Source organism: Hippopotamus amphibius, chromosome 11, assembly GCF_030028045.1.
Source record: "Hippopotamus amphibius kiboko isolate mHipAmp2 chromosome 11, mHipAmp2.hap2, whole genome shotgun sequence".
Lineage (NCBI taxonomy): Eukaryota > Metazoa > Chordata > Mammalia > Artiodactyla > Hippopotamidae > Hippopotamus > Hippopotamus amphibius.
In genome coordinates, this window is record NC_080196.1 from 10882210 (window position 1) to 10954298 (window position 72089).

At 44.4% G+C, this 72089-nt stretch overlaps 1 pseudogene; it reads left to right on the forward strand.

Moving 5' to 3' along the window:
• Positions 1 to 24008: 24008 nt before the first annotated feature.
• On the forward strand, positions 24009 to 25073 carry LOC130831457 (Golgi apparatus membrane protein TVP23 homolog B-like; annotated as a pseudogene).
• Positions 25074 to 72089: the final 47016 nt, after the last annotated feature.

Below are 72089 nucleotides of genomic sequence, written 5' to 3' on the forward strand. Positions count from 1 at the left end.
AGAAAACCTTCAGCTGACAAGCTAATCACCAAAAAGGAAAAGCACAAACTGAACATTCCTACGAGAGTCTTGTTTCTTCCTCAAAAGCAACACAAGAAGGAAGGCGCCAGGCAGGACAGGGGCTTTGGGTCCCTTTGTGTGATTCCATATTAACACAGTCACACTTTGCTACGCAGATGTCACTTTCAATAAACACCAGGGCTTTCCCGGGCCTGGACTCTAATTGAAGGGATTGTTACTGTTGCTGAATGGCTGGGGATTAATTAATGCAGAGCCAACCACTTCATAAATGCCTGCTTTGTGAGCATCCCAGCATCCTGGGGACTGCGACTCCTGTGGTCAGCGCGGCCCTGGGCCTCGGTGTCAGCAAATGATATTTATTATTGCCGTCAGCCACTTTCGAAAACCACGAGGAGAAGGAGGCCTCACCTGGAGCCTGGTAGGCACAGTCGACCATCCTCCCACGGCTCTAGGGCTGAGCACACAGGGTTGGAAAGATGTAGGTTTTGAAGAAAGGCTTTGTTTGCGAGTCGTAAAGATGGGACCAGGCGTGCAACAGATAAAAAGCTTTTCACAATCCACTCTATTCTTAGTTTGGTTACTTGAGGTCTATGCAGATACAAAAATGTAGGCACACTCTCGAGCTGGACACACACACACACACACACACACACACACACACGGAGTATCTCTGATCTGCATTCCTCCCAGGCTTCACCTAATTTAAAAATCAGCTCCAATTTGAAAGCAGCAAATGGACTCTTCAGGTTAACCTACTTCTTAGGAATAGAGGAGGGAAAAAGGGAAGTGGTGAGTGAACATGCAAGCTCTTTGCCTGTTACATACACACCTCATTGAATACACATGGGGTGGGAGGTTTTATTTTCCCCCCAGAAAATCAGCCCCCGGTTCTGCTGACGTAGCATGTCCAGGCTCCACGTCTGTTTTTGCTGTGGTGGTTTTGCAGTCTCCTCAGTCTAAACTGCCGTGGGTGGAACCCTGAAAATTCCCTTTAAAATTAAAAAAAAAAAAAAAAAAAAAAAGGGCCATGATGCTAACAGTGGTGGAATTCAGGAAGTTTTTTTTTTCCCTATACTTTGTTGTGATATCTAAATGATCTATGGTAAGGGTATATGTTTCCTATTCAAGAAAAAAATGCATGATGTAAAAGAATTATTTTAGGTTCATAAAATCTCTCAAGATCCTCAGGTTTTCTTTGGCAGGTTTATCCAATTTTTTTAGAAGTAGTGTTCCAGGTCTTTAAAATTAGCCTGGGTCATAAAACAAGGCGACTATGACAGTCTCCGAAACTGGGTCCTACATCACTGGTTTCTGTCTAAACATAGTGGGAAAGAAGTAATGGAGAACTTATCTTTGGAAACTTCATTCTCCCTTTTCCACGTTTTTATCCCTCTTGCCAGGCCTTTGCCACCCTTGCAGTTCCCATCACTTTCCCTCTTTTCCTTTGGGTTTTTCCTTATTATTAGCTTACACACACTCTGAGGAGGATAGGGTCTAGAATCAGTCATTTATACCTTAGTATGAATTAAAATAATCAGCACTTATATATTTCCAATGTTATAAGTGTGTATTTGCATTTTAATTCTAAATTCAGTTGTACAAAGATATCAGCTAATCAGTGAAAGAGCTCAGCGCCTCCCTGCAGCTCTGAAATCAGACATCTAGGCTCCTGGCTCCTCTGTAGGAAAGGCAGGCCCTGGGACCAGTCACAGAACTGACTGCAATTAATGCTTCCACTTTGGCTATAGAATATCATCATTTAATATCTCTATCCCTTTCAAAACAGCACACACTCCAGGGATACTGCTAAAAGTAAGAATGGTTTGAAATAATGTGCAGTCTGGAAAATATTCACAGGCCTCAGGTTTTTGAAAAACTATATTTCTTACTTAGAAAATTATATTTGCCAAATTTATATGTTGAGTATGCATCTTGAGTGTGTCTGATCAAGGAAAATGAGTAATGTTTCTGACTGCTAGATTTTGGAAACAGATGAGGAAACTGTATCCCAAAGAAGTCAAATAACTTGCTCAAGGTCATTCACTGGTCAAGGTTGGGCTTGAACAAGAAAAGAAGGTTTCTGATTCCTGGCCTGAGTTATCATCTTTCAATCCACCTAAGTCAAGTCCCAGACAAATCTGACTACTTCATGCTGATAGGACGACCCTCCTAATGTTCTCTCCCTCCCTTTCGGAGCCTTCTGGGCACGTAGGCTAAGAAATGAGGCTGAGTGAGAAAGTACCACGTCTCTGACCCTCCTGAGCCTTCTCTACTGATTAGATCATGCTCTACAGATAAAAGGGCAATACAAAAGAAAGGAACACTTGGGAAGAAACAATCATCTGTCATTGCTGCCTTTTCCATCACTCTGACCCATATAGCTGTGGTCGAGCCCTGGTTATCCACAGGGCCTAGAGAGAGAGAGTCAGGGCCACCAAGGAGCCTCCCCAGGGACCACCTCGAGGCAGAGCTTCCCAGTGGAAGTCCACCTCCCAAGCCAGAAGGGTGAATTAGTGATGGTCTTCTGTTACCGCAGGTGGTAATCAACAGCTGACTCTGCACCTGTGGTTGGATATGGGGTCACCTTCCAGTAGGCCCCACGTGGACGGCATGTTGGCCCCCTAGTCATTGTGTACCCGTATATTTGCCACATGGCCCTGCCTGCTGTCACCTAAAACCAAAATAAGATCTTGACCTTGACTTGCCAATGTATGCCACATGAATCTCAGTGCCAGCCATTTACAGATTTGTTCATTTATTCAGCTAAAATGTGGCAAGGGGGTATCATGCACCAGGCACTGGGCCAGGCTCTTGCTATGTAAAGAAACCGGACACACAGCTCTTGCTCTTGACAAGCTGATGTGACCATTGGAAAGAAAGGGACAAATGATGGAGATCCAAGTTAACTTATACCCAGATAGACAAATGCCTCTCTCCTCTTTAAGACTCAGATCAGACATCACCCTCTTCAAAAGGTGTCCTGTTCATCTGCAGGCAGCAATGTGCTGCTTCTTCTTCTGTGCCCTGATAATACTTGCATTGTTCCTTGACACCAGCATTTCTCATATGGTTAAAATTATTTCTATGCACTTCTACTTCATTCCTTGGACTGTGCGTGAAAGGGCGAGGGTGGAGGATGAAGGGAGGAAAGGCAGAAACTGTTTTTTACAGTCTCCAAACACCAGAGTATCTGGGACTTTTCAGATGAATGAGAGAATGGGTAAATGGATGAATGAACGAATTCATTTCCAAGCTCTCATGTCCTCTGGATTTCCTTGACTCAAATGTGTATCTGCCAATTCAAACAAGGAGTAAATTTCCTCATGGCTCCTTAATATGTAGAGTGTGTTTATTTCCAGTTCATTACACAAACCTGCAGAATATGGAGAAGTGAAAGCCTCATCTTAGCCAACAGCACTATTTTGTCATCTTTGTGTTTCTCCGGGCGCATAACTACAGCACGTGTGAGCAAGCGTGAGTGTGGGTGTGTGCTGATCTTGCACATAATCTGGTGGCATCCTCAATAACAGGTGTCCCTCCTGTAGGCCTCAGTGGTGATGGAGGGCATGGAGGGGTGTGCCAGGAAGACAGGGAGACACCGCCTGCCAAAACCAATCACATTAAATCTTAATGCTCATTCAGGGCCTGTCACAGGAGGAGAAATCTGATGAACACCCGAATGTCAGGGTGGTTATAGCGTCTGTTAAATGGCTTGTTAACGTGATTGTTGAGAATTTTACACAGAAATGACATTGGCTACAATCAAAGCAAGGCAGGCCTGGCTCCAAGCCAGCTTCTACCAAGAACTGTCACCACTTCGGGCCAGGTGGATGGGGTTTTGCTGCTACCTGGCCTGGCCTCCTGCTGTCATGTTGAGCTTTCTCTCTCTGTCTTGTAATCTGTTTTTGTTTTTGTTTTTTTCTTTTTAAGAAAAGGCTAGCAATCTCCCCCCAAAAGATACATAGGGTCATGATATTTGCCTGTTCTTGCACTGAAATAAAGATCTTCTACACGGGAAATAAGGAGAGTTTGGAAAGAATTTGTCACTCTCATTCCTGTCCATGAAATGAAGAAACAAGACATGAATAGTTAGGTCAGATGCTACCAGAGTCCAAAGAAAGAAAGTGAAAAATCCTTGAAGAACAGAGCATAGTGACGCCCAAGCAGGTTCTAGCAGTTCTTTGCCTTTGGTTTTCTGGAGAGTTTGGAGCACAGATGACAGAAATCAATTCTCACTGACTCACCAACACTAACTGGCCATCTGCTGGGGCAATGGACCACCTCCGCTGATTCGGGGGACAAAAAGAAAGTTATGTGAGCCTCATCTACGAGTAACTTCTGACTTAAAAAGGACAGACAGAGCTAAATAAAGTAAAATTTTGCTATTGTACAGACAAGTGATGGAAATAAGATTTGGAGCATTAGCAAAAATCCTTAAGATCCTTTTACAGCCATCGCTCATCCATTTCTTCAATATTCATTCACTGATGCCACATCGTGCCACACTATAACCACACAGCGCTCAGGGATTGTTCCGTGTTTCATTTTATTTTATTTTATTTTATTTTATTTTATTTATTTCATTCCATTTTGGGTGGGAAGGGGTAAATATCAGAAAACATTTCATAATGGTTTGAATATCTCAGTAAGAAAACTTTCCCACAGGGTGAATGTGTTTCATTCACTATCCAAGCAGCAAACATGGACTCAGAGTTATAGACTCTGGAAGTGTTGGAGCCAGCCTTCTCATATATCCAATCCTGTCCCCATCCCAGGGCTCTGCCATCAGGAATCCTTCCTCTGGCCTCTCTTCTGCCTCTTCTTTCCAGAATAAGCCCAGCTCTGTGTGCTGATTTTAATGGCTTTTCTTAAAGGCAGGTTACCCTCTGGAATAGTTTCCTAGAGCTGCTGTGACAAAAAATTACCACAAATTGGGGGCTTAAAAACAACACAATGCCCTCTCTCACAGTTCCAGAAGCCACAAATCCAGAACCAAGATGTCAGCGAGGCCCCACTCCCTCCGGAGCCTCCAGGGGAGGACCCTTCCTTGCCTCTTCCAGCTCCTGGTGGTCCGAGATGTTCCTTGTCTGTGGCTGAATGATTCCAATCTCTGCCTCCCTCTTTGCACGGCCATCTCCTCTTCTCTCTCTGTCCTCTCCTCTTCTGCCTCTTTAAGGACACCTGTCATTGGGTTTAGGGCCCACCTGGATACTCCAGAGTGATTTCATCTTGAGATCTTTAACACAATTACCTCTGAAAGAGCCTTTTCCCAAATAAGGTCACATTCCCAGGTTCTTAGGGTTAAGATATGGACATATCTTTCTGGAGGCCACCGTTCAACACACTACACCCTCTTCTAGTGATGCGGTTCACCCTAAATCAGAGTTGAAACATCGTACTTCGGAGTTATGGAATGATTTGGCCAGTAAGTCCTAAGTGTGGCCTAGGCACTGAATGCCGGATGTTAGTTTGACACTAGCGATACCAGATGAGTGGCTCCTACCCTCTACATGTTCTTAATCTTATAAATCAGATAGAAAATGGGTCATTATAATACAACACAAAAAAAACTGGAAAAGTCCTATCACTCAAGGATGCCACGGCCCCTTTCCCTGATAATTCCCATCTTCCAAGCAGTGTCATTCTCTTTGTGCTCATCTGCCGCTGAATCTGCTTAACCGGAAAAATGAAAACTGATGGGACAGGGGAGACGTCTTCCCTGGAGAAATCTCTCTCAGCCACGAATATGTCTGTCTGAAGATTGAAAATAAGGGCAGACATCTGGTAAAACAGTGCACTGGGGGCGTCACGTTTCTGAAGTCTGAACAGAGAGCATCTCGGAGTCAGAAATGGTTCACCCGTGGACAGAAGCGATGGCTCCCTGAAAAGGCTTCTACATATTTGTGAACAAATCAACAACGTGGACGGATGCCAAGCAGCAAGCTCGCTCTTTCACTGTTGAGCTGTTCAAGCATTTTAATACTTCAGTTATGTGGGGCCGTACCTGCGCTCCCGTGTGGAGCCCCCCACGTTTTGCACTCTAGGTAGGAGATGGCCCGGCTTACAGGCAGGGAAACAAGGCAAGTGTTTCCCTCCACTTCGGAACAGAGAATCCTTAAACCTGCTCCTAAATGTCCTGAGGGGCAGGGGAGGGAGTTGTGGAGGATTATTCAGGATGATGAGGAGGCCACGTGAAGAGAAATCAAACACACACCTTGTTAAGTGATTCTAGAAGACCCCTATTTCACAGCAGACATTTCTTTCAGTAGCAAAGCCTTCCACAATTTAGGAGGCAGCTGGGGGATAATATTTACCCTTGAAAACTGAAATATACAGATGTAAAGGAGACAGGCAAGCAGGCAACGTGCAAATTGGCTGAAATATTGTGATTCAGAAATAAAACTCAATTTTGTTTGCTAGAGTGATTCTTTTGCTCTGTATTTTTTAAAAATATGTAGTATCTTATAGTAAAATGACTTTCCTTCTGATTTTTTTCATAGCTGAGACTCTATGAATAAGACATAGATAATCATCCTAAACCAGCTCTTATCTTTGGTTCCCTGCTATTATCTTTGAAAAAAAGAATTATGTCCTGGAAGAGGGTTTCTAAGAAAATTGGCAAGGATCCACCCGCTGTCCAAAGAAAGTTGAAAGCACAACAGCAAAATTTTCTAGAAAGCTATGCTTTGGTGACTCTGCCCAGTAAAGAACTTTTTCTGCCTAAGTGACAGTTACAAAACACTCTGTTACAGATTCCAAACTTGGCTCTAAAAAATGACTCCCGTTAAGTCTTGAGTGTAATATTTTGACAAATAAGAATAATTGTTATAATATCCTCAGTACTACAAAGGAGAATACCTCCATGCACCTGCTTATACAGCTGAGAAATATTATGAAGGGGGTGGACCTGGCTGACTCCCAGTTTCTCCCAGCTTACACTTTAGCTAAAAGAAGATAATTTATGCTGACCTTCTCTAGTTCTTAAAGATCAGGGTGACCCCAGCCAGATATTGGGTTCCATTATGCAAGTGAGTCTGCATAAAAATTTGTTCTAATCCATTTCTCCTTCCTAATTCAGTCCACCAGAAAAAGCAAGAAATTCCATCCTTCAAAGAGCAGAGAGAAATGCAGGTGGTGAGTCATGTCTACAGCTCTTATTTAGGAAAATGTCAGCTTGACGTACTGCTCATCAGCCTAGGGTGACCAACCCACGGGGTCCTGCTGCCCCAGACTGTCCGCCGTGTGCCTCCACCTCCCACTCCTGCCCCAGGTCAGGAGTTCCGAATCGCAGATTCACCAGTGTGGCTGCCAACTCTTGGACCGCACTGCCCCAGGCAAGATGTGGGCAAAGTAAGACTAAAGTGCAAGAGGGTCAATTGGTCAGTCCATTTTTACCTTATGTAGCAGGATAAATGGAGGCCTTCAGAACGATAGGTCCATGCCCTGGACCCTGGGAATGGGAACTTATTTGGGGAAAGGGTCTTTGCAGATGAGATTAAGTTAGGAAGCTGTAGGCAAGATCATCCAGGATTGTCTGAGTGGGTCCTAAATCCAAGGACAAGTGTCATTCTAAGAGACACAGAGAGGAGAGACACACGGAGAAGAAGAGAAGGCCATGGGAAGATGGAGATAGAGACTGGAATGATGCAGCTACAGCCAAGGAATGCCTGAGGCCACCAGAAGCTGGAAGAGACAAGGCAGGATTCTCCCTTAGGACCTGGATTTTGGACTTTGGGCCTCTAGAGCTGTGAGAGAACACATTTCTGTTGTTGAAAGCCACCCAAGATTGTGGTGATGTGTTACAGCAGTGGGAAACTCATACACCTTACTTCACTTTCAAGGACAAATGACATTCTCATGATCCAGAAGGCCAAGCCACACTTTCATCAAACTCACAGGTTTGAAATTTGAAACCTCACACATTTCTTTCATTTTATACTTGGTCATATCTCTCAGACTAATCGAGTCAGTTAGTCAATTGACAAATCTACTAATTTGTTGTCGCAAGAAAAAGACAATTGAACTAGAAAATATTGCTAGACATATTGTTTCAGATTTTCACTGGAATACATTATAAACATACATGTGATACATCTTTGAGGTTATCTGTCCTCAACAATTTAATCTTCTTTCTCTGAAAATCACACCCCACATCCACAGACTTGAGCTCCAAGACATGTTGGAATCGCATGACTCCTCTCCACCCTCCAGTAGACTGGTTATAAGTGACTGGAGCAGGGATGGACCTTGACCCCAGCTAGACCAATCACAATGTCTCTCCTGGGAATTCGAAACTGAGATGAAGATCACTAGGCTAACTGGGCTGGTTGGGTGCTAGAGGAGAAATAAACTCAACAGCTACCAGGAGGCCGTCTTCCTGCGTTTTTACAGATGGAGAAGGTCAGTCTGGAGAGAGAAAAACGGGACGGATGCCAGAGGAAAACAAAGATCAGAGATTCAAACAGGGTCCTCTCTGGGTTCCTCCTGACTCCCCAAGACCTCATGATATTCTCTCAAGGAGACCCACAGCCCTTGGATTCTGTGCAACATTCCAACCTCCTCCCTATACCTTCTTTTTTGTTTAAACCAGTTCAAGCTGATTTCTGTTGTTGGTTTCCAGGAGAAACTTGGTTACGATGGAAATAAGCACCAACAAACAAAATTAAAAGATAAAGATTTACATTTCACAACAGATCCTTGTAGACATCTAGCTAGCTATAGATACCTATATATATTTATCTATATACAACACGTACAACATTCCTTAACCAGACACAAAGTACTTTTGGATCTAAAACTTTAAGGAATCCTTAAGCACTGCATCCCTGTCTTAAAGAAACTATTAATTTCATTCCACCCATTACTCATTAAATTAGAATTTAATATGTGTTTATTTCATGCATACTAAAGAGGATTCTGCAGAGTTTTTTGAAAGTCCTTTCTTCCCCTTGAAGAACTTATGATCTAATTAAGAAGATAAAATATACACTGTGACCTAGTGCTCATATTTCACCTTGTCATAATTACTAGTAGTTTTCAACTTTCATAAATCGAAAACTCTCTACCCCGTCCATTCCCATATTTTACTGACTTCTCTCCACCAGTTTTTGTATGCCAAATTCAGATCTTTATAAATCAGCGGAAAAATGAACATTTTGAGCTTAGTGCATAGCAGTGCTGTCAGCCAAGAGTTGAGTTTTGGCAAGTGTTGCCATTTTTATCTGCACAGCAATGTTTCTGCAATTATTTGAAATTTTTATTGCATTTTGCCCCTATGGTTTTATAAAAATAAGTGGGGAAATGGAAAAATGAAAGCACTTAAACATCATTCTCATAAACTTAACATAATCAAGACAAAGCTGGAAATAGGACAGCCCAATGTGGCTAAACACTCACTGGGTTTAAACTGGTGAAGGAAAATAACAAAACTAAGGCGCGTTTATGAAATGCTGTAAATATGTCTTCAGAGTGGATCTGAAAGCAGAGGTATGACTAGAGACTTGATCCTTTTCACAGCCTGTTGGGAATGGAATTCCTTCCTCTCCGATTGTTCGACTTTCACGCATCCCTGTGAGACGGACGTTTTCAGGAAGGCATTGATGATAAAAATAGGAAAATGTCTGTGAACCAACACAGGTCAGTAGGGTCTTGAATTTGACTTCCACTCCTATCTGTTAGAAATTCTAAGAAGGTAAGGAAGGTAAGGAAGGCACTTGTCTTGGGCTAACTCACTCCGCCCTGCCTTTCCCCAGTTCATTTATTATGCCTTCTAGCTATAGTTCACAATTGGAGTCTTAATCTAGCCAGTGGTTCTCAACCAGGGAGGAGACGCGTGCCCCCTAGGAGACATCTGGCGATGTGGGAAGCTAGTTTTGATTGTCTTGGGGGAGGGTGGGGGTGCAGCACTACTGGCAGGTAGTGAGCAGAACTCAGAGATGCTGCAAGGACAGCTCAGGACATCCTGCACAGGACATCCTGCACAGGACAGCTCCTCACCACAGTGATTATCTGGCCCAAAATTTCAAAGAGGGCTGCCGAAGTTGAGAAAAGCACCGGCTCCTCAACTCTGCTCTTAATTTAAGAATTAATGTTTCTATTTTAAACTCCCTGAATTCCAATTAACTACAGGCAGACCTTGGAGATATTACGGATTCGGTTCCAGACCACCACAATAAAGCGAATATCGCAATCAAGCAAGTCACATGCATTTTTTGGCTTCCTGATGCCTATAAAAGTTGTGTTTACACTATACTAGAGTCTATTAAGTATACAATCGCATCACGTCTAACAAAAACAATGTACATACCTTAATTTTAAAGTATTTATTGCTAAAATATACTAACCATCATCTGACAGTGCGGGTTTGTCACAAAAACAAATTGTGTAAAAAACAGTAATATCTACGAAGCACAATAAAGCAGAGTGCAATAAGACAAGATGCCTGTAACCTCTCTGGATGATGGGTTTTCCTCTCTAATTTGTGTGTGAGAAGGGACTACGCACATGTGGCTGGAGGCGGGGTCGAAACAGAACTGAATTAACACCCATCACTTACTGAGCACGCACGACGTGCTGGCCACGCACGATTCTAAGAGCTTTGCACACACGACCACATTCAACCCTCATGAGAGCCCTATGAGGTAGGTCCTCTATGTTCCTCATTTTACAGATGAGACATCCGAGGCTAAGAAAGGTTAAGTGAGATGTTTGAAGTCACAAGAGGTCTTAAGGGCCGAGCCAGGACTGGAATAAAGGGAGCCTGACTCACAAGCCAGACGAACAGGCATGGTAGTTGCGTGACAAGCCAGAAAGGCAGGTGAGTCTCCAAGGCAGCATGGATGGGGAAGAGGGGGGTGGGAGGGGGGCTAGGTAGAGACACATGCGGGGAGACAGGTGGGGCAGAAATAGGTCCACACGCACCCTCACAGTTCTTGGTGCTGACACAGCTGCAGGAGTTGCAGTTCTGAGCCTTCGGACTTGAACTTGGGGCTCATGCTGCAGGCCCGCTGTTTAATGTTCTCAAACCGTGGCTCTTTCATGGCCTGTAGAGAAGAGGCATTTTCCCTCCTGTTCAGATTCGTTACATTCTGTTAACCCAGAACCTGTTTTGCACAAAAGCTGCAAACTGTGAAGATGAGCAGAAAGCATGTGATATCTTTCAATATGCCATATAAGATGCTGACCAGCGAGGTTTGTTTATTAAAATTTTTATGTGGGGTGAAGCCCAGTTGAGCTTATGTCAGCTGGTTTCTGGAGAGGCCCTGTTTTCAAGATCAGGCTGCTGTTTGTCTTCTTTACTGAGCTGACAGAGGACATTCTGGAGCATACATTATGCCAAAAACATCTGTATTACAGAGAGTCAACAATGAAGGGTAACAGCTCCAAGTGGGGTTGGTACTTTGAAAGGCTTTTATGTGTCAATAGATTAAACTGCTATTTTTATCCAAGGAGGAAACGAGAGGAAGTAAACCGGTTTAAAAACAGCAGAAACCAGCCTACTCCTTCTGCTAAGTTATTTTGCACACTCAGGAGGACATAGGGTGGGTTTTTGTTTTGTATTTTTTTTTAAATCAATGTTAAAAAAAAATATATTTGGAGAATCATATCCCAAGTCAGAGTACTCGGGCTGCCTGTTCTCTTTATTTTTCTTCCCCCACTGGGATGCATGCCCCTGGATGAGACACGATACCAAGGGGTTCACCTCTGAGGAAGAACTGGACACTTTATATGCCTTCCTGTTTAAAAACCCTGGAGTGTCACATGCATACCCAGATGTGACAGCAACTAAATCTGGCACCAACACCTTCATCGGGGCAGCAAGAATAATAACAATAACCGATTGCTAAGTGCTTACTCTGGCTACATATTTTTCATTTGTTATTTCATTTCATCTTCACCTCTCTATGAGCTAGGTACTATTCTAATCGTCCGGCTTTTTAAATTAACTTTTGATTAAATATAACATATATACAGAAAATTACACACATTTTAAAATATGAAACTCAGTACATTTCACAAACTGAACACTCCCAAGTAATCACCACCCAGAACAAGACACCCCTAGCCCTCTCCTGCCCCTGCCCAGTCACGCCCCCTCAAGGGTAACCACTAGCCCAACTCCCAAGAATATAAATTAGTTTCACCAGGCTTTGAACTTTATCTAAGTGGCGTTACCCAGTATGCACCCTTTTCTTTCTGGCTTCTTGCCTCCGATGTCATGTTTGTGAGATTCATCTCTATTGTTTTGTGTAGTTGTCTCGCCTAACTGTAATGTGCGTTGTGTGTGGTTGTGAATTTCTCGCCCTCACGGCTGCAGAATATTCCATTATGTGAATATGCCACCGTCTATTTTTTCAGTTTGCTGCTGATGGGTTTTATGTCCATTTTCAAGGTTGCGGTTAAAAGTTGAAGGTTAAGGTTGAAGATTAAGAACAATGAGACTCAAGAGGTTGAAAATAACTTGCCCAAGTTCACGAAGCTAGAAAATGGTGGATCTGGGATTCTAACTCAGGTTGGCCTAACTCCAAGAAGTTAGGTTTGCAGAGATCTTGCTCTGATGGGTGGAAAGTCCTTTCGTTTAACAGCGCAGGAGGACCACTGGAAGAGGATATTTGTGTAACACAACGTGACGGAAAGCCACCCACCTCTATGAAGCTCATTACCTTTAGGCATGTCTCTTTACCTTTGGTTCCTACCTGATACTTTCTCCCTTTTTCATTACTTTGGTTGACTGTTCCAATAGTCCTATTGAGATCGAAAGCATTGTGGGACTTGACAGAGTTGCAGAGACAGGAAACACACCACTGCACCTGAGACCTAGAAAACATGTTGCGTGTAAGTTACATCTTTAGAGAAGCAGCCACAAAAAAGGTAAAGGCCTCGATGTGTCTACCAAAGAGGGAATGGGTCACGTCCAAATTCAGGGTGGAGGCGCACATGTTTGTGGGTCTTCTCTAACCCAGGTGCTGGCTCACTCTCCTTCTCTCTCTAACATTTCTCCTACAAATAGTTTATGATGCCGTTTCCTGGTCACTCCTACGGTGAGCATCAATTTGGCACATCCAGTGAACTGATTCACTGTTAGGGTAATTGTATCCTAATTGGCATTCATACATTCTACATGTTTTTTTAGGAGGGAAGGAAAAGGAAAGAAAGAAAAACAACACTTTTAAGGAATCACATTAACAATGAAGGAAACACGAATGCTTGCTCTCTTTCTAACAGTCTGTCCTCTTCGAATGGAAGGGAATCCAAAGAAGAGGTGCCATCCAGCCCAGGGAAGAGAGAGAGCATCTTAGGGAACTTTTCAGTCCCACACTTTGGATCCTTCTCCAACCTCATAATCAGAAGTGACCATGGCTAGAGACACAGGGAGACCAGCCATAGAACCTACAGGAGCCTCAAGGAAGACTTTCAGCACAGCTTTCACTCACTGCCTCTCAGCCTAGCTCATTGGTGCTTTTCTGCAAACAGGCACAGAATTGACAAGGGTCTGCTAGGTTATGTAGCCAGTTTACAACAAATCATGCGGCCATTGCACAATTATTGTGGGCCAACAAACATTGCTTGTTACAAAGACTGAATCAGCTGAGATATGGGCCAGTTGTTTCATTGATGTAAACACCATTGGGGATTCCAGGTATTATTCTAGAAGAAAACAATCCTGCTTTACAGAGTCTCGAGAATCCTTTCTTCTCTCCTCTCCACTCCCTTGAAGGAAAGAAGCGGCTACTAGCACTGGCCAGCTGTACTGGTTTGCTGTGGCTGCTGCAACAAGCACTACCGACGGGGTGGCCTGAACAACAGAAATGTAACATCTCACAGTTCTGGGGTCTAAAAGTCCAACATGCAGCTGTTGGCAGACTTGCATCCCTCTCAGGGCCGTGGGGAGAGGATGTGGTTCACGCCTCTGTCTTTGCTTTGTACATCTTTACGCTCACACTGCAGTCTCCCTGTGTGCGTGTCTCCGTATCCAAATGTCCCCGTCTTATAAAGACACCAATCATTCTGCAATACGGCTCACCCTACTGAACTCACTTTGACTTGATTTCCTCTGTAAAGATCCTACCTCCAAATAAGGTCACATTCTTAAATACGAAGGGTTAGGTCTTCAACATATGAAATGTAGGGGGCACCCAACTCAACCCATAACACTGACTCCCACAAAGATGTCTTTGTCTCAGTGCACCATCGGTTCAGCCCTCTCCAGCATCTCCAGGGTCCACACTCTGTGTGCTCTGGCCCCAGCCAGATAAGCTTACGGAAAAGAAGGGAGTGAACTTGACATGGCCCCAGCGTTCATTTCTTTGTGGTCTTCTAGTATCTTATCACCACAGGGAATGATGTTCTGTTTGTCAGGGTCTCCTGAGGTCAAAGGAGTCAGGGATGCCCATCTAACTTCTGGTGCAGTCTCCCCCATCCCCTTTCACATGCCTGCTGGTCTCACCGCTGGACCTCTCATCACTTCATGCTGGCTCTTCCTTCCCTCCCTTTGCTGATGCTCCTCTAGCTCCCGTCTCCTCTTTCTCTGCCCTGTGAGCAATCTTTTCAGATTGCACTAATTTCATGTGTTCTGTGACAGGTGCCTCTCACCCACATCATTCGAACAGGCAGCATCTTGTTCTAGTTTGTTTTACATGGTTTGATGAAGGGAGAAGGAAGGACATTTTCTCCTTCCCTCTGCAATGTCTCAGTAGCTCACAAGAGCTGTCACATATGCCGCTTCCAGGTCTCAGTTTCCCGGGGCCATGGAGTCCTCTTCAGGTATCCTACCTTTGAAGCTGCTGCCAGGCAAGCAGAAATTGCACAGCTTGAGTGCACGGATCTTAGACTGATGACTGCAAACATCCAGGAGATTTCACCCGTGGTTAAATGAGAGGAGAGAGAATCAGGACTTGATTGTCACTCTCCTGTATGAAAATAACCACTTTTTAGAGATCGCGTTTTGTCTCCAGTGCTACTTCTCATGACGTCTTCTCTTTTGAGTTGACTTTTAATTTTAAGCAGCTACTTCATCCCCTCAGAATCTCATAAAAATTCCTCCCATTCAATTAGAAAGCAGAATCAAGTTGCTGGAAGTCATCACATGGATAGAAAGGAAGACGTATGCTATTGGGGGTGACTTGTAAAGGGTTCAAAAATATAACATTTGACCTTATTTCTTTAAAAATGTAAAACTTGAGGATTTCTTCTGAGCGTTTTGAAATCTCCATGAATGGATGGGTGGATAGATGTGAATCAATTAGGAGACTTCAAAACCACTGGCAACACCTGGCTTAGTCTTTCCTGGGAAGGAATACCTTTCTAGTGAAAACTGAGGTGCTGAGGGAAGCACACTCATTCAAGACGGAAATCCATTCTTTACAGCACTATCTGCTAGCAGACCTAATTATTATCCCCAACTAACTGACGAAAAACTGAGAGAGACAGAGAACGTATATGCTCACACCTAGCCCCGTGCCTGAAACGTAAATTCTCAGTACATGTTGGGTTAGGCAAATCCTAATCTGTGTTGAAAAGTCAAAGGCAAAGACAGAAAGAAAAGACCAATTTCCCATGCCAGTTAAGTTCAGTTCACTAAATAGGCTGGTTTTTTCACACCAAAATGCAAAAGTGCCTCGCGCCAGTGAGTAGATATGATCAAAAAAGATATGTGTTCAGAATATTCTGACCCCTACGTTTGTAACAATAGTTCCTTTGTGTAGCAACAATTTACCGCATACTTCCTACACGCGGGCAATGAGAATAACATGCAGTCTGATGGGCGAAACAGAGAAGTTAAGGCGGTCGCAGTATAATGTAGAAGAATACGCAGGTAAGTCACTTAACCCAGTTTTGGAGGGGAGAGAAGTGTTGAAAGGAAGTGCTGTCTCAGCTGAGGCCCAAAGGTAGTCAAAGGAATGACAACAATCTGGAAGCAAGATGAAAGTGGCCTGAGCAGCACATTGGTGGTGGAGATGGAGAAAAGCAGTCAGATTAGGGAGATTTTAGGAGAAAGGATCTACCAGACTTGGTAGGACTGTTTCCTTTGTGTCTTCTGGGTCATGGTACTGAAGACAGAAGAGGAACATATGGGAAGGTGATTTATTCTACAAAGTGACTAACAATACACTAATACATCTGCTTTGTGGATCTCTGTTTTCACATGTAGCAGGCTTGTTTATAATTGAGAAATATCAGGTGTGCAGCAGATTTGACTCAACTGAGTGTTTTTATACCAATAAATTTCTTCCACTGTCTCATTCAGGTAGCCTAGCTGCTAGGCTGGATATCTGAATTGAGAGTGAAATTCTTCCACCTCCAGTCCTTTTAAGCAGGAAGCAGAGGCTCCTTTAGTCTACACGCCATGGTATGATGGCATGTTGCGCTCAAGTTGAGCAAACACTGATTTGTTCCGTGGGGATAAGACACCATTTATGCAGCAACTTCTGCAGGTTAGCTACCAGAGATTTTCCAAAATGGATAACGCCCCTGTTCTTGAGCTTACAATGGAAGAGAGAAGACAGAGCGTGGTAAGTGACATAAGAAAGGCGTGGGCAAATTCTTGTGAGAATGACGTGGAGGGCATATGCTTTGAGCCTGGGCTTGGGGAACAGCAAGGAGGGGCTTCTCAGGCAGGAGGTAGCAGGGAGGCTAGACCTGCACACATCGGTAGGAGCCGCCCAGATAGACAGGCACACGTGTGCATTCCAAGGAATCAAAACATCATGAACAAAAAAATTCAAAGTGGGAAAGGGCAGGGAAGGTTGAGGAACAGTGAACAGACCCTGTGATACAGCCAGAGTGCCCAGGGTCATGGAGGAGAGTGAGAAGCAACCAGGAGGAAAGACAGTAGGAAGGGCTGTGAAGGCCAAAGACCAGGGAGCTATGGACACCATGGGGGGGCCACGAGCGCTTGTCAAGCACCTGAGTGAAGTGACCAGCCCTGCTCTCAGGAGCAGCGTGTCCGTGGCAGATTGGAGGTGAGAGAGATGCGTGTCGACGATACCAGCTAACAGACTCTGAAGCAGCCCTACTAAGGTTTGAGGAAGATCTGAACCAAGGCTTTGACAGCATCAATAGAGAAAAGGAGCAAGGCCAAGTAACATTTCTGCAACAGAGTCTAGAAAAGTGGATGACCAACGGGATATCAGCTAGAAAAGAGAAGAGAATCTAGAGTTTCTGTCTTAGTTCATTCGGGCAGCTATAACAAAATACCATACAGGTGGCTTAAAAACAACAGAAATTCATTTCTCATCGTTCGGAGGCCAAGAAGTCCAAGGTCAAGGCGCCAGCAGATTAGGTGTCTGGTGAGAACCTGCTTCCTGGTTCACAGATGTCCATCTTCTCACTATTACCTCGCATGGCAGAAGAGGGGAGGGAGCTCTCTGGCGTCTCTTTTCTAAAGGGACTAATCTCATTCATGAGGGCTCTACCCTCATGACCTAATCACCTCCCAAAGGCCCCACCTCCAAATACTATCACAAAACCATTGTGATTAGGTTTCAACATATAAAGGGGGGGGCCAGGAGACACAAATATTCAGAGTGAGGAATACAGGGGAGGGATGTAGAGTTTTCTAGAATTTGGAGGGTAAGAGTCTCTGAATAACTTCAGGGGAGGTTGGGATAGTGTCAAGTAGGAGAAGAACCAATTGCTGTTTACTCTGTGCTTGGTTTCCTTTTCTGATGGTTTTTGAAAATGTGAATATAAAGGATTTGGGTTATTTTCATGTTCCTTTGGAGGCTAGACAGTTTCCCGAAATTTAGCATTCCCTTCTAGACTGGGCCACATGAGTCTCTGGTTTCTCTGGGTTACACTGGGGCAGAGCTGCTTTTAGAATGAGGTTGAGTCCTTCAACTGTTGGAGGTGTGTGGAGTACCTGACAGTTATCTGCATATAGGAGGTAGGGGATGCTTTTGGAGGAAAGGGGTGAAAAATAGGAGGGTTGATGGCAGGTTGTGCCAGGTTAAAGAAAACACAAGGAAAGAGAAGCAAACACTGGGGGCATCAAAAGAGGAGTCGTGTGTGTAAGGGAAATGGAGTGGGCACAGGGTCAACAGAGGTCAAGAGAGAAGGCATTTGGGAAAGAGTACTAGAACCTCTGGTTGGGAACCACAGAAGCCTGAAATCATCACTTTCTATTGTGCCCAAAATGAGACGTAGATGCCTATAGATCTGACCAGCTGGCACCCTCCTCTCTCCCCTGGGAACAGTGCTCTCCTCCTTTGGGGACCCCTCCTCACTCCACCCGTGTGCTTTCAGAGGAGTGACCATGTTGTAACATGATCTCTCCGGCTAAACCACAGCAGACTGGCCCAGGCATGGGTACCTATTCCAAGCTAGGTCAGCAAGGCCCTTTCTTTAGCATTATTCTACAAAGACACCATCATTTCAGTCTTTTTCCAATGGCTAAAGCTGTCATTCAGAGGGTCTCAAGCTTTAGAGTAAATAAGAATGAACTACATGGGGACTTCCTAGGTGGCGCAGTGGTAAAGAATCCGCCTACCAATGCAGGGGACACGGGTTCGAGCCCTGCCCTGGGAAGATTCCACATGCCACAGAGCAACTAAGCCCGTGAGCCACAACTATTAAGACCATGTGCCGCAACTACTGAAGCCCACGTGCCTAGAGCCCGTACTCCACAACAAGAGAAGCCACAGCAATGAGGAGCCTGCGCACCACAATGAAGAGTAGCCCCTGCTCACAGCAACTGGAGAAAGCCCGTGTGCAGCAACGAAGACCCAATGCAGCCAATAAATAAAGTAAATAAATAAATTTTTTTAAAAAATGACCTACATGAGAAGTCTCCTTGAAATTCAGATTCCCAAGCCACTTCCCCAGAGACCCTGACTCAGTGGGCATAGGGTGGTTCACAGGCCCGACGTTGACCCTGCTGTTCTGGGGAGGTGCTGGGAACCGGGCTGTGTGCGGTGTGAAGAGAGGGAAGAGATGAGTCAGTGCTGGGTGTCCTCCAAGCCCTGCCCCCAGCTCCAACCCAATCGCTGGGTCCACATCCAGACTTTATAACAGAGGCCTTCTCTTTGTGGGAACCAGTTCAAACTGCAGTCTCATCACCTGCAACCACAGAGTTCCAACAAGCTCAGAATCTGGAGGCAATCTTCTCCCCGAGTGCTTAAGAGACAGAGGGCTTGTGGACAATCGTCCCTTGAAACACTTGCATGCGCACCCAAAAATATAACGTGCACAACGAGAAAACGCTTTGTGTGCCTGCATGCGTGGTGTGGAAGATAAAAAGTAGGGAAAAACAGGAAGATGATCAAGTATAACTCACTGCTGTTGCCATGTTCATCTGAGGTGTATTTGCTCTCATGGGCTTGAACCTCAGCCCACGAGGACCTACTGCAGTCCCCATCCTGCCTGAGGGGCAGAAATTTGATCTCTGTTAATTCTGCTGCCTCCTTTCCCCTGGGTGGAGCGTTTTCTGTGAAGCAAGATCTTGTAAGAGGGGCTGGCACCGATCCGGGTGCAGGTGCAGAAGGCAGCCATCGGCCCACAGGTTCAAAGAGAACCCGCGCCACTGTCTACCAGGCGCTTTCCCGTCCTCTGTGCGCAGATGAGTACAGGGCAGGGGGGGGTCATCCTGGTCTGGCCCAGGCCACACAGGGCCACGCAAGTCTCTGCAATGTCTGCTGAGGCCAGCGGCCTGGCCTCCCTCTGTGGTCAGCCCCTGGAAGCAGGAGGCAGGGCGCTTCTCCATCTGATCATCACTTACCCACAGTCTTTACTCCTTTCTTATCCCCATGGAAAACCTCACCTAGATTTGGGGGTAATGATGGGTGCAGAGAGCCTACCCCCCTCTCCTGACATTTCTCCCTAAGGGCATAGTCCTTTGAAATGGTGTAAGACAGCAAAAAGTGGGCAGGCCATTTGCTCTCCATTCTACCACATCCTTCCCCTGAGGCAAGGAGCATTAGATGGCCTGGCTGCCTTCGAGGAGGGAGGGGCTGGCCAAGCGAGAATGATAGGCTGGGGAAGGGAGGGGAAGGAACAGAGGTTAACTTTTCAAAACCATTATCTTGGCAGCAGACCCTGGCCAGGCTCCCTGTGCCTGCATGCACGCAGGAAGTGCATATGCATTATTAATTCACCTGGACATTTTTATCCTTTCCAGCTTGTACCCCCGGGTCTCTCCACTCTCTGCCACACCAGTTTCCTCAAGTCCCAAATTTGAGCAGCTGTCATTCCCTCTAAAGCCAAGCTCAGCAGTTTGGAGGAAAGAATATGCCAGTCCCACAAAGGAATGATATACGCCAAAAGGTACTGCATTAGGCTCTTCATTAACCGGAGGGCCAATAAATTTATGAAAATCGTGAATCAGTTAATCCCCTACTTAGAACAATTAATGGCTCGTTAACACGAGGATGGGGCTGACCCTTCTATTCATCTCCACTCACTCCTGAGCACCCACGTGCAAACACGCACTCCAGAGCAGAAAATGGAATTCGCGTTGCCTGTCTACTGTGTGTTACCGTCAGATCTCAGCGACACCCCAAGATGGGATGGACTAAACGCAACCTTCTCTTAATGTTGGAACTTTCACTGAGGGCTCATGCATTTTTTTTTAATTTTAAAAAAACTTTCTGTTGTGAAGACAGTCAAACCTAAGAAAAGCACAATGAACATCAACCACCTTCAACAATTACCAATACATGGCCAGTTTTATTTCCTCTATGCACCCCTTTTCTGGATTATTTTAAAGCAAATCCCAGGCTTCCTATTATTTCATCTATAACTATTCAGTACAGATCACTAAAAGAGAGGGAGTTTTTAACACATATTAATACCATTACCACACCTAAAAAAAAAAAAATGATAATTCCTCAATGTCCTTTAATTTTCTCATGAACCTTACAGTTTTTAAGTTTGTCTAAACTGGGATACAAATATGACGACAGCGTAACTGGTTGATATGCCTCTTACTATAATACTCTTTTAATCTGTAGGTTCTTCCTCTACCACTGCTTATTTCTTACAAATTTTTTGCTGAATAAACTATGTCGTGTGCTCTTAGCATTTGACACAGTCTGGGTTGTGCTGATTTCACTCCTGTAATACTGGTTAGTGTGTGTGTGTGTGTGTGTGTGTGTGTGTGTGTGTGTGTGTGTGTGTGTGTGTGTGTGTGTGTGTGAGATATCTCTGGAAGTTAGACGTAAAGACTTAGTTCAGACCAGTTTGTTTTTCTTCTGGTTTAGTAAGAATTTCACAGGTGGTGGTCTGTGCTTCTACCAGGAGACACATGAAGTTTGGTTGTTTCTCTTTTTGTGATGTTCTCACAGCCACTGGTGATTACTGCCTACAGCAGTGTTTCTCGACCCAGGGGATTTTGTCCTCCCAGAGAACATTTGGCAATGTCTGGAGACATTTTTGGTCATCACAGCTGAGGGAAGAGCTGCTCCTGGAATCTAGTGGGTGCACGCCAGGGATGCTGGTACAATGCACAGTTCAGCCCCCACCACAGAGAATTATCTGCCCCAAATGTCCATAGTCTAAAGCTGAGAAACCCTGGCCTGGATCCATCTGGGGTTACAAATGTTATATTTCTAGTTCCATCATGCTTTTCTTATTTATTAGCACTAATATTGGTATCAACTTCCTTATCAACTATTTGGTTTCCCTGAGTTAGAATTCATAGAGTAAACATAAGCTAATGTTTAATTCCTTCATTTTCCAGTTTTCAAAATAATAAGATAGTTTCCTAGGCTCTCTAAAGGTGACCAATAAGCTTTTTTTCTTATAAGAATCATGTATAAAATTGAGAGTATAAAGGCACTGGGTGTGTTCCAACCACTACAGTGATTATCTTTATTGATGCCTCATGTGTTAATCTTTGGACATCTGGAGTTTATTCAGGTGGGTTTCTGAGTCTGTTTTGGACACACCCTTGTCGTCTTTAAAAGTTTGCTTGCATTTCAGGATGACGAGATCCTCTAGGGTCATCTTATACACAGTACTTACTCTCCTGGACTAGAATCAGCCACTGCTCCAAGGAGCCTTGTTTCCTTTCAGTGGTATTTAGTAATCACCATCTATGCATGTGAAGACATAAATAGTCCTTCTAATATTTTATTTCTCTCTAAGGATGGAATTTTCTGAGCTATATTTTACACATAGAAACATTTATACAGTTGACCCTTGAATAATACAGGGTTTAAGGGCATCCACCCTCTGCGCAGTCAAAAATCCAAGTTTAACTTTACAACTGGCCTTCAGTATCTGTGGTTCCACACGCAAGGATTCCACCAACCCCAGATTACATAGTGCGGTAACAGGTATTTAGTGAAAGAAATCCATATGTCAGTGACCCTCGCAGTTCAAACTCACGTTGTCCAAGGGTCAACTGTACTCAGGAAGGGGTTTTCACACAACTTAGATGCAAAGCAAATGGAAATTTTTGAAAGCTGGCAATACACCCACCCACATTTCCAGATCCTCTCTTTTGGTCAGCAGGCCCGGGAATGGGACAGACTATCCTAAAAAAGTTCAATGTTGAGGATAAAATGACAGAATAGGCTGGACCTTGGGTGCCCAGAAGGTCTGGAACTGCCGGAGTTGATATGAACTCCTGGCCTCTGGTGTCTCCAAGACTAGGACTTTCCCAGGCCTCTTCTCCTGGGCTGCAGGTGGATAAACAAGCCCCGCAGGCAGAGGTGTGGGCAGACAAAGGAGACTGTGCACAGGGGTGTCAGCCCCGCCAGACGTCTGGGTTGGTGAGAGGAACCTCTTCAATATCACAGGCCGGGTACGGAACGTCATGTTAAACAGATAGGCTATGGAATAGCATGCCACAATACCACTCACACTTAGAATATGTGACCTTGAAGAAGTTTCTACTTGCTGCAGGTCCCTCTGAGCTACCTTTAGACCTCGGGATGCAGAGACCCCTGGTCCTCTGGCATCAGGGTATTTTAGCAGAAAGAGTGAGAAGCACTGTGAGGCAGTTCCGAACATACTCTGCTGCAATAAAGGGCCTATTACTTTATTACGAATTTAGGTGGCTTAAATTCTATTGAAAAATCAGAAAGTACGTCATTTGTTTAAAGTCAAGAATTCTTTTACAAAGGGAATTGCTATCTCCTAATTTCTCTTTTCTTAAAGAGTTTAATATCTTGGAGGTGCCTAGCTCAGGTTTAAGCTGAAGCATGTCAGGTTGAGACCAGACTTAAATCCCTTCTGGAATAAGGTAGGAAATGATACAGAGACAGAGATAGAGACAGAGACAGAGAGATACCTCGTGGACATATATATTGTGGAAACATGCATGCTGTCTGGAAAAAAAAAAGGGGGCCTGAATTTTTTTGTTTTTTTAAGCCCTGCAGCCACCTCTGAGTGAGCCCAATAAAAAAAAACTCCACTGCCCAAATGATGAGATCAGATTAGCGTGCTCCAGCTCTCATGTCCTGTGCTGAGGGAATTAGAAGGGGCTGATGGTGCTGGAATGGGGCTATTTTGCATTTCTCAGTGACATCCTCTAATGAGCTGACAACGCGGAACACCAGGCTGCTGTCTTGGAGAAATGAAAACAATCCAGTGGTCATTTCACATCCTATCATCCTAATGACAACCCATGAGCTGCCTTCTCCTCGCCTTTGATTAAAATACACGGGACCTGCCCGGGGAACTGAGGCTAAGAGCCCCAAAAGGAAAAGAGAGCAAAAAGAGCTGCATGGAGGGAAGGAGGAGTCCTCCTAGGGAAAAACACATTTAGGAAAGTCAGAAAGGTCAAGGGAAACTAGCCTTGGTGTTGCTTGAAACTTGCACTCCTGGAAGTCATCAGCTACAATGCCCGATTAACTTCCTCCGACAGAACCAATGAGGGATTCCACCAAAGAGATCCAGTGCTGTGTTGTGGCTCAAGTGTGGTTCAATCCCCACAGCAGCACAGACTATAGGGGTGATGCTGCAAGGCAGGAATTCAGCTGGCACGCACCGGGACAGCAGGACTCATTGTTAAGATGTAGAAATACTGGGGCTGGCGCAGGGCCGCCATGTTGCAGCAGGACAGTAATGATGACACTGAGGATGTTTCACTGTTTGATGCGGAGGAGGAGACAGCTAGTAGACCGAAAATATCCAAAATCACACCCAGCGGCATCATTTTTCCACTTATTCTTTCGAGTCAGTGCAATTATAGTCTATCTTCTCTGTGAGTTGTTCAGCAGCAGCTTTATTGCCTGTATGGTGACCATCATCTTGTTGCTGTCATGTGCCTTTTGGGCAGTCAAGAATGTCACAGGTAGACTAATGGTTGGCCTGCGCTGGTGGAATCACATTGATGAAGATGGAAAAAGCCACTGGGTGTTTGAGTCCAGGAAGGCCTCCCCTCAAGACAGTAAGAGCGTGTCGGAGGCTGAGTCAAGAATCTTCTGGTTGGGGCTCGTTGCCTGCCCGGTGCTTTGGGTGATATTTGCCTTCAGTGCCCTCTTCTCCTTCAGGGTGAAGTGGCTGGCGGTGGTTATCATGGGTGTGGTGCTGCAGGGGGCCAACATGTATGGCTACATCAGGTGCAAGGTGGGCAGCAGGAAGAACTTCACCAGCATGGCCACATCGTACCTTGGAAAGCAGTTTTTAAGACAAGGCGCCGGAGACGATCAGACCTCCTGAAGACAGTGAGGGGGCCTGCGTGTTCTTTCCATTGGGAACACCCGAAGGGCTCTGGACTCGGAACCTTTAGAACTCATTACCTGTTGCAAAGAGGAGTGTGGGGTTTGCTTTTCCATTTTAAAATTTACTTAAAAGGAAACATAGTTTTCATATTAAGTTTTTACTTTCTTTCCAGCATTTGGGGGTTGCAGGTGTGGGCTGTGGCTAGGAACACTGTCAGCACGTGGTCCATGGTGTACATACGTGTGTGCAGTCACGTGAGCTCCGTGTATCTTCAGTTCACCAGAGTGTGTTCGTGCCCACGTGGAATGGAGCATGAACACGCTTTGCATCTTGATCCACAGAACACAGGGATGTTCTGAGTCTATCTCAAAACTCTCTCTGTTTACATACTGTCTCTATAGATTATCCTAGAAGAAGGTTTTGCTTCCATGGTAAGAGTGAGCACTTTAGCTTAAATATAAGTTAGAAATAATTGTTAATTTTACACTTAATATATACTTCAGAAGACACGTCTTACCCTAGGCATTCACAGGCAGGTAAAAACCAAATTTGGGCTGTTTGTGTTAACTAGTTTCTCAAACTTTTGAATTTTTATTTGTAACGAGTCATGTACTTAAGCCCCATAATAAATAAATGAAAGGAATTTTCATAGTTTATGGTCAGGGGATACCTAGGCATTGCTGCTGTTCTATTTATTTTGGGGGAAGGATAGCCGGATTTTACTTTGGAACCTTCCAGAAGCTCTTCGGTGGTCCTTGGCCTAATGAAGTCTGTCTTTTACCACTAAAAGAGTATTATTCTTATGTCATAGTGAGAATAATCATTTCAATACTTGGCATTATGGATGCCTGAAAGACGTTTTATTTTGTGAATCTATTTTTTTTTCTTGCTATAATGGGGATATTGTAAATCATGTATTTATATTAATGGTATTTCTTAAAACAATATATGTAACAATCTGCAAACTATTGTAGGCTTCTGTAAATTCTGTTGTAGGTACTGTAAACTTTGTTTTAATCAACAGATTATTTTGTGACTATATTTATACATTGTTAAAGATTTTTTGAAGATGTTTTGTTTAATTGAATAAGTATCTTATTGGAGTGATAACTTTGAAGGTGCATAACTTTATATTTGTATAAAACTCTACTGTTTCAAAAAAAAAAAAAAAGATGTAGAAATACTGCATACTAGTTGACCAAGAAAACCCCTCCCAAGCCCACCTCCCACCCAATGCCTCAGCTGCCCCCACCCCTCTTCTAAAACCCCTGGTCGACCCCGACAACCCAGCAGTTTCACTAAACAGGCAAGGTTTGGCACTGGGGGTGCCTGTCGGCACCCAGATTCAGCACGCTAGGCGACTTCCATTCTTCTGGTCAATGTCCAGGCCAGACCGACAATTAAATAGTTTTTATATTCCATTAGACGTGCCCATGAGACGGCCCAGCACCGCTGAGCCTCCTCAAGCCCTGCCAACAACTCACAGGGGCGGGCCGGCCGCTGCTGGCCTGCTCCGTGCTGTCTGCCCCCTGGGGCCCGCTGCTGGCACGATGCACTCCCAGACCTAGTGGAGGAACAAAGGAAAGAAGAGGCCTGCGATCACCCTGGTTCTCAGAGGACTGGACAACCTCCTCATGCCTGGCAGGCTTATCCCTGGGATTTTTTTTACTACCCTTTTCTTGTCGCCAACCCTCTTTAAGCCTCCTAAATTAATAATGATGAAGCTCTTTAAGCTGTATGTCCAGTCCTTGTTTTTGATGATGTCCGTTCTCTGGGGCCTTTTTCTCCCCCTCTGGTAGCCCTTTATCCCCCCCTCCTTCATTTGTATCTAATCTCAGATATCCACAATGACAATCACTGATTAGGTCATTGCGGGGGTGGGGGGAGGAAAGACAATTAAGAATAAGAAAGAAATAGCCACTTGGGTATTGCCGAGTCAAGGGTCTGGGTCAGAAACAATATGAAATTTCAAGAGCTGTTTCCCCAGTGAAAGGACCCAGGAGGAGGAAGAGGATGGAATATCCCCGAAAGAGCATGTGTAACATCTAGCGCATGGCAAAGAAGGTCCAAGAGGGTGAGGTGGAACACCCTCCAGGACCAGCACTTGAACCCTTAAAGCTTGAGCTTGCCTGATAGAAGGAGGGGAAAAAGTTTCCCTCTAAAGCAATCAGTTCATCATAAATCAATAATCCTCTGTTTTGGGATAACCATCTCTTCCTTCTCCTTAAGGAGAAAGAACTACCAGGTTCAACAGAGTCATTCCTCCATACTACCTCCCTTGTATTTTTGCATCATTAGACTTTTCTCATCCCACTGAAGAAACCCAGGGGAAGTATTCCAAAGGGCCCTGGGCGGCACACCTGGTGAGCGAGAGTCTCTCTGTGCAGTATCAGCCTCGCGTGGGAGCCAGGGATTCCACTGTCGACCTTCCAACAGAGAGGAAGGGCTGCCAGCGAAAGTATTGGGTTGGCCAAAAAGTTTGTTTGGGTTTTTCTGTACCATCTTATGGAAAAACCCGAATGAACTTTTTGGCCAATCCAATAGAAAACCAGAATGTTACAGAGAAGTGAGCATGTATTTGGGAATCACCCACCACTCTCCCACAAATTTGAGCTTCTCCAATTCCATCCAACACAAGAGAGATGTGCTGAGTACTTCATGTGTCAGCAGCTGTGCAAGGTACAAGGGATTGCAGAACAGCAGAAGACAGACTTTCTTTCAGGAAAAAGCTCACTGTTTGGCTATGGAATGGCTAAAAATAGCCAATCTGTAAAATAGTGACAATAATAACTATGTCTTTGTGACAGGCACAAGGCTGTGCATTCACCACATTCTACTTCACTGCCTCTCTGGGCACAAGACTAGATCTTTCCCCACATCCCCTGCAGCACCCACAGGAATAAGCTCGGACTGATGGGAGGTGGGTAGGAGGGTTGAATGTCGCTTCCAGGACTGGCCTCTGAAACCTCTCCCACTGAACTCTTCCCTGGATTGTCTCTCTCTGTTCAGCCAGCAGGATGCAAAACCCAGCAGAGGACTCAGAGGCCCTACAGGAAGTGAAACCACTAGATGAAGGATTCTAGGTCCCTCAGAGACTGCAAAAAGCAGAGCCCCCCACCCCCCCCCAGGCCAACACACACACACACACACACACACACACACACACACACACACACACACACACACACACACACACACACACACACACACACACACACCACACTGGTTATGATATGAACAAAAAACCTTATTGTGTTAACCCGCTGAGCTTTTAGGGTTGTCACAGCAGCTAATGTTACTTACTGTATATAACATACATATGGGTTTCATTCACAGATGGAATGAGAAAATACATAGCTACAGTGCCTGGTTCTATGCCTGACATATAGCAGGAGTCTGGCACTGTGCCAAAAAACACAGCAGGTGCTCAATAATTGAGTCTCATTTTGCAGGGCTAGAGCGAGGATTCCACTAGACAAGGAAGAGGGATGAACAAGCACCACCACCCAGAGGCATGAAGCCATGTGGCATAGCCAGGCGAGTAGGAATAGCTCCCATGGCTGCAGGCAAAGACGCACCCAGCCAAGCAGATACTGCTCAGACATCAGACCAAAGCGGCCAGCAGAAGTCACTTCCAGAAGGCCCTTGATCCTTGGCAATAAGAAATTAACAAAGCATTTTTTTTTCTTTTTTAACAACTTTATTGAGACAGAATTCAAATACCATACAACTCATCCACTTACAGTGTAGGATTCGACAGCTTGGGTATTCAGAGTTTTACAACCACCATCACACTTAGTTTGGGAATCTTTTCATTACCCCAAAAAGAAATTCTGCGTCCTTAGCTGTCACTCCCCAATTCTCCTCCTGGGTATGTGCCTAGAAGCAGTGAAGGGTTTTTAAAATAGGGAAGTGAAAAATTAGATTTCCATTATTAAAAGGTCACTCATTGACCTACCACTGCCCAAGGCCCGGCATGGTACACGCGTGCGCGTGCACACACACATGCTGCTTTCATCATCCTCGCGATGTACGTGTGAGGACCTACCTGCAGCCTCAGGACCCTTACCCCCCACCAGCTGAGCCACTCAGGCGCCTTCCCCTGCACAGCAGGCCCACCCACACGCAGGCCCTGGTTTCCTGCCTCAGCAAGAAACACCCAAGGAGGCTTAGCTGAGCCAGCCTTGGCCTCAGCATTCACACCTTCAGGTTCTGCTTCCTGGTGGCTGGACTTGATCTGTCCTCTGAGACTGTGCTCTTCTTGGCCTGTTCGTTCCCTCTGAGTCAACTCCCTCCCCCTCCAAAGGCTCCTTCCTTCCTTCCCTCCCCGCCCGGTCACACATCCCCTTCCCTCAGAGGGGCAGAGCCTAGAGGCAATCAACAACAGTGGTCCACCGTGGTCACACTTGCAGAAGTCCCTAGAATTCTCTCAGAACCTCCGTGCTGGGAAGACAGTATTGTCCTCATGTTAGAAATGGGGAAACTGAGGCTCCGAGAGTTCAAGTGCTGTTCCTAAGGCTGCACAGCAGGTGAGTGTCAGCGCCAAGCTTCCACCCAAAGCAGGGAGATGCAGGCAGCAGTCAGGACCCCTCTCAGCAGCATGAACAAAACTTCCAAACACCAGCTTAGTCAAATGGGGATGATTTCTCCTCGCCTGACAAGAGGTCCAAGTGAGGAACTGAACAGCACATCCTCAGCAGCAGCCAAGTCCCGAGCTCCTGGTGTCCCTCTGCTTTCCCATCCTTAGTCTGGGACTTTCATTTCCATGATCAAAATTTCTACTCCAGACCCTGCGCTTTTTTTTCTTTTTTATCAGAAAAGCAAGAACTCTCCCAGAAGCACCATTCGGTAGCCTCCTCTTCCATCTCACTGGCTCATTAGGAATCTGTAACATTTCTGCTACAAACAAAATTAGCATTTGTCACCAAGGGAGAGGGGAGAATGGATGCTGGGCAGGGAAGCAGCGGTGCAGGCTCTGAGTAGATCCAGCCCCTCTGGCCTCTCACCCTCCATCCACACTGGCTGAGGTCTGCTGCCCGCCCCCCCCCACCCCCGCTCCCCAAAATGCGCTGGGCTGAAGCACAAGGTAAGGCCTAGGGCTTCTGGAAGGAGGAGAGCCACTCTAGAACATCGGCATGACCTGCTGAGTGCACGTTCCCATGGGCAAGGGGAGAGCTTGTTCGTTTCCTTTGGTTCAGAGGCAAAAAGTGCCCACTTTGGGAAGAGTTAGAAAGCCTTGGGAATACACCCGCCCTCAACTTTCCAGCACTCACAGCTTCTGCAGGCCTTAATGGAAAAGGATCTGATGGAGTCATTTCCAGGTCTGACACAAAGCCCTTCTGCCAAAACTTCAGACTCTCAAAAGGGCTCAAGAATAAATTATGCATTAATCACTATCTGAAGATGAAGAGAAAAGATCAGACACATACAATTTCTGAGCAGCATTAACCTGGAAGCTAGGGGTGGGGTGGGGGGCAAGAGGAGATACAGTGAGATAGGAAGAAAAGAAACCTCTCACGGGCACTGACTTTACCTAGATCCATCTATCTTGTCCACCACTGCCTCTGGCTGGACGGGCCCATGTGACTGAAGAAGCTGGATCACGGGATATTTTCACCAAAGAAAAGAGCCTCCCTTGCAGGGCTGGATGCTGAGGCCTGGTCCCCTGGCGGTTATGACGTGTTAAATCACTCCTCTCACATCTCACGCTCCTAAACAAGGCATGATGTGAACCTCACCCACAGCGCCTTCTCCCCAGGCCCAGAGGGCTCTCTGCTCTCTGAAGACTAAGCCTTTGAGAAGCCTTGCTAAGCATTAAATCATCTGGGGTTTTTACCAAACACCCTTTAAAGTCAAGACCCTGGCGGGAAAATGTGCCATGGGAGGCACTATGTCATGAAAGGATTACAGGCTTCAGGGGCAGCAGCCTTGGATTCCAGACCCGTATTCTAGATTCACCACGGGCCTCCCTGGTCCCTGGCCATCCGTCGGTCTTCTCGCCCATAATGAGGGTTGGAATTAGTGGAGACTAACGATCACGTCTGGCTCCCATTCTATGACTCCAGGGATGGGCTCTATTGCACTCAAGTATGTGGTATTTCCTTTCTGTACGAATTTTCTCAGAAAATGTGAATTCATCAAGGATATTCATGACAATACCATTTGAGTGATTACTATGAGCTCTGGCAAAGTACTTTAACCTGGTAGCTCTTAATCCTCACAGCAATCCTCTTGTGGAGTAGGTGGGTATTATTAAACAGCTCCAATCTACTGATGAGGTAACCAGGCACAGGGAGGTAAGTAATCAACCACTCCATTTCCACTGGGATGTCTTAGAGGCATCTCCAATTTAGCAGGTTGAAAACTGAACTCCAGACTCCCCCACTCCACCCCAGCCAAACCTGCTTCTCTCTCCACCTCCCCCTGCTCAGCAGATGGCAACTCCCTTTCTTATATCCAGGCCAAAAGGCTTCAAGTTTCTCCCACCTCCAATTAGTCACAAATCATGTCAGCTTTGCTCCCAAAAAATATCTGGAATCCACTGTTTCTTACCGCTCCCAGTGTAGCTACCCTAGCCTAAGCCTTCATCATGTGCTGTCTGGACCATGGCAAGATTCTGCTTACTGGTCTCCCGTTTCTAGCCTTCTGCTCCCCATCACATGCACACACACAAGCACACATGCACGCATGCATGCACTAGAGCATGTTTTTACACCACAGCCAGAATGATCCTTTGCAAACGTGAGCTGTGTCATTCCTCCGCTCACAACTTGCAGTGCTTTCCCATCTCACTGAGGGTAAAATCTAAAGTTCTTACTCTGGCCTCCAAGGTCCTCCAAGCTCTCCCTCAGGCCCGCCCTCTCTCCCTTCCTCCCCTCCGCTCCTCTGCCAGCACACCAGGCATCCTCCTGGCTCAGCCCTGGCCCAGCTGCCCTTCCCCCAGGTATCCCAATGGCTGGCTTCACCACCGCGCTTCCGTCTTTCCACTGAACCTTTTCTCTGGCTAAATAAAATAGCACCACCCTCATCTGTCTGTGTCCCCCTAGCTTGGTTTATTTTTCTCTTTAACACACATCTCCACCTGCCATAGTTTATATTGTTTGTTTTCGTGTCCTTCTACCGCTACCTAAGGTAAGCTCTATAAAGACAAAGACTGTGTGTTCACTGTTGAGCCCCCAGGGCTAAAAGAGTGCCTGGCATTTTACACAGTCACACACTGTGACCTATGGTGGTGATCATTTTGCAGTGTATAAGTGCATCAGATCAACATGCTGGACACCTTAAGCTTACACAGTGTTATATGTCAATTATATTTTTCAATAAAGCTGGAAAAAAACAATAAACCATTCAATAGATACAGGTGGCCCTTGTTATCTGAGTCTAATCCATACCTGAAATTCCACTGGATAGGAAATTTGTGGGTAGCAGAAGCCCATATTCTATTACATTAAAGGGAAAAATAATGTGTTCCCTATATCACCTATATTCCTAATCACCTATAAAACAACCCACTGTGGATTTCTACATGATATAAGGCATTTAATACACCAATTACCTAATTATTAGACTCTTAATGAACTCATTAGTGCATATGCTTGTGTGCAGTATGCTACAATACTGAAGGAATTACATTCTCCTACACAGAAAGGAACTATACATTGTAATGTAAATAAACAATAAAATGATCTGTTAAAGATACATAATGAATGCAAATATAATTACCAAAACAAAATAAACAGTTTTTTAAATGCTTACTGACTCCACGCAGAGCTGGTGAAGTGAGAGGCTGAAGTTACTGAATGGCGTGGCTTTGGGGAGAGAAACGACGAAGTGAGCTGGGGAAGGAGCGAGTGAGACCGTCCAACGCCCGATGCACAAATCCTTCCTCCTTGCAGAGGTAGTAACGGTCTTCTCTTCTTGGCATTCAGGAACCTGGAAATGGATGGATGACTGTGGATCATCTCCCAAAGTCATAAATGAGGCAGTAGGATTAAAAAAAAAATAGGTATCCATTTAAACTAATATGTAACTATATAATTTATTATCCACACTGGCAACAATTTTGAAAGCGAAAGAGAGAAAAATGCATTTTAATATTTTTTTGAAATATATTTTAAAGTACACATTCATAGATTGACAAGTTGGTAGGCCTATAAAATAATTCCAGTCAAAAATTATTTTCAAAAATAAAATCATTTCTAAAAATTAAAAAAAACCAGTATCCATTAAAGCAAAACATTTTAAATTATTTAGATTGATTAGTCTAAACAGTTAAAAATAACATAAGCAGAATAGGATTCTTATTTCATGAACATTTATTGTAATAAGTTCTAGTCATATCTAGTCATATCTAATACTATGCTACAGTTACTTTTCTAAAGAAGGTATTTTTAATATATATTTCTATTTTTTCATAAAATTGCCTTCAATCTTTTTCAAAGTTGCATTTCATAGTGTATGAATTTAAAATTGTTGGGACTTCCCTGGAGGTCCAGTGGTTAAGACCCCGTGCTTCCACTGCAGGCGGTGCAGGTTCGACCCCTGGCAGGGGAACTAAGATCCCACGTGCGGCAAGGCATGGCCAAAAAAAAAAAACAAACTGTTGACACCATCCGTTTGAGACAGGCTGGGACCTGGGACCTGGGACCCTTTGCTGCAGTGCTTGCACCCGGACAAATGTCTCCTTGAGCAACAAAATACAAAGAAACTATAAAGGACTAAAAATAAATGCACGCGTGTGGCAGGTGGGGCAAATTATGGACCACGAGATACAAAAAGGCCAAAAAGACCAACTGCCAGTTCCACCAGCCAGAGATAAAAGCAAGGTGTTGGGAGCAAAAGCAGGGTACTGGTCATGCACCCTGCACTCAACACCACCAAAGGGGCAGGCCAACCACCTGAGCCACCCTCCGGCCTGACCCCTGGACACACCCCTACCTTCACCCCACGTAAGGAACCAGCTGGCCGCCGCCTCATGAGCCAGTCAGCAAGCAAAGCAAGGGAAACTGCCGCTTGTTGGGAATCTGTTGCATGTTTTCGCTCCCCGCTGCTGCAGCAGGGGCCCCAGTAAAGCCTTGCCTGAAGTTCTCCTCTGGCCTTTTATCCAATTTCTATTGATTGAGGAGGCCAAGAACCCTGGTTGGTAACAAACTGACTCTTCTCAGTTGACCCAGTATGTTTAATTAAGAAAATATTCTTTCTACAGGTGCTGAGATATCTGGTAGAAGTAATTCTGATAAGTGGAAAATATTCTCAACTCTAATTGTTTTCTTATTGAAATGTGTTACTATTTTGGTCCAAATCTTTTCACAGCTGCCATCCTTTTGTAGTTCAGGGAAACTGTGACAAATATTTTATGAGACAAAACTCATCAAGTAAGTTGTCTCTATTTACGATTTTAAAAAATGTTTTGCCAAATTTAAAGGCTACAAAATCACAGAACTTCACAATTTCATTCCATTCCAGTACAAATATAAACCCATGCAGTTAAATATAAAAGCTCCATCAAAATATTCTTCCCATAAGTAAGATATTTCAAAACATAAGTATTTACTCTCAAATTTAAAATTATTTAATTTCTTCAATTTCTTCTTTGGTTTTATAGGTACAAATTTTGTTTCCCATAATTACAGTTTCCTAAAAGCTTCCAGAGCTGAAGTCTTTCAGCTCACCATTCTTTGAATACTTGATTAAAGATTACCAACTTATTTTAAACAAAATGCAAACAAAATTTAGAGGGCTTACTTGCTTAAAAATTAAAAATTTAAGTAAAAGGTCACTATGTATTGTATTACACTTGAGTTGATTTACAAAGTAGCGCTTCAAAGCCTCAACATTTCTAAAATCTAAGAACATGCAGAAAAGAAAAAAAAAGCACATACTGCCAGACTGAAGCACTTTTAAATTCGACATCAGCTCCACCACAAATATTTTGTAGCTCAGTTTCTCTGTGTGTAAATAAAAATATTTATAATGTCTGTCAACTATAGCTTCTATTTTGTTCGTAGACTATCACAGCTTGTTTGGATGCAGTTTTGAACTATGACTGCATTACATCTAATTCCAAATACATTTCTGCTCCACAGATTTCTTAATTTAGTAATAACACTATTTTTCCCATTATGCTGGGCTCCACCAAAATCTGTATTTTTAGTACCACCACCATCTTCACTGTTGAATTATTTTTAAGTGAAGTGATAAACTACAATGATGTCAGATGCTATATCTTTGACAGAGTGATCTTTCAAAAGCTTTGAGTCTGCGAATTGGATTGAAAAAAATAATCAAACCATTATTTAAATTAACTGGCTTTTTCTTGAAGAAACTGATATAAAACTGCATCATTTAACTGTTTGTGACATTCTTCTTCTAGTGGAGCCATCCCACAAATATCCCTTTACTTTTCCTATGTGCACAAGAAAAGATGAAGTCAAAATTAAGCAAAATTAACTTGGAAGACTAATCATTTTACCTAAAGGAAAAGTCATACTTTTCAGAGTGATATAAAAACACAACTACACACGTGAAATCCTTATCACCAGGCATAACTGTCTTAAAAAGTTACTAATTTTTTAAATAGATGATGATGCTTTTTCATAAGACTTTGTCTTCTGGGTTTACCTGTGGTCAGTGATATTACTACAGCCCCCAGGGCATCCAGCAAAAGTTAATGTTTCATATTCATCAATATTCTTGAGCAAAGGATATCCAGGACTGAATTTTTCATTAAACTTGCACTTTTCTCTGAAGTTCAATGCTGCAGGAAGAGTTTGGTTGGGGGGGAGGGGGTCTCGCTCTCTTTTTTTTCTTTTTTTGCAAACAAACAAAACAGTATTATCACAAGATAAAAACATAGTTTTACACAGTGCAATAGATGACAAGCCACTGAGGTAACAACCACAAGAGCATTCAGACCATTCTCTCTACACTCCACAGTAGCACTGACCGCTCAAACGCTGTTTCCAGCAGGTGTTTCACATCCACCCAACCCCCCACATCCCATGTGTCCTTCTGACTGCAATGACTCTACGTCCTGGTGGCTCCAGGGTCGCCCCAGGGCTAAGGCTCGTAGCCCAAGTTGCCAGCAGGGGCAGCAGCAGCTGAATGCGGTCAGACTGACGTATCCACCAACCGTGGATCAAAAATATTTAGAAAAAAAAATTCCAGAAAGTTCCAAAAAGCAAAACTTGAATTTGCCACACTCTGGTAAATATTTATATAGCATTTGCATTGTATTTACAATTATTCACATAGCATTTACATTGTATTAGGTATTATAAGTAATCTAGAGATGATTTAAAGTATATGGGAGGATGTGCACATACAAACACTATATACAAACACTATCCCATTCTATGTAAGGGACTTGAGCATCTGTGGATTTTGGTATCCTTGGGGGCCCTGGAGCCAATCCCCTGTGGCTACTGAGGAATGACTGTGATTCTGCCTTCACAGAGTACTTAGACTGGAAGGAATTACTAGTCCCTGGCCACTCGTATCTGAGGGGAACAGGCTCTCCCGCAGATCCCTCCAGAAGGAATCAATCTTGCTGACACCTTCCCTGGCCTCCAGAATTGTGAGAGAATAAACTTCTGTTGTTTGAAGCCACTGACTGTGGTACTTGTTACAGCAGCCCTAGGAAACCAGGACACTGCCTACACTCCTAAAAGTCCTCAAATCCAGTCTTGATTTGCCTGTGGAGAACCACATCCCTCTGGCTTGGCCAATTGGCCTCTGCAATGTTTAAAAGCTTTTGGACTGTTCTGGAACCAACCTGGCACAGGAACCATTTGCACGTCCTCTCTCACAGTGCATTTCACTTTACTGTCCACTCATCCAAGGGGAGGTGAAGGGGATGTGGTTGGCCTGGGTAGTGAGGGCGACAGGATTACTTTTGATATGTCAGATCTTCTGGGTGACATCAAGATAATTACACAAAGATATGTAGGCCTGTCCTTAAATCCTGCAGCTCCACCCACCGGAGATCCTACTCTCCCTTAATACTTCAATAAAATAGGTTGGTCAGACATCCATGAATTTGCAAAATGTCTAGGGCTTACATTTTTCCAGGTCACTTAAAAATTTTTTTATTTGATATTGCAGCATAGTTGATTAACAATGTGATGTTAGTTTCAGGTGGACAGCAAAGTGATTCACTTACACACATACATGTATCCTTTTCCAAATTCTTTTCCCATTTAGGTTTAATCCAATTTCCTCTCTGCACTCTGGATACCAACATTTATTATTTCCTCAAAGCAGATTTAATACCAAAGAGTAAAGTGAGGAAGAGCTTACTGAAGGTTCGGGAAGGATGGAGAAGGTGGCTGCACAGCATGGAATAGGAAACTGAATACCATTCTTAAGAGGCCCCTGGCCATCTTCCTCTCCAGGCTCCTGGTCCGCTCTCTTCCTATGCTCATTTCCCTCTGCGCTCCTTAGAGGCAATGCTCCTCAAGGACACAGAGGCTTTTCAGGTGGCCTTCCAGGTCCAATTCCTACCTCTGATGTCTCCTCCTTGTGTAATCCTGGATGCATTAATTAACCTTTGGGTGCCTCAGTTTCTTCATTTGAAAAACAAGTATAACTCACCCATAAAAGGAAGTGAGTATTGATACAGGATACAGCATGGATGGACCTCAGAAGCATTATACTATGTGAGAGAAGCCAGACACAAAAGCTCACATATCGTATGATTTCATTCATAGGAAATGCCCAGAATAGGTAAATCCATAGAAACAGGAAGCCGATTGGTGGTTTCCAGGGACAGGAGGAGAGAGGAATGAGGAGTAACTGCTTAATAGGTATGATAGGTTGATTTGTGTTCCCTCAAAAAGATAGATTGAAGTCCTAATCCCAAGTACCTCAGAATATGGCCTGATTTGGAAAGAGAGTTTTTGAAGAGGAAATCAAGTAAAAACAATGTCATTAGGATGGCCCTAACCCAATATGAGGCTGGTGTCCTTATAAAAAAGGGAAATTTGGACACAGAGACAGACACGTAGAAGGAAGACAAGTGAAGACACACAGGAAGAATGCTGTTAGCAGGTGCAGGCAGAGATTGGATTGATGCAGCCAGAAGCCAAGGACCACCAAGGGTTTCTGGCCACATTAGATGCTGAGAGAGGCAAGGAAGGAGTCCATTCAAAGTCTTAGGGGGAGCACAGCCCTGCAGAGCAGTGAGACAATACATTTCTGTCGTTTTAAGCCATCCAATTCATGGTACTTTGTTACAGCAGCCCTAGGAAATTAATACAGTAGATACAAGGTTTCCTTTCCAGGTGATGAAAGTGTTCTGGAACCAGACAGAGGAGGTGGTTGCGCAACATTGTGAATGTCACTGAGCTGTTCACTTTCAAATGCTTCATTTTATATTATGTGAATTTCACCTCCACACACATACATACACACAAATATAATATCAATAACACCTATCACAGTTGTGAACATTCAATGAGTCAACACTCAGGAAACATTTAGGAGAGTCCCTGAGACACAGCAGTTGCTCAAGAAAGGTGAGATAATATTACTATTTTCAAGTCTCTCTCCAAACTTCCCACCTCTAACCAGCAACTAATCCCCCCAACCCTTTTTGCTCTTTACGCAGAGCATTTGTGCTCTCTCCTTCCAGACCAAGCTGTGTGAGTACTGAGTCTGAAATGCCTTCTCTTTACGCATAGCCTGACCCCTCAAGTCATTTTCCCCAGAGTTTCTAACCCACAAGATGAATGGTACCTCCCACCCACCTGCCATGCCTACAACCAAGTATTCCAAAATTAGCAGCAAAGAAATTTATTAAAATGGCAATTATTTCCATCCCACTAAGAGGCTGCATATAAAAATGGACTCATTTCTCTACTATGTAAGGTCAGGCATTTTCAGTCCTCCCTCTTGGGTGTGGGGGTGACACGTGGGGAGGAATGACTTATGGGACCAAATCACACACTCTCTCCGCCTGCCGCTAAACAACGTTTCTGTAGGCTGTGATGGCAGAAGCCAAAAAGGTAGGTTACCAGCATAAAAATCAGATACCTAACCCAGGGCTCTGGGTTCTATAATCAAGTGAGCTAACTGTCCTGTACTCAGTTCATTCCAGGAGAAGAAAGTCCTAGTGGATGGGTTGTCAATTTATTAAAATAGTGCAAGACCCAGAAGAACTAAGAACTAAGGTCTTGATTCAAGAGGATAAAGAAACCAACAGATGAATAGGGAGGAAGTCCAAAAGGGAGGAGATATATGTATATGTATGGCTGATTCATTTTGCTATACAATAGAAACTAACACAACATTGTAAAGCAACTATGCTCCAAAAAAATTAATTAAAAAAAAGAAATCAACAGAAAATTACCTGCTGACTTCAAAGCCTTTTTGCTTTTCACCCCACCCCACAGAATTACAGAATAGAAAGAAAACTTTGCTAGGTATTGAGAAACAAGCCTTTGAAAGAGTTGATGTTTTGCGCAAGTGGGAAATTGATCATGGAAGAAAAGGAAAAGAAAAAATTGTGCAAGCCAACTCGAGGAATGAAAGAAAAAATTCAAGGAGACACGTGAGACCACAGCAGCCGATTTGAATCAAGCATGCCATAGATTTGGGACAGGCTCTTTTGAAAATAGATGCCTCAAATTGCATTTCACAGAATTGCTGTTAATGCCCTACAACTTGTCATAACATGCCACATCTTCAGGAAGGCCCTTTTTTATTATTAATATTTTATTGTTTTTATAGTATGCACCCTAGGAGAGAGCATATAGGAGTGAAAATGTATCCACCATGCATCCAGGTGGCAGCGCAAAGGGCTGGTTTGAACGATTCTATTACAAGCTACATACATATTTATGTCTGCGATGCTTCCTTCTTCATAAATGTTTTCTCTGGTGTCTCCACTGTCTCCCTTACCCATTTAGGGATCAGTTAACCCCACAATCAAACATTATTGGGCGAGCCATGGAAACAGACAGCTGTTTCTCAAACAATTGCAAAAGGAGGAAAGTTACATCCAATGTGCAATTCTCATCACAGTAGTAACTGGTTGCTGGGAAAGGATATCTCCTCCCTTTCATCTGTTGAAGTTATCAGAAAAATCAAGGCTACATTTAGGAAGAAAAAAAAGAGTCCTTACTATAGGACAGAGCAAGTGAGAAATTCTATGAGTCAAACAAATAATGATGGTATAACTATCAAAATAACTGCAGTCACCATTTACAGAGCACAAAGGGCAGGCCTTGTGCTGAATGGTCTACATGATTTATCTCATCTAATCCTTCCAGCCACCCTGTGGGGGTAAATGTCATTATATCCCTTTCACAGATGAAGCAACCAAGACTCAGAAACCATTGCCAAATTCATGAGCTATGAAGTGGAGCCAGCCCTCCAATATAGGTTTATCTGATTTTGAAGGCCATGATTTTAATTACAATGCTCCTTGCCAAACTGAGAGTTCTCACATGCCCAAGGACAATGCTACCAGTCCTCTCCAGGGGATTCTTACTCCTTTCGTCAAAAGACGCAACTTTGGAGCATAAATAATCTGTAGCTTCCGTGGCTGGCATTCCCATTGTGGCCAGGTCTGCTTTTCTGAAACTGAGAGAGATCATTTCTTTCTTGCTACCCAAGGTAAGCAAAGCTCACTTGGTCTTTGGGATTTAAAAAAAAAAAAAAGCCAACAGATATAAACAGGTGAATACAGTTACTGCGAAGACGGACAATCAAAATGGAGCCCCTGAATGGAAATACGATTGCCCTTCAGTCAAGATGTAATTGCTAGAGAGTTAGAAGAGAAAGAGGAGGGAGGAGAAAGATGCGGAAAGCCAGGAAACCCACGCAGAGCACAAGGTAAAGGCAGAGAAAAGTAAATGCTTTTCTTGGATAATTAAAACTGGAATCTTACAAGATACGAAATTAGACACTGGGTAAATTATATATTTCTAATTCCTCTACTGAAGCGCCATGGGCTAGAGACAGCCTCCCAGGTATTAATGAAAAGGCCTCAGCATGGTGCTCTAACTTCGCCACAGTGTGCCAAACCTAATAAAATAAGCTCGGAAAACCCACAAAAATGGCAAAGTCGATTCCTTTGATCAGTTGTTTCTCTTAATGGCAACTGTTCTCAAGCTGCGCCCCCCTCCACTCCACCACCATCCCACATACACACGTGTACAAGCACGCACGTGTGCGTGCACACACAGAACGCGAGACAATTCTAACTATTTTCTGGATGGCTTGCTTTGCCTTTGAAATGTGTTTCATTATTCTTTAGTGAAATTTAAGACGTCATCATCCTGCTGACAAACTAAGGTCTAATGACTTGCCACACTTAGCAAGAACAAGCCATTCAAATCCTTAGACAATGGAGGTGCAGCCTAAGACAATAGAATTCCACTTCCTCTTCGGGCAGCTTTTGTTTCATTCTATTTCTTCTAAGTGGGTGAAGAGCAGGAGTGTTAAAGGCCAGCCATGCTTAACACTTTGAAGTAGGCAACTCGCTGTTTCCTGGGCTGTCTCCTCCTTACTCAGAATCTTCAAGTCTCCGCACTTCCCTCTTTCAAACCGCCCCCCACCCCAAATGTCTAAGGCCTGCTCAGATCCTACTGGTGGGGGTGTAAATTCGTACTGTCTTTGCAGCAAGCCATTTGAAAGTGTGTATCAAAACTCTCAAGAATATCCTTTTCTGTGAATCACACACAAAAAATGTATGCACAAAAAATGTTACAGAATCATCTAAAACAGGGAGGAAAAATAACACTGCCCAATTATGGGAGAAAGTGTGGCTAAATAATGATCCACCCATTTATGCAAGGATATTTTTATCATTAAAAGTGATTATGATATGATAAAAGTTAAAAATAGCTACACATTTATTTGTAGTATAAACTCAACTATATGAAATACCACCCACAGAATGAGGAGACATGCCAAGTGCAGTTACCTCTAGTCTAGATGGTGGGATTATGGTTATACATAAAATAATACAGGAAATAATATTTTTTCTCGTAGCTATCTTTTCCTTTACTGCCCATATTTCTGCAATGAGTGTTAATGTCTTCAAGGCAGGAAAGCATCATGGTTAAGAGCAGTCTTGAGTCAGAAGACCTAGGTTCACAGCCTGAGTCCACCACTTATGGGCTGCATGACTTTAAGCAGGTTACTTAATTTCCTGGGCTTCAGTTCCATCACCGATACGATGAAGAGAATTTTATTGCTGGAAGGATCAAATGAATTAATATACAGACATACCTCATTTTATTACACTTTGCTTTACCGTGCTTTGTAGATACCGCATTTTTGTTTTACAGCTTGAAAGTTTGTGGCAACCTTGTGTTGAGAAGTTGATTGGTGCCATTTTTCCAACAGCATCCACTCACTCCCTCTGTGTCACATTTTGGTAATTCTCATAATATTTCAAACTTTTTCATTATTGTTATATTTGTGATGGTGATCTGTGATCAGTGATCTTCGATGTGACTATTGCAAAAAGATAACTTGCTGAAGGCTCAGATGATGGTTAGCACTTGTTAGCAAAGTATTTTTTAATTAAGGTGTGTACATCGTTTTTTCAGACATAATGCAATTGCACACTTAAGAGACTACAGTATAGGGTAAACATAACTTTTATATGCAATGGGAAACCAGAAAGAATTTGTGTTATTCACCTTATTGCAGTGGTTTGGAACTGAACCTGAAATATCTCCCAGGTACACCTGTATGTAAGGTGCTTAAAACAGTGGCTTACAGTAAATGCTCAGTAAATATTACCCATATTAGTAAATGTTTATTGAGTGCTTGTTGTGTGCTGTGTTGAATGTTAAGCACTGTGGATAAAAAAATGACTACAGTTGATTCCTTGTTCTTGAGTAGGGAAAGCAGATGTGTAAACAGACACAATTCAGTGGGTAAGTTCTACAAGGAAGGGAGATACAAGATACTGTGGGAGCACAGAAGAGCGCCCTTACCCTGCCAGGGCAAGAATTTTAACTACCACTGGAATTAGAATTCCTCAAATAGTTTCAGATTCTTCTCTTACTTCATCTTTATATATTTTAGGCAACTCAGTAGGGAGTGAGTATCTGTAGGGCAATTGGTATCTTAAGTCTATAGAGCATTTTATAGTTTCCAAACTGCTATCGTCTACACCATCCAAATTCACTCTCACATGACACCTACAAGGCTGGCTACTTTTCAGCAAGGCTTAGAGAGGTGAAGTGGGCTGACTAAGGCTCCTCAGCTAATAAGGGAAAGAGATGAGACACAGACTCAGGTGCTATGGGAGAGAACTGTATATCATACCAGAGCTGTTGTAGGAAGGACTTCTCTGACAGTAGAGGCTCATGGTTTCATCCCTCATGTTCACAGTTTCTACTACTGCATGAGAACAAACTCACAGGAGGAAGAAGGAGGAACCTAAAGATCTAAAAAGGAGACTCTGAGCCAGCCAACCATGTGGTTGTCTACATAATGAAGTTAGGATCTGAAAGACACACTCTGTAAAGATCTCTATTTGACAAGGGAGTCTCCTGTACCACAGTGGCGGCAAAGGGGTCTGGTGCACAAACCCCTGGTAGAAGGTGGTAGAAGTGAGCTGGTAGAAGATGGGGAAGGCCAAACATGAATACCTAGAGAGAAAAGGTTTGGACAAACTACCACCAAGAGCTCAGACTTTTTTTTTTTAATAGGAATTCTAGACTGAAATACAGACTACTTGTTGATCCAGTGACTATTGACCCTATACTCCCTCATGCCTGCTAATTCAATTTAGGCTTTCATCTGCTGGCTGATTTGAGCCTATCATTCATCCATAAGATTTTCTTTTATGTACCCAGCTACTGAGAAGCAGTGTAATCCAAAGGAGATAAGAATGAACTTGGAAGCCAGTGACCTGAGATCAAACTTAGTTGAACTATTCATTAGTTATGTGACTTTAGCAAGAGACTTTCACCTCTGTAAGCCTTAGCTTCTTCCCTTATAATACTGAAATAATAATGCCCCCTTCTTAAAGCCGTTGGGAGATTAAATGAAATATATGTTTATGAAGCATTTAGCAAAATGGTTTGGCTCATAAATATTATGTATTCTTCTGAATAAGGGAATGGATTCTAGGTGCTACTCCACCACATCATCAGCGCCACGTTAGTCGTGTGTCAAGAATCACAGGGTCCTGACTGCTCGTCATGCATACCAGTGAGTTGGACTACTGCTAAGTCACCAACAGAGACATTTTCCACTGGCACTGGAGCCCCCATACTGAAGAGTTTCCTTTTTATCCAACTCCCATGGCCTTCACCCAACTGGATGGCTTAATCCACTGTTTTGAGCCTTGGTCAATAGTCTCCATTGTTGTCATAGAAAATAGAGAGCTGCTCTAGGATAAAAATAAATCTCTCCCAAGACCTACATTTCTGTGTGGAATCTGAGATGTGCTGAACTGCTCTTGAGCAACACATTTCCCCATTGCCAAAACGGGCCTTCATACAATAACAACCATGCAGACGCTCAGAGATTTCACCAACCGTAACTCCATGCGCAATTGTCATGAATGATGAAATATGACTAGCAAATTATAGTTCTGGTGTTTTATTTTAAGAGAACTTAAGGAAAATGAATGAATTGAGCTATTTTGCATTTTTCAGTAGAATCATTTAAAAGGAGTGGGTAATGGAGAACTCAAGATTGATGGGAAGAAAAAAAAGGCACAAATAACGTTGCCACTTCACAGCCTATCAGCATAGCTCATTTGCACCTCCGGTCCTGAACAGTTGTGCCATGTTGTTGTAAATGGTTAAACAGCTGCTATTTGTCTCTGGCATCTTTATTTTAGTACTGGATAAACTGACCTGGAATTTTTTTTAAATTACTGTATATCTAAAGGTGTAAAAAAAGACTAGATCTTTATCATAACATTTCACATTGTGCTTTCTTTATAAGTTAGGTCACTTAGAACAATATCTCTGGGACTTGAGTAATGAACTAAACTCCTCTGGCAGGTACGGGATGTTTCTTGTTTTATATCACTTCTACTTTACAATGAATTGTACTGTGGCAAAGTGCAGGGTTCTTAGAAATCTTGTTAAAAGTAAAGGTGCTTTCTTATACTTTCAAATATCTTTTATTGGTAACAATAGTGCTTTGGTGTTGCCAACTTTTTTTCTGTCTTCACGTCTTAGGCTTATAATTCTTACATCTCTCCCATGGAGTTGGCAGTAAAGCAAAATTCCATAAGCCTCTTTTATTTTCCCATTGATAACATTATAAAGTTAGAGGTGCATCTCTATGAAAATAATTTAGCCCTGAAATGTAATCACAAGCACATTTAAGAATGCAACACATATTTTAAGCACATGTTTTAAAAAATAAAGATAACTTGTGTTAAACAATATTCAAAATAGCCATACAATAAAGGAAAAAGCACTGGACTTGGGTTTGAATCTAAGCCCCCACATTTACCAGCCAAGTGACTTGGGGCAAGTTATTTACTTTCACAGTTTTTTTTTTTAATTGGACTAAGAGCACTTACTTTATGGTGTCATTATAAGGATTAAGGGGCACAGTAGTATAATATCTGATATATAGGTTTAACAAGTATTACTCAAATTGGATGAATGACTAAAAATAAGCTACAAAAGTAGCTACATGGAGTGGTAGCACTGATTTAAAAAAAAATTGATTTAGTTTCTGAATATTTTTAAAGTACAAGCCTCACATTGCCCATATTTTAAAAATCTTGATTGACGTTTTCACGTAATACCAAACTGGACAAAATAAAACATTTCCAAAAAACATGATACAAATGATGAAAGTTTCTCATAATTTTTGAGCCTGGATTCAAACCCAGGTCCAATTAAGGTGACTAACCATTCTGCCTCGCCTGAAACTGTGTCCGTTTACGCCTCACATCCTGGCATTGTTATTAATAGCATGTCTTTCACATTTAAACTGTGTCAGCGTTGACGATACTTGTCCTCCCAAAAAGAAACGCCACCAACAGCTAGGTGCCATGCTCTCCGTCTCTGCTCCTCTTCAATATTTGTTACCCTTAAAAATCATTATTTGCTTGTTTTCCACAGTCTATTTTAACTTTTCCTCTTATTCTACAGATTGAATTTTTGTAGAAACATAACCCCCATATGTGTTAATTTTCCTATTTGAAATAAGACTGCATACTTTTGTTTTAAATGCATTTTGTATTTCCAAGAAGGCATGCTAGTGAGTAAAAATGAAACAATTTGAGTTAATGCTGACTTTATAAAAGTTCCATGAAAAAGGTAATTTTATTTGAGTTCTGCTCCGTAAATCTCATCCAAGTGAGCACAGATGCAGAAATAAACATTATTCAAGTAAGTGAAGTGTAGTAAAATCTCACCAGTTTGGAATCAAACAATTTGGAACTTGAGATCATTTGGAGACGATGTGAATTGAAGTTTTCTCTTGCTTGAGAAGTCGTTTGTTCATGACAATGAAAATGAACATTTTTAAATAAGATTTTAGGGCCAAATGTCTAAGAGATCAAGCTGCATGTTATAAGAGGGTTATAAAAGAAAAATATGTGATTTACTCTAATTTGACTTAAAGCCTGAGCTTGAGAGTTTTTTGATTATCTATTGCACAATTCTGTAATTCAGGCTATTCCTTAAATTAGAAGGTCTATTAAGATGTGAGGGCAAACTCCATAGATTAGCTACTCAGTGCCCACATCCACTTCCTTGTCTCGTGCAGCCCAGATACATTCCTAGCTTGCTTTGCAGCCAGTGATGACCTGGTCCCAGCCAAGTCCCTGGAGGTGGAGGTGGAAGAGAAGTACACGAGATCTAAGAAGATTTGCTTTTCTGAAGCAAATGACTGCTGCTGACTGCTCCCCACGTTGCCTGCCTTGGATGTTTGGAGTTGCAACTGCATCTCACAGACACGAAGGAAAGGCTAAGAGCACTGCAGAGACGCCCACTCTAATAACGCTGAGCAGCTAAACCAATACAGGCAGCTGCCTTGCTCCAGACGTCTCGCTACATGAGAAGAAGAAACCCATATTTGTTTAAGCTACTGTGAGCTGGATGTCCTGTCACTCGGGGCCAAGTGCATGCCTAACCAATACAAGGGCTTGGGGGCCCAGGTTCCTACGAGATGTCAGTGCCCACACAGGCAAAGCAAAAGCAAAACTGTGTACAGACCAAAGTCATGAGATGCCTTCAAACTGTCAGTTCACAGATGGAAGTCATAAGGTTGACTCCAAAGTAGACTCCAGAACTCCAGAGACACACACACAGACACACACACACACAGACACACACACACAGAGTGCAAGGGGCTGAGCGCTAGCTAATTCTTAGTAAAACATTCAACAGAATCTTGCTGAAATAAGGCTACTTTACTTTAAACTGATGTTTTACATCCTTCTAAAAAGTGATGTGGTTTCCTTCCAGCCATAAAAAAATTAAAAAAAAAAAAAAAGAGCAGTTCCTCTCAAATCAATTTAGCCTTTTAACTTCAATTTGGACTCTACTATTTTATTTTGAAGTAAATATTCTCAGAACAGCAGGGAAAGCTATATTCAAATACAAATGCTAAACCTATAAAAATAAATGTTATTCCAGATGTAATTCTTTTCATTATTAACTGCCATTCCACGAAGTCGTGGTAACAAACATGGGTTCTGGAACTGGAATGCCTGGTTTCCACACCTATAGCTCTACCGTATGGACCCTATGAACTTGGATTCGAACTTCTGTGCCTTAGTTTTCTCATCTGTAAAACAGAGAGAAATAGAGTTCCTCTTTAATGAATTGTGATAAATTGTACCATGTTTTAAAAAATGCCTCATATTTATGGAGTGCTTACTACTCCGTACTTTTTAGAGGCTGATTCTATTTCTTAATACAAACACACAGACTATGCATGTATGTGTATGTACATGGGTAAGTATGTGTATGTACAATCGTTTTTGTTTTACTTTGTATTCTCCAATAAAACATGGAATCATTTAAAAACTGGATTATCCAGTCCTTTAGCCCCCGCCGCAATGTAAACCTAGACAAGTCCTAATGAATAAGTTGTTCTTAATCTCTTTTGCCTTTATTCTTTTAAGTTCCATGTCTATGCTCATGTGGTTAAAATTTGTGTAATGGAACTCTGAAAACCACGTACTCTTATTTCCATGAAAAACCTGAAAGAATATGGGTACGTCTTGAAAAGTCTTCTTGGGCTAGCCCTCTCGAGCATCAACTGTTACTATCTCTCCACACCACCCATTAGCACACCTATGTTTTGGGTTGTGCTTGGTTGGATTTTGTCTTTTTATCTTTTCCCTTCTTGCAAAATTGTTGTAACCTCTGTCTGTTTCTCACTGTCTTCATCTGTGCCCTGGGAACCCTTTCCACTCCTAAGTTTAAATGCATGACCTGTTCCTTTGTACCTCTTAGCCACATGTCCTTCTTAATATTTTAACCATTGTTTCTTGAACTTTAGCTCATCTGAGAATACAGGTGTTAACCAAGTGTGTCGCTCTAAGGTTCCCGGTCTTCCGTTCTTTTTGGTGAAAGAGGTCTGTCTTTCCCCCTTCATACCAGCTTGTTCCAAGCGACCAGCACCCCTCCATCTCTTCTCCTGAACAATGGGCCTCCGGGACTTCCTCCTCCCGTGTGTCAGGCTTACTGCAGCCTGTTCTTTCCACCCAGATTCTTCCTCACATCCCAGCATTTATCATCCTGCATGCTCCCACTGCGAGATCACTATCTTCCAAATTGCCTTCCTGAGCTTCACCTGCCACCATTCCTCGACCCTGGTCAGCATCGGGTCTGAGAGAACGGTCCCCTTGCTGGCTTCCCTATCTCCCACATTAAAGAGTTGTCGTCACATTTCACTTGTCAGCAACATGATGCATGGATCAGATATTTCCTTTTACGCTTTCATCTTTGCCATACGGAAGAATTAGTGTCTAATGACACAGAGGCGAAAAGTTAATGGAAATTTAATTGAAAAAACTACCATCCCAGCAGGAATTGAACCTGGTGGCCTTAACACAGAAGGCAGATATTTCATCCACTAGGCTCTGGAGCTTGGTTTAGTATGCTTGGATATAGATGGTATCACTTTGGTAAACAGATAATTCCCTTATTTTCCTAGTATTACTTTGGTCAACAGAATAAAGAAGGGAGTGGGTTCCGATTTAAATGTCAGGGCTATCCACTTTCAAGATTCCAAACACGGGAGTTTTAATGAAAATAGGATTTAATTTCCTGTAATGTTTGAGTTCTTCAACCCTAATATATAGAAATAATGAATATTTATGCATGTAAAACATACCTTCCTCTTAGAGCACCATTTAGTCATTTGTGCCCAGAAAAATTCCAGGAGAATTTTTCAAGGATTATGAGTCACACCTCAGATTTTTCTAGAGGAAACAATATTATCTGAATGCTTTTGTCCCTCTTTCTTTCATATTTTTCTCCAGAAGCTTAAATCATGTAGAAATGGACAAGGTACACAGTTTTGATGATTCAACAGTAATGGAATCCTGCAGGAATTTAGACCACTGGCCTACCATTACATATTTTTATTTAAGAATAAATTAATTAAGCTTAACAAATGTGTATTATCTAAATTAACCTAGCGCTTTCACCCAATCTACAATACTCAAGACTGAGCGAAGTTTCCCGAAAGGTTGAGAGAGGTATCTATCCTCAGTCCTCGGTTTGTGTTCAGCACTTTAGAATATTTTGCTATTTCCTTGTGCCTGGTTAAGTGGCTGTATGCATCACAATATGTAATTTTAACTAACTTAACCTTCATATCACTGAAAAAGCTGTAAAAGATTCACAGGAAAAAACCTCAGATTGAAAGTACTGCCAATAACACCAGGCCAAGCAAACCATGAGAAAATGTCAGAGCCCACAGCCCTTATTTAAATTAAGGACTGACACCCATAACCATGAATGATGAACCTTGCATTAAGCATTTAATAGGAATTGAGATATTAGCCAGTGACAGTATAAAATCTTGATGATTAGCAAGACACTAAAAGAAAAGCATGCAGAACTAGAAAGCAAATGTCTACAAGTATTTTAAAGTTAGGTGAAACCCAACCAGGATTTATAAAACTTGATTAAGCTTAACGATAAATATTTAAAAGCCTCTCTTCTGTGAAGGCAAAAATGGTTTTTTGAGTTGCTAACAAATAAAAATAATGTTGCTGAAATATTTTTACCTTTACTTCATCCATGTTAAATTTATTTTTAGGTATGTTTTATAAAATGCATACTGTATTAGGACCACAGCACATGCATGTCTGTACAAACATACACAAACATGTGAGAATAAACATACTTCTATTGAGAGAATATGGTCAAACATGTAATAATAGTCACATTGAATCAAGAAAGTTTATAGATCTCTGCTTTAGTGAGGATGTGGTAGCAGGATTTTTTTTTCCAGGGACCCAGGTCTTTTCATCTTTCCTAATGACTGCTCTGAGAACTCAGGACTAAATTTACTGTTCGTGCCTTTTCACCTAAATGTAAATCCCTAACTCTTCTTTATAGCCTACCCATTTGGCTTAAGGGTTAACACCTATCTAGAATCAGGTGGACCTGTGTGGAATCCCAGCTCCATCACTTACTAACTGGGTTAGCAGTTACTTGGGACAAGTTATTAATCTCTCTGAACCTCAGTTTTCCCATCTGCAAGATAGAAATGACAATAACATCTCAAAGGTGGAGACAAAGCATGTAAAACACTCAGCACGGTGTATGGGTACACGGTAGGCACACATTCGATGTTAGCTATGGTGGTGGTGGTGATGGTAGTGGTGGTCATCACCATCGTCATCTTCCTCCGCCTTAGAGGCCGTCAACTTTCCAGCTACACTGAACCACTCACTGTCTCTCCTGAATGGCCTTCCCTCCAGTGCTCTGTGGTCAAATACCATCCATGTTTTTCAGTCCATTTTAAATACTCCCTGTTCCATGAAGTTTTCCCTAACACCTCCCAGCCAGAGACAACTTCCTTTCTCCTCCACATCACATAATACTTTATTTGCATCCCTCTTGTGGAGCTTAGAGTTGTCTATCTTGCATATAGCATATGTGACATACATCTAAATCGTTCGTATCTAGGTCCTACTCCTTCACAGAGAGTGAGTTTCTTGAGGATGGGGTCATTTCCTATTCATATGTGCCCTTCCCAAAGCACTCAGCATTGAGCCTTGCCCTTAGTGACAATCAATAAGTATGAGTTGAATTAATTAATTAATTAATTAATATTTCTGTCCACTCAGTGCAAAACATCTGCTTGAAGGCAAAGGCCAGGCAATGAGGAGGGTCATAGGTAGTGAATATTTCAATCTTCGTGCCTCCAATCCCTGTCACACACTACAGTTAATAAGGTGATACAAAGTTTATCTAGACATCAGTGTGAGACTTCCCTTCCCTCCTACTCCCCACCATGAACTTGGTGACCCTGGGGGGAGTCATTAACTATTCTAGGCATCAGTGCTCTCACTGGTGAAAATAGGGAGTTGGATCAAATCTCTAAAGACCCCTCTGGTTGCAAATCCAGTATCTTATATTTCAGACAATGTGTTACGCCAGCAGAAACAGAGGTATGAGAGGAGGGAACTAAAGCATAAAAGCCATTGAGTAGTACCCAAACATCAAGACTGAGGCCAGCAAACAACAGAAGGATGCCTGTGAGGAGCAACATCCTGGTTAAATTTAAGGTTAGACCTAAGGACAAACCCATCAGGCCAAGAACAAGATCCAAGATGGAGGTTAGAGCATAGAGAGGCATTACTCAGGGTCTGTGAAAATAAACAATCAAACAACAACAAAACACAGCCCAAACTAGGTAGCTCAAGATAGATATTTTAATATAGAGATTTTGCCACAAAGGTGTTGGAAGAACTTAAAAAAAAAACCAAAAGGGATGGTGAGGCAACTCAGAGATTAGCAATGACAGGAAGCCACCACCCTTTCCAGGGCCAAGGAAATAATGAGAGGAGGTGATGTCACCAGAGCTCAGGGCTGGGGAGATCCAGCAGGAGAGACTCTCCTTAAAGAGCCACAACTGTATATGAGACCCAACTACCCCCAAATACACCATCCCAAGCAGAAAACAAGAGGGAGAAATACCTTGGCTTTTCCCTTTCTCTTACCTTCCAATGACTCTCATTAGCCCAAACCAAGCTGTTAGATACTTGGCAAGAGAGTCTGAGGATGCAGTCTATATGGGTCAGCCCTATGCAATACAAACGGAGCAGGAGAAAATGAGAAAGGGATCTGAGAGCAAACCAACAGCTAAGCAACCCAGATGATCTTGGAGCTAGCTTCAGTGATGATTTTTCCAGAACAGGCTTTCTCTTTGCCTGTGACTTCTCTGAAGTTCCCAACCTAGCTGCTGCCACCACACCTTGCTGTAAAGTATTGATGCTTTGGGATAACTAAGAAAAAAGCTGGGGACAAATGGTGTGATAAAATGATGTCTGGATGTAAAGACCCCGATACGTAACAGTTGTATAAGTTTCAGAATTCTTCCCTAGATGCTTTCTGACATGTGCTATACTTGTTCATAACAGAGCTTTCCCAGTGCAGTGCGCTCCGGAAGAGAACACAAGCTGTGTTTTTCCAAAAGGACAATGATCGCATTGGCTTAGGCAATGTGACATCCCCATGTGAACTACTGATTTAACATTAACAGTAAACCCATACTCCAATGATAGGCTGATGCTTCTAACAAAATCATAAAATCCACCAGTGTGTTTTCCTGCTAATGAGAATTAGGAAGACACAAGCCTTCCTTTTTTTTTTCTTATACTTCACAATGACATTCATTGACTTAGAGACGGCATTGTGAAACCTACAGTAAAATGACAACACGTGCGTATTTAACTTGTGCATCCATTGGGGGAGGCGGGGGGAAGCAGTGTGGGGGTGGGAATGCAAAGGGCCGCGGTAAGGAGAGAGAGGAGGAGAGGGGAAGTTTTCCAATAACATGAACAACTCTACCTACCCTTTCTCTCAGTGAGCGAATGCCCTGGAGCGCGCAGGGGAGGAGAGATGGGAATCTCCTCTGCCCTAAAACAATCTTTCCTCCTGCTTGTCTCTCAGAGCCTCCTGCCCAGATGCTAACGTTTAAGGATTTGGCACTGAAAAGTTAAATGTTGTGTACGTAGCCTTTAACTGTATATGTATTCTTGTATATACTATACGTACCAATGCTATAAAATATATATACTGCACGAATATGGGCAAATTATGGATGAATTTTTTTTTTAATATTATAGCTTCTCACCCTCCATGCTGACTTTAGAACCTAACCTTCCCATATGATGTGATTCCAGTGCATATACACTGGGATTGAAATCCAACTGAATCTTGGCAATGGTGCAGAAACGGGGAAAAGGAGTTTCACAGTCTACCAGAGTACTAGCCTTAGCTTCAAAAGGGGAGGGGGGGGGGCACTGCTGAAAATGAGTATAGCTTCAGGATTTATCCTCATAGTGTCCCCAGGATGTCCGGATGCTGTTTTGAGTTTCCTATATGACTAAACCAGTTACTTCCTTCTCTCTGTCTCAGCCACCCATCTTGGGAAATGGGGCACAATATCCGTTTCTTGCTTATTGTCACAAAAGAATATATAGTGATGAGTGATTACATCTAAGTACTACGTAATCCATTCACCAATGCTGACGTGTTTAGCACTCTGGAGCATCTAAGAACACAGCCAAATTTTTGTTGGAATAATTCATCCTGGTTCTTCTGCTCACCCCAAAGAGGGCTGAACTACGCTAGGAACAATTACGATAGTGTGTGTCACTCTACGTGACAAACACCACAGTGATGCTCTTAATCCAATGCATCAGGAGAAAGTTTTTCCCAACGTTAATCCAAATCTAAAACGCTTCATTTGAACTGCTTCAGCTTCCTAATCTCAACTGAGTAACATCCAAAATATACAAACAAACAAGCAAACTGGGAAAATCTTATATGAGCTCCTGCAGTCTGAAAAGCTGCCATTAGTAATAAGCCCTCCTGCACTCACCCTGCCCTGAACTCTGGGCCCCCTGCTGCCTTCCACAGCACAGCTCTCTCTAACATGCCAGGTTAATGCTGAGAAGGAACTTAAACCACAAAGGACCAAAAAGCAAATATTTTTGCCCAAAGCTAATGTAGCAAATTACATGCAAGATCTAAACTCCAAGAACCTTTTAAATGGTGCAAGTCTACACAAACACATAGCATCCAGTTTGCCAAGACTTAAAAACTAAATTAAATCTAAATCAAGTCCCACTGGGGGACTTATAGAACCAGTTAAAAGACCAGGGTTCTGGTCTTGGCAGGACCGCTGGCTTACATCGTCCCCCAGGTAGCTAATTTCTCTCACTGGGCTTCTGTTTGACTGCCTATGAAGCCAACATTCTGCTCTGAGAGCACAGGAATGAACACTAAGTGCAAAAGGGCACAGAAGGTAGGCAGGGCACTCAGAGCTCCATGCAAGAAAGGTGTCTATGCGTGATCAGAAATGCATGCATGTGCTCTGTTGCCCTAAGTTTACTGCCGCGATGACTGTGTAGTCTGTGAAGTGCTAAAGGGCACAGTAGGAGCTAAAGTCAAGCTCTCTTTCCACCTTGAGCAGGGCTTCAGCCAACTGGAAGAAAGGGTCTTATCTTCACACACGGTGCTCTCTGCCTCTAGGCCCAGTTAAAGGGGTTGACTTTTTTTTTAATTTCCTTAAAAATACCCAATAGATAGTGGCCCAAGCCCTAACCAGGAATGGAGCAACTATCAAAATTGATGTCATTTTGCAGAAAGCCAGATGAAGGAATCGTTTACAAACAAAGCTGCTCTGGTGGGAGTCACATTCACAACGAGCACTTGTGGTCAGAGGCTGGAAACAAGCAGAGGCGTTAGACTGAGGCCACATTACCCAGCATTCGGCCAGATGCTCCACGTCCTGCTCCTCCACCTGCGGCTGCCACCCCAAGAAGCAACGCAGGTGAAACTGAGGAAGCTCGTGAAGAGAAAATAAGTGCAGCAGGAAAGCTGGCCATGGTGGTGCTAACATAAGAGTGCTTGGAAGTTAACCGGCTGTGTCTGGCTTTGTTTTGCTCACACACTCAGGCAGCAAGCAGCAGTGGGGGTTATTTTTTGAGCACTTGGGGGGGAAATGTATTTTTTGAAGTCAACGTGTGCCATCAGTTCTGCATCATTTTCATTCCTGTCTCTTTATGCTTAGATTTCAAACTGTATTTCAACAAGGCATTTTCATCCTTGTCTGTTAGTAGGGAAATGAGTTCCTGTCAAGGATGGATCACATATTTCCACGGATCCTGTGGCTACAAATGTGACCCTGAAAAGCCAGGCTAGAAGACTCTCCTCCAGTGCCTGGGCCAGAGTTCCAGTGCCGAGAGCAACGAGCAGCTGGTCCCCAACAGAAGGCCCAGTGGCCTAACCTAGATTCAAGTGCAGAAGGCTTGCAACGGGGAAAATCTCACACACACTACACGCTGGCCAGATACAAACAGTCATCCAAGCCAGCGTGCAGATCTATCAACAAACCATTTTGTGGGGTTTTTTGTTTGTTTGTTTTCATTTGGTTTGGGTTTTAATTCTCATTGATTCTGAATGTTTCTGAGCTGGGGAGAATGAGGAGGAAATGTAAGAGACAAAAGAAGGATATTCCTCGCTCCCTGGCATAAGCCAGTATCAGGAAGGTAGCATTCACAATGACACCTCTGACAGCAAGTATTTTTTGTTATCTGTATTCTTTCCTGTAGTTCCCTAATTTCCTACCACAAGTGAGTAGTTTCTAATAAGCAAGGAGTGGGGAAAGTACCCTTCATTTTCTAAATTTATTGGATTCCTAAGTTCTGACAGTGAGTATCTGGACAGGGAGAGTTTGGAGAGGAAGAAATCTATTTGGTTCTGAGTTTCAGAAAAAAGAACTGAGATTTCAGAGAGTGATGGATTTCTCGGAGTCAACTTGCTTCCTAAGTCCTGAGAGGGAAAATGTGGGTGGCCAGAGGTCAAACAGCAACGGACATCTATGTTGAACTTTGAATACATAACCCTCTCCCACCCCTTTCCACACATAAGAACCAAAAGTCCACCCCAATGGGCAATTTTGCAATGTCTGTCTCTGAAAAAATTTTATCCCACGGTACGTTTTTATAACAAAATTTCGTACACATTTTGGTTGCTTCTTAAGGAAGTTTCTGAGGTGAGTCACAGAAACAAAGACATCGGGGACAACACAAGTAAGGCAGGTTTCTCTGTCGAATACTTGAGTAAGGATTATGGTTTAAGGTAAATCTGTGTTCTCTCAACTACTCTGTCAATGATCTGAGATCCACAGGCAAACTGGCTGGGCAAATATGAAGTATGATTCCTTGGCCTCAGCCCACAAAGTCTTCACTTGTGCCTTAGGCAAATTAAATGAGCGAGAACAAAATCCTGGCCAAACCCATGACTATTACAGACTTCCTATGCCAAAGAAGCAGAACTCATCAAGGCACTTGGAATTAGGAACGAGGACCTCACCCCACATACAGCACCAAAAAGGAGAGCTCACAGGTGTCAAACGAACACGGGATTGTTAACGTCCCTCAAGAGATGACGCAACCAGGGAACCAAAGTGTTTTATATCAAAAGTGAAAGGGGAGATCAGACCCCTTGGAGAATTTTTTTCCCTTTCTTTAATATCTTTTAAATGTATTTGAACTTTGTTTCCTGCTTGGACTCATTTAACTTCCCCTGATCTAGTTCGCAGATGTGAGTTACACTTGGAAACACAGCTCAGGAGTGCGTGGTTCCGACCCACGCACTGGGCTCGTGAGCACCTCCAGTGATTCCCACAGCACTGACGTCATTCACTCCCTGTGCTGCCCGCCTCCCTGCCGGCAAAGCCCACATGACTCAGCACACAGTGACTCCTGACTCATTCACTGTGGGAGGAGGCTGTCATCCCAGCCTGTGTGAGTCTAGTAGAGAAGGATCCCAAACGGCCTATGAAGACTGTTGGGACTTGCCAAATAGCTCCACTCACGGGTTAATTCCCTCATCTTCCCTTCTTGTGCTTAAAAGTGGCATTACTTGTAACAACACTGGCTTCCTTCCAGTTACCTGGGCTCAGCAGTCCATATTCCAAATCACAAATCTAAGATGTGTTTACTAAGTGAGTGAGGAGTGAGAAAGTACAGATGCAGGAGAAATCACCAGGGCTGAACAATGACGGGCACGGAAACACACAAACTTCTCTGAAATTCTAATTTTAAAATAACAACAGCCCTCACTTGTTGGAACCTAATGTTTACCTTCACAACAGCCCCTAAGGAAATGTATTGTCATCCCCATTTTACAGATGAGATAATCAAGAGTGGAAAGTTGGGTAAGTTGCCCAAGATCTCACAGTTAGGAAATGATGGAGCTGAGTTTCCAAACTAAGTTGAATCTCTGCTCTTCCAGTCTCTAAGGTCTAACAGAAACATTAAGCTGAGTGTTTAATAAGTTTGTATAGAAAAAAAATCTATAGAAATCTGGAGAATGGTTTGGTCCCAAGGTCTTCTAAGTCAGTTATCTTATCGTCATGTTATTTACGCTACTGTTGACAACCTAATTCAACCTAACTTCCTTTATGTAGAGAAATATCAAAGAAAACACTCAATGCTCTGCTTTCTTCTTAAATAATCTCCTTCCAACTTCCCTTATTCTTCTTCCTCTCAGCTCATTGCCATGTTGGCCCACAAGGTCTCCCCAGGACCTCATCAGCACATGACTGCCTCCATTCCTGGTCTCCTAACCCAGCAGGCTCTCCTTCTATTCCTCAGAATCCACCCACCCAAGCCTGTGGAACCTCATGCTTAGCTGTATAAATGCTGCCTTCATCAGCAACTGAGACTTCATCCTCTCAGACCCTCCCTTCAAGCCAGCCCCACCAACTCCCAATCCTGACCTCTTGAATCACAAAACATATCTGGGGAAGAGTCTGCAACCCTAGGCCTGGCCCACCACAGGCTCAAAACAGGCTCAGTACAGCTGGGCCCCGACACATGCTTAGTAATCCTAATATTTGCCCCTTATCCACCCCCGGCTCCTTCTCCCAATCGGCTCCTTTCCCAACAACTATCACAGACCTTCTCATCTTGTCTTAAGACCCACATCCTGCCCCAGTACCCATCTCCCTCTTCACCAAGAGTCGGACACCTTTGAGAGCCAGTTTGCCTTTGCGCTCCCCTTCACCGACCATAATCCCTTTCCTCTGCCTGTTCTCCTTCCTCTTCCCTCTCCTACACGCTACAGCCCTCCAACACGCCTCTACCAACCCTCCCCTGAAGTGCTGAAGCACATCTTGTTTGTACCTCTCATTTGTCTTTTAAGGTACAGTTGCCAAGTATGTCTTATCTTTTTGCCTTTGAATTGTATTCTAATACTTTAAATTGCACAAACAACAGTCTGATTTATCTTTTCTTGCACACATATCCTGTCTACCCCACCGGATTGGGTGTCCTCCAACGCTCTGTCCTTTCCCATCTGCTCACCTCCCTCTCTTAAGGACTCCCTCAGAGAGAGCTCATCCACTTGTGAAACACCATGTGTGCCACACATGCTCATGCCACCAAGCCCCTGCTAAGACTGCCCCAGCCTGAGGGTCCTTTCCTCTTCTCCTCTCCACTCTAAACCCACGCTCTTTTCTCAAGGCCACTTCAAATTCCAACGAAGCCTTCTCCAGCAAACACGGGTGCACAATTATCTGTTCTTTCTCGGAGTTTCTACAGCACTCCTGACTATACACACTTCAATGCTTGTGCACACTCTTGTTTTATTGTCTATGAGCGTGTAGCTTCTATTTCCCTAAATAGATTGCGAGCTTCCTGAGGATAGTAACCAAGTCTTTGATTTTAGATTCCCCACAGAGTACTCAGCACAGTGCGACATACTCTAAGGGTACTTATCAATTACCTCCTACCTACATACACCCTATATTTCAAAAGTTAAAACATAGCTCAGATTTTTTGTTTCAAATATGGCACCGTAAAATAAGGCTGTAGTAGCTCTGAACTGAGCAAAATCTGGAACCAAAACTGAGCAAAATCTAAGCCCTTGGAGTGAGGGGCTTTATGTGCTTAAGGCTCTCCTTTCACAGGACACCAAGTTCAGTGACACTGTAGACAGCACCCAGTTTCACAGGGTTGTCTTGTTTAGTTATTCAAGCCCAGAAATACAACACCTTGAAAGAGTCTGTCTGAATCAAGGATCCAGCCCTCATTTGCCCAAGTGGAAAGCTGCATGTAGCCAAGCAAAGCTGACCTGATGAAAGCCAGTGTGTTCAGCTTCCTTTCAAATCAGCAACCATAATTGCCACCAGCATTTAACATGGCACGAATCACACCTGTGTTCTGGGGCCAAGAACAGTGGCCAGCTCAGCACCTTCCGAAACCCAGGTGGCTGAAATCCAAGGCAAACAAGACTGAACAGATGAATCGCGGCAGTGAGAACTGTAATGTGTCACTGTAATCCAGGGAGCTTCCCCACAATCCAGCAGGGCAGGGTGTAACCTGTAACATGCTGGATTTAGGGTCGATTCAACCTTCAACCCTGGGAAGCTGAGTCTCCACTTACCGCTAATGTAAAGAAATTCTCTTGTCTCTTCCTGGCCTGAAAATGTTGTTCGTCCTCCTGGATTAAGAAGCTAGGTTTCATCTTAGAAGTGAAGTGTGGCCATCCCCTCAGCAGACCCAGCCTCGCAGAGACAGTCTATACACAGAAGACAGCAAGCCAACAACCAACATTCCCAGGCTCTTTCGTGATGAGTTCATGTCCACAGGAGCTGTTAACCACTTAGCATGTCCCATAAAATTCTCAGGAGAGTATTCTAGGAAGGCAGTCCCTCAATGTCCATCCGTTCAAAGGCCAGTCAGAGTGGAAAGCAAGGGTAAAGTTAAGATACCATAGACTTAAGAGCTTCTAAATTTTGTCGGTGTTTTGGTTTTTGGTTTTTTTTCTCTTCCAGGTCTAGTCATGGCAAGCAGGAAAAAAGAGAGAGAAAAATATAACTCACTGTTCAAAAGTACACCCAAGCTCAATGGGGATGCAGGGAGTGCCAATTCTGCTCCCCCTCACCCAGCAGTGGAGAAAGCGCCCGTGTTGATTTTCCAATGATGTCAGCTCCCTCTTTAGGATCCTCCCCGAGGCATGAGGATGGAGTCACCTGGGCCTGGGGCACCTTAGTCTTAGTTCTGAGAGTCCGGAACTTCAGTTCATTCATTCACTCAACCAGTATTTATCAAGCCATTACTATGTGTAAGGCAAGTGCTCTGAAGTCTGGGATACGCAATCATTAAAGGAGGAAAAGTCTGTGCCCTCCTGGATCCTATAGTCTAGTCAGGAGGAGACAGGCTATTGACAAGCAGGTAAATGCATACACGGTCAGCTGGCGGTAGGTTCTACGGGGCAAACAAGGTAGGTTAGGAAGCACAGGGATCCCCCAGGGGTGGCAGAAGGTGGCCCATGTGAAGTGGCCAGGGAAGGTCTCACTGAAGAGGTGACATTTCACAGAGACCCTGGGGGAGGTGGGGCGTGAAGAGAAGCCATGCAGAATCGTGGAGAGAGGTTTCCAGGCAAAGGGATCCTGAGGCTGGAGAAGGGTTGGCGTGTTTGCAGAAGAGCAGGGGCCAGAGGGGCTAGAGGAGAATGGGTAAGGCCGGCAGTGGAAGGGGCAGAGACCACAGCGGGGTGGGAGCCGGCCCACCTCTGACCTCAGTGGCCACGGTCAGGACTTGAGCTTTGGTTCAGCATGTGAGCAGGAGCTCAGCTGGGAGACAGAAGCCATACCAGTTATTTCAGCAAATATTAATTAGAAATAAAGCCATTAACCAGGTAACGGAAAGGGTATAAGAGAGCAACTGCAGGGAGCCATCTCCACCCCTGGGGCTGGGTGAACAAAGGGTGAATTATTAAAATTGGGGAGTTCTGAAAAGGGTCCTGTGGGGCTGGAGTCCAGGCCCCTGCAGAGGGGAAAATGGCAACTGGGGTACCGTGTCCCTGAGGAGGCACGGTGAGGTCGGTTCCTGAGGGTGAGAAAAGTCTCCAAGTGGATTTAACCGCTGCTACAGAAAGGAACTGCCTCTGCTGGGGTGATGCGGTGGGGCTGGGGTACCGCCCGCAGGAGATGTGAGCTGACGGGAAACCCACAGAAAGCAAAACGGGAGGGAGTAAGTCCCTTCTCCCTTCTCCGGGGTGTGGGCTCCCTTGAGCACCTTCTACTGGCTGAGCCCAACAGGGAGCCAGCTGATCAAGGAGAAAGGTGGGTTGCAGGGGCCCAGCCTCAGCAACACAACATCGAGTGTGGAAGGATGGGTCTATAGGGTTGAGGGGCAATGGCTTAATAACTGACACCCGTGAATGGGACAGGGAGACACCAAAGGATTTTGAGCAAAGGGGTGACAGAGGCTGACTCACGCTGACGGCGGTGTTGAGGACAGACTGTGGGAGGGCAATGACGGGCGGTGGGAAGAGGAGGCTGGATTCTGGATGGTGTCAGTCCCGTTGGATTTGCCGATGACATGCAAGTGGGCTGTGAGAGAGGGAGACGAGTCAGGGTGACTCCCACGTTTTGGCCTGAGTCACTGAACAGAGACAGATCTACGGAGAGAGGGGAGACAGGGCCGGAGCATGCTTAGGAGAAGGGAGGGTGATCTGGAGGTCTGCTTGCGGCAGGTTAGCTTTGAGGTGCCTGTTAGAAATCCAAGTGACGATGTTGGCAGGCAACGGGATACCCAAGCCTGGAGCTCAGGGCAGGGTCTAGGGTAGAGGTGTGAACGTGAGAGCCACCCACAGTATAGACGGATTTTAAAGCCCAGAGGCTGGATGTGTCCGCACGGCTCGGGAGGCACCATGGCTAGGAGCAGGATTTGGAGTCAGGATGACACGGATCTGAATCCAGCTCTACCACCACCGGATGCTCCCGGGCAGTTCTCCACTCTAAGCCTTGACTCCCTCATCTGTAACAAGGGGATGATAATCGCACTGACTGCACTGGTCCTACATGAGGATCCAACGCATTAAAGTGAGGGAAGCCCTTACACCAGCACCCACCATGCGTCCTCAGCTGGAGAATGAGGTAGCAGTCGACTTTGTCCTCCTCGGTGAGAAAACGAAGGACAGAGGAGGTCAGGAGGGGACTTGAGTGCCCCTGATGTACACGGGCATGAAGGTGGAGGAACAGCTCCTCTTATTTGCGAATAACTAGTTGGGGACAACTATCAGATATGAACAAAAAGGAAAGACAGATTCACAAAAGGATTCTTTAAAAAAAAAAAAAAAGGCAATCCTTTAAAATGCCAAAACTGAGTTTGCAGGGCGAGAGCAACACAGAAACAAAATCCTTGCCGCAGGAGGAACTACTGAGACATCAGTGTGCGCCTGTCGTGGGAGCCGGGCGAGCTGCAGATGAGTCAGGCTGAGCGCTGCATCACGACACGCGGCCCCCACACACCAGTCACCACTCGCTCCAGATCTGCCTGGGAACAGAGCCCCGGCCTCCCGTTAACTGCTCACCTCTCATTAAGCATCTGCGCACGATGCAGGCGTTTCTATCCAAGAGCTCCACTGCCGGGTTATGTAAGGTTCTACTGTGTTCCTGGCCCGAGCACTGAGACCCGCTGCTTACACGGGGTGCTCCCTTCCTAGGGGCTAGGTCAGTTCAGGAAACCACACAGCACGTCACAAAGCTCAGAAAATCCAGCGGTGGAGTGAAAGAGGCTGTCTGTCCTCAGAGGCTGCTTTCCTCAAGCGCAGTGAGCACCCTGTCTGCTGGACTCCCCCCTGTGAAATCATAGCTCCCCCCACCCCGCCCAGGTGTGACCGACCTTTTAACAAAGTCCCTCCACGGTCACCTTGTTTGGTATCAGAGCGCTTTACGTGGTCCTGCTTACAGCAGCCTTTTCCCACACACGCTCCCAACACTTTCACAACGTAAAAAACTCAAGTGTCCAGGGTTTACATTCCGAACAGCTGTTCCCGGACGCGAGGACAGACCCACCTGGAACAGGGACTCTCAACCTCAGCCGCAGCCGGAATCTCCAGGGAAGACTTTAAAGTGCCGATGCCTAGGTCCCAGCCAGGCCAACTGCACCGCGTCCCCCAAATTCACGCGTTGAAGTCCTAGCCCCCAGTGCCTCAGAGTGTGACCCTATTTGAGATCGGGTCTTTCAAAGGTGACTCAGGTAAAGTGAGGTCATTAAGACGGGCCCTAATCCAGTATGACTGGTGTCATGAGAAGAGGAGATGAAGGCACAGACACGGACAGAGGGAAGATACGGGAAGATACAGGGAGAAGACGGCCCTCTGCAAGCCCAGGAGAAACTAAGGCTGCCGACACCTTGGTCTTGGACTTCTAGCCTCCAGAACTGTGAGTCAATAAATCTCTGTTGGTTCAGCCCCCCAGTCTGCGGAACTTTGCTATGGCAGCCCCAGGAAACGAATATACCAATGGAGTCAGAATCTCTGGGAATGAAGCCCAGGCATCAGTATTTATTAAAGGTCTTCAAGTGTTTTGACCGGGTAACTGCATTTTGGAATTCACTGTGCTAGACTACAAATTCCCTCCAATCTGCTAAAACCGATGCTAACCCTTAAGGTTGTTTGGCTAAGAATGTATCATGCATGATACTTGGTATAATTTCCTTCCCTCCCTCCCTCCCCTCCCTCCCTCCTTTCCTTCGTTCCCTCCTTGACAACAATGAATGGGACAGATCACAGCCCTCACCTTGGCCTCAAGCTCAGCATAAACAAAGTGCCATCTAACATCCTTCCATTAAAATCTGAACCACTGGGTGGCTCCTAAAAGAATCTCTAATAAAGCCAAGGACCTAGAAAAGGGCTCTAACCTGATGAAAGACCCCAAGCAAGAGGAAAGGCTGCTTCAAAGGCAAACAGGGAAAGGCAAGGCAGCAGTGTCCCTCTTTGGAGAATGCCCGGCAGACAGAGCGTCTTTTTTTTCTTTTGTCCACGGCAACATTATCCGAGGAACGGTCAAACGGTCACCATAAGTGTCAGCATAGACAGAGCTGCAGCAACTGGAGACAGATCTGCGTGAATGGCCAGGCCTCATTGTTCTGTCCCTGGTTGGCTCAAAATAAGCCACCAGCGGTGACCTGGTCACTGCATCTTTAAATAATGATACCAAGAGGGGCTGGAGAGCGTGCAAATCTCCTCTCCTGCCCTGTGCCTCTGTGTGCCTGCCTGGCACACAGACCCGGGAAACCTGGGCCTCTGAGCACCACTTGTGGGAAGATGAACTGTCAAGAGCTTTAATCATCCTCTTTTTCAACACGGAACCTTATCCACGTATGTTCCCCCGGCACTTGTGTACCATCCCCTCCCCCTCTTTTTTTATTCACTCTGAAAGCTTCTATTATCAGTCACTGCATGGGGTAAATTTTCAAATCAGCAGTCAGAGTTTTTAAGCCGCATGACTTCTATTACAGTCAAAAGGAGGCCGGTGACCAACATTGAGGCATCTGAAAAATTCACTCGCGGTTTACTTCCTTAGTGTTCATTCATTCATTTTCATGGCCATATCAAGGCTGGGTTTGGACAAAGGCCTCTCTGAGGAAGGGTCTGTCTTTCACAGAGGGTCCAGGGCAAGAGGGGCGTGGAGACACTGAGCTAAGAGAGAGAAAGGGCGGAGAGTGGGTCTGCACGCCATCTTTCTTCGGCATTTCGTCACATATCCACTGGAGCCAGCTCTGCTAGGAAGGGTCGTGTGTTGAGTGTGAGTATCTGGTTCTCCCTCCATCATTGTAGCTTCCCTTTCCCCAATCATCTAAGGGTCCTTCAAGGACGCCTTCCACCCACTGGCGTGTCCATCACTATGCAGGGGGTCCTGACCCACTTTCAGCAGCTCCGGGGCCCTCTTGGCCCCGCCCGTCTGCCACATGGGGGCACAGTCTTGGCCCCTCCACTCTGATCTCCGGGTTTTACCACTCATCCAGCCATTTGGACCTTGGTATCTGATCTCATCTTTACACCCTGCCTTTTTTTTTTTTTTTATTTATTGGCTGTGTTGGGTCTTCGCTGCTGCACACGGGCTTTCTCCAGTTGCTGAGAGTGGGGGTAACTCTTCATTGTGGTGTGTAGGCTTCTCATTACAGTGGCTTCTCTCGTTGTGGAGCACGGGCTCTAGGCGCATGAGCTTCAGTAGTTGCGGCATATGGGCTCAATAGTTGTGGCTCATGGGTCCTAGAGCACAGGCTCAGTGGTTGTGGCACACGGGCTTAGTTGCTCCATGGCATGTGGGATCTTCCCAGGGCAGGGCTCGAACCCGTGTCCCCTGCACTGGCAGGCGGATTCTTCACCACTGTGCCACCTAGGAAGTCCCCAGACCCTGCCTTTTACATGACATCCAGAGGTTAAGAAAAGCTCCCTATAACCTCTAGGCCACCCAATTCTAGGCCACTGAATGTCCAAAACCTTCCCTGCAATTTCAGCCAATTTGGGGGCCCAGCCTCTCTGTTCCTGGTTTCCACGCCTGCACACACTGTTTCTGGACTGCATTCTAGTGACCCCCTGTATTCAATCCCACTCCTACAAAACAACCACTAAGTACCAAAGCGAGGGAAAATCTACAGCAGGCACAAATGAAAATCCATGGTATATTCTCAAACTCCTCTTAGCAACCCCAAGATCTGGGGTCAGGTGGTGGGGTTGGGGGGACCCTCCTTCTCTGCCCTCCTCTGGCCCAGCACCCAGCTCTCTCCAGGATTTCCCCCAGCAACTTACATCTTCTTCCCTCCATCATGTAGAGCAGCTCGGGGAAAACTTGTAGACACAAGTGCCCAGCACAAGGGTCTCCCCTGTACAAAAAGCCTTTCTCTGAGGCATGGGCTCACCTTAGGAAATTCCTTATTCAAAGGCTGCCTCCCTCCAACAGGGTCCTGCCTCCACCCCCATCTGACAAGAGGAGCAGCACCCGAGTCAAACAAGAGCTGGCGGCCGGGGGCAGGAAAGCCCTGCCCAGAGGGAACCTACGCTGTGGGTGAGCCGTCTGGTCCCATCCGGGTCTCGCAGGAAGCCGGGCTGCGGGCTGAGCCACAGCCGCGTCGGCAGCCGCTGAGGCAGCTGCGGGAGCTGCAAGCCAGCCTGGAGGCATCACCAGAAGAGTCCGCGAGCAGAAGCCACAGAAGCCTGGAGGCCCCAGGAAGCAAAAACCGTGAGGTGTGTAAGAGACACGGGAACGGCTGCCGTGGGAGCGGGGGCGGAAGCGGGAAGGAGAGAGGCGGCCCCACAAGACCAGGCCGGGCGCTCCGGCGCGAAAGAGGCACCCTTCTCCCTGCCGCTGCTTCCATGCCCTCCACTCACGGCCCTGCACTCGCTTCCCTCCCCGTGTGTGCAGGACGTCTCAGCTCTTTACAGCCTAAAAGCATGCGTCCAGGGCCCCCGCTCTGCGCCAGCTCTGCTCGCCTGTTTCAGAGCACTCACTGCCCATCTGCCTGCCCTGCCCTGCCCTGGGGAGCAGGATCTGCTTCCCACTCAGATCCACAGCCCCGTGTGCATGGTCTGGAGCACAGAGCTGCCTCCCAGAATCTGATTTCTTTCCATCCCGCCCTCTACACGGTGCCTATGGTGTGCGCCTAATTGCCTACGATTCCTCATATGTCATGTGGCAAAAATAAACACTGTATATAAAAATATATGCCCAAATATAAGACCTTCAACTTTCCTCCTCCAGGTTGACAAACAAACTGCAAGGGGGAGTTTAGAGTATCAAGTGGTGCCCACGGAAAGAAAGCTGAAAAAGACCTTGCTGATTCCTTCCCCCACACACTCCGGCAGCCATCCCATCCCTGCAGCAGCAAATTGGAGAGCTGGGGGACTACTGGGGTCTCCTGCGTTCAGATGAACTGTGGAAGGGGCAAGCTTGCAAGTCCTCACATCAAGTACAAAAACTAGGAGTCTTCTAGTTCTACCATAGCCATTCTTCACAAAAAAAATCTACAGAGGAGTTGATTCCGCAAAACTCAGCAAGGGAGAAAGCGGATCAGCGAAAGTTAGGCGGCAAGGACCAGGAAGCCCTACAACCCGCGAGGGTGACCCTTTCCGCTGAATGGGGCTGATGCCAAGAATAAGTGCCAGCCTCTTGCCTTCTGTCGGAAATGTATCAAAAGAACAGCCTTCAGCTATTTTTTCTGCAGGAGACCTTTCTTCTCTGTTTTCTTGGTGAAAATTTCTGACTCAGTTGATAGCCAGCGTGTGAATATAGCTTATGTAGGTTCACGTCACACGGCATTTACATACATAAATAATAATCTCCATTGAATCTCAGCTTCAGAAACTCAGATGATGATGGTGGGATTACAGTGTATGGACCCATTCTCTGCCACCACCCTCTTTCCCTGCTCCCATTAACTAGAGAGGTCCAGTAGGCCGCTCTGATGGAAACCAACCACAGTCTCCGAGGTGAGCTGTGCAGGCGCGACCTCTCATGGCAGGCCTCTGTGTCTTCTGATCGGCTCACAACCCAGTCAGTCAGAGTTCACAGCAGTACGGCTCCCCAGGCATGGCCCACAGGCATGCCCGCAGGCCAGGTGTACACCCACCCCTTCCTCTCCCACGCAGGGAAGTATGTTAGAATACAAGAAACCACTTTTAAGGGGACTCACTCTGGAATGTATTGTAATTTATCAACAAATTATTCAAAACCTTGATATTTCAACAATTATTAGTTAACAAATTCTTTCCCACATGCAGTGTGGACACTGTGGGTTGACACTGACTTCTCAGACCCCTAAGCTGCCTACCACTAGAACTGCTGGTATTTGACTACTGAGCAAGAAGAAAAAATGCTACTATTAACTGACTCATGGAAGACCCCAGCACTTTAGAGGAAATCAAGACACCTCTCCCTTCCTCAGAACATGTTCACAAAAGCGACGTAATCTCCAGTGACAATAGCAAGTGTGTGATTACCCAGTAAAGACTCTATCACCCTCGAAACACAGGAAATAGGATAAAACACCACGACCGTCTTATCATCACATAGACGATGTTCATTTTATTGTTTGTGGTCTTGTATACTTTCTAATCCCCTTAAAATGAACATCCGTTACTTTTTGAATGGAATATCATTTAAAACGTTATGTTAAAAAATGAAATATCTTCAACAGTAGGAGTGGACGGTCATGTGACCTGAAGAGATTCTATAGGGCTATGAGAAAAGGGGGCATTTAAAAAACATCTCCAAAAGAGGGGGAGAGGATCAATCACTTCTTACTAAAGGATTCCTTCACTGCCTCCCAGTGTGATAGATATTACAACAACACCCCCATGCTTTCAACAAACAAAAGACACCTTTCTAAGTGTCTATAACGTGAGACATGACGTGGAGGATCTAGTATTTCAGTACCTGTTTACGAGTCATCTACCAGCCAAGCTCCTATGAGTGAAAGGCATAACCGTCTAGAAAAAGCATGTCCCACTGGAAATGAAAGCCAACCAAAGGTACCTATGCCACTAACCAACGCCAAAACCTATTTGGTCACTGAGAAAACAAAGGCTCGGGCTCTTTCCCCCCAGCTGTCTGGGTGGCAGTTGAATGGCAATCAGGGGATTAAGAGGCTGACAATCGGAGGACCACCGAAGAGCTTTTCTGTGTAACTCACGTGTCCTGTGCGAGGAGGTGTGAGCCTTGAGGTGGGGTGGTGGCCAGGATAGAGGGAGGAGGGTAGCAGGCAAGGGGAGGACAGTTACATGGAGGCAGGTGGTCACTGCAGGAAGAAGAAGAATCAAGAGAAAGGAAAAGAAAAAGGAGGAGGCTAGAGATAAAAATGAAGGCGAGAAGTCTAGCGTTCCTCATTACCAGCATTGGGGAGATGCTCTGCTCTTCACACTCATCAGGAGCGGGAACAGTCATTCACAAAAGTCGGAGAATAGGGGAGGCCCCAGGGTGACAGAGACTCTGCAATGGAAGAAAACACGTGGGGAAACCAAGTGTGCAGACGTTTATGCGACAAAGCTGGGGGGACCTCCAATCTCACAGTCTCAGTCCTGTCAAAAGACACATGCCTCTTTTATGTAAGGATCAAACAGTGTCGGAGGCAGTAACGTAAGCAAAACTTCAGTGACGTTGATTTTGCATGTTCGCAGAGTTGCTTCTATAGAGGAACTCCCTCGGCTGCCCGGGAGTTTCTGCACCTGAAAACTGCACTTGTGCAGCTCACTTAGCAGCCATGTACAGGCCAACAGGAACAAATTCATCCGGCCTTTCTGACAGCATCACGTTGACACTTCAATTACCTGATAACTGCAGCAATGTTTTCCTGGCTGAGCAGGAAAACTTCAAAAGAGCTTAACCTTTTTCCCTCTCCAGCTTCCGCTAACCGTCCACCTCCTTCTGCCTTCATGGCTGAGTCTCCACGGTAAGGTTGTTACCAACACACAAGTAGAATACAAAAAAGGAGTCCAAACCTAAATTCAAATCCTGGCTCCACTGTTCACCAGTGGCATGACCCTGGGTGAGTTGCCTAGATGCTAATGAATTTCATTTTCCTCATCTGTAAAAGAGAAGTTGCAGTGAGAAATCAAATAAGAACTCTTTGGAACACATAGGTGCTGTGATGATTCACTGTAATGCCAATAATAGCATTACAAGTAAGTAAGGATTCAGCTTACTCTAAAACCTAAAAGGGAAAGTACATTTCTTCTCACTTAAAATATTAGCTCACTACCTCTTGAGCAGGTTATAAGTAGCCAATCTATCTTTGGTTTTATGTAAAAATAGTCTGCTCCAATTATATGAAAACTTCTCAAGGGAAAATTACTGTTTAATTTGATAACATCATCCTCCCAATATAAGCAAAACAAACAAAAAACAAATTTTCTATGTTCAAGAAATAATTAAGGTGATTACCATGATGATAGTTAATGATAAAGAAAAATATGGTATCGTCAACACCCCAAATTTACTTATAAGGGGTCTGCGTTTTTGTTCAGTGTAAAGATGGCAGCAGAGAATATTACAAATGTCCCCGGGCTCCGCTCTACTTTATAATGATTTCTTTCTACTAAAGCAACTGGAGTGCTTTTATTACATTGGTTTGTTTGCCCCTCACTGGAATGTGAGCGCTACAGGTAAGATCTACATCTTAGCCATCTTTGTATACCTAATGCTTGGCATAGAGTGGGCCAGGATGGATGGGTAGACAGTCAGTCCACCTGCACTGGCAGGCAAAATAAGATACAATCTTTTTTTTTTTTTTAATTGGGGTATAATTGCTTTACAGTGTTGTGTTAGTTTCCGCTGTACAACGAAGTGAATCAGCTATGTGTATACATATGTCCCCTCCCTCTTGGACCCCACCCCCATCCCACCCACCTAGGTCACCACAGAGCACCGAGCTGAGCTCCCCACACGATACAGCTTCCCACTAGCTATCCGTTTTACACATGGTAGTGTATGTATGTCAATCCCAACCTCCCAGTTCATCCCATCCCCCTTTCCCCCCAACCCATGTCCACACGTCTGTTCTCTATGTCTGTGTCTCTATTCCTGCCCTGCAAATAGGTTCATCAGTACCATTTTTCTAGATTCCACACATGCGTTAATAGACAATATTTGTTTTTCTCTTTCTGACACACTTCACTCTGTATGACAGACTCTAGGTCCATCCACGTCTCTACAAATGACCCAATTCCGTTTCTTTTTATGGCTAATATTCTACTGTATGTATGTACCACATCTTCTTTATCCATTCATCTGCTGATGGACATTTAGGTTGCTTCCATGTCCTGGCTATTGTAAATAGTGCTGCAATGAACACTGGAGTTCACGTGTCTTTTTGAATTATGGTGTTCTCAGGGTATATGCCCAGTAGTGGGATTGCTGGGTCATATGGTTATTCTAGTTTTAGTATTCTAAGGAACCTCCATACTGTTCTCCACAGTGGTTGTATCAATTCACATTCCCAACAACAGTACAAGAGGGTTGCCTTTTCTCCACATCCTCTCCAGCATTTATTGTTTGTAGATTTTTTGATGATGGCCATTCTGACTGGTGTGAGGTGATACCTCATTATAGTTTTGATCCTCATTTCTCTTATAATTAGTGATGTTGAGCAGCTTCTCGTGTGCCTCTTGGCCATCTGTATGTTTTCTTTGGAGAAATGTCTATTAAAATGAAAACTATTTTATAAGTTCATATTATACTTGTATCAGTTAAGATTAAACTCAGATGCAACTATCAAAACCCTAACAAAAATTGCTCAATCAAAACAAATGTGTATTTCTCTTATACGGAAGTCCAGGGGTGGTCTGTCTGCAGCTCCACAGTGCCAGGGACTCATGTGCCTTCAATCTTCTTGCTTCTCTGTGTGTGGCTTTCATTCGCAAGTGTGCATCTTGGTCCAAGATGGCTCTGAAGCTCCAGATGTTATAATCGCAATCCAGGTAACAAGAAGGTGGAAGACAGGTATGAATGGGTATTTGGGAAGCAAAATGGATGAACTGTGTCAAAGAATGCACTTTTCCTCTCAATATCCATTTCTCCCCTTTTAAATAACAGAATCTCTATCTTCATCCTAGTTAACTGAAATAAATAAATACTATATTCCCCAGCCTACCCTGCAGCTATGTATGTACAATTAAGTTTTAGAAAATAAGATATAAGCAGAAGTATTGTAAGGAATTTCTGGCAAGTTCCTCCTCTTAAAAAGGAACACTGGGGGACTCCCTAGTTGCACAGTGGTTAAGAATCTGCCTTCCAATGCAGGAGACATGGGTTTGATCCCTGGTCCAAGAAGCTCCCACATGCTGCGGAGCACCTAAGCCCGTATGCCACAACTACTGAGCCTGTGTGCCACAACTACTGAAGCCTGAGCACCTAAAGCCTGTGCTCCACAAGAGAAGCCACTGCAGTGAGAAGCCTGCGCAATGCAACTGAGTAGCCTCCACTCGCCACAACTAGAGAAAGCCTGCACAGCAACAAAGACCCAACACAGCCAAAAATGAAATAAAATAAAATAAAATAAAATATAAAATAAAAGGAACACAGGGACTTCCCTCATGGCACAGTGGTTAAGAATCCGCCTGCTAATGCAGGGGACACGGGTTTGATCCCTGGTCCAGGAAGATACCACATGCCGCAGAGCAACTAAGCCCATGTGCCACAACTACTGAGCCCACATGCCACAAATTCTGAAGCCCACGTGCTCTAGGGCCCATGTACCGCAACTACTGAGCCCATGTGCTATAACTACTGAAGCCCAAGTGCCTAGAGCCCATGCTCTGCAACAAGAGAAGCCACCGCAATGAGAAGCCCACGCACTGCAACGAAGAGTAGTAACTGCTTGTTGCAACTAGAGAAAGCCTGCACAGCAACAAAGACCCAACACAGCCAAAAGTGAAATTAAAATAAAATAAAATAAAAATAAATAAAAGGAACACAGATATGATGGCTGGAGCTCTAGCAGCCATCTTGGACCATGAAGACAA